At 36.8% G+C, this 72,089-nt stretch overlaps 3 protein-coding genes and 1 long non-coding RNA gene across 5 annotated transcripts; 3 read left to right on the plus strand and 1 right to left on the minus strand.

Moving 5' to 3' along the window:
- The first annotated feature begins 323 nt into the window (after positions 1-323).
- LOC110918714 (cytochrome P450 89A2) lies at positions 324-2,953 on the plus strand. Of its 2 annotated transcripts, none has more exons than XM_022162994.2 (2): positions 324-917; positions 1,226-2,953. In XM_022162994.2, the coding sequence occupies exon 2, from the start codon at positions 1,240-1,242 to the stop codon at positions 2,773-2,775; it is 1,536 nt and encodes a 511-aa protein (XP_022018686.1). In that variant the 5' UTR covers positions 324-917; positions 1,226-1,239; the 3' UTR covers positions 2,776-2,953. The 2 variants fall into 2 exon arrangements, with proteins under 2 accessions (XP_022018686.1, XP_022018685.1); XM_022162993.2 differs by having other exon boundaries at positions 325-948; positions 1,209-2,953.
- A 17,097-nt stretch (positions 2,954-20,050) lies between these two features.
- Positions 20,051-21,703, plus strand: LOC110918712 (glutathione S-transferase T3-like). The gene is made up of 2 exons (XM_022162990.2): positions 20,051-20,637; positions 20,955-21,703. Exons 1-2 carry the CDS (start codon positions 20,169-20,171, stop codon positions 21,686-21,688), a joined length of 1,203 nt encoding a protein of 400 aa, XP_022018682.1. The 5' UTR covers positions 20,051-20,168; the 3' UTR covers positions 21,689-21,703.
- A 623-nt stretch (positions 21,704-22,326) lies between these two features.
- Positions 22,327-23,962, plus strand: LOC110920193 (cytochrome P450 89A2). Its single transcript, XM_022164419.2, has one exon. The coding sequence runs from the start codon at positions 22,347-22,349 to the stop codon at positions 23,886-23,888; it is 1,542 nt and encodes a 513-aa protein (XP_022020111.1). The 5' UTR covers positions 22,327-22,346; the 3' UTR covers positions 23,889-23,962.
- A 37,264-nt stretch (positions 23,963-61,226) lies between these two features.
- On the minus strand, positions 61,227-62,014 carry LOC118488007. Its single transcript, XR_004883251.1, has 2 exons — positions 61,755-62,014; positions 61,227-61,303 (listed from the first exon to the last, which is right to left on the minus strand). It is a non-coding gene; the product is annotated as an uncharacterized LOC118488007 (long non-coding RNA).
- Between the last annotated feature and the right edge of the window lie 10,075 nt (positions 62,015-72,089).

Genomic DNA, 72,089 nt, shown 5'->3' on the forward strand with positions numbered 1-72,089 from the left:
GAATCGGAAAGGTTGCTTATAAACTAGAGTTACCGTCTGGGTCTAAGGTGCATCCGGTGTTCCACGTTTCACTTCTCAAGCCGAGTTACGGTAACGTTTCAGGTAATCCGGGAGATCTGAGTAGTTTTGGTCAAGACGTGGAGCTCTCGTACCTTCCAGAATATGTTGTGAACAATCGCTTAGGAGCAAATGGTGAGAACGAGATACTGGTCAAGTGGAGCCAACTGCCGATTGAAGAAGCAACTTGGGAGAATGTCGATTCGATTAACACTCAATTTCCTGGTTTCGTTGACATTGAGGACAATGCCAGTTCTCAAGAGGAGGGGGATGATACGAGCCAACCAGGCCCATCCCTTGATCCAGCCCAACAAGACACAAGGCCCAAAAGAAGTACTAAAAGGCCGGCCCGTTTTAATCCTTGAAGACCAAGGAGTTGCAAGTCCCCCACTACGTTGCATGTTTCCCAATTTCTGCATATTTCTTTTATTGTTATTTTTAATTATGCATGTGTTGAATTTGTCTTTAGTGGTAGAGTATTATTAGGAGGTAGTGGCATGGAATAAGGACATGGGCATCGTGCTCAAGGTCCCCTGCATATTTAAATTCTAGTTTGCATAATGAAAAAAACCCAGAAAATTGCCCCAAGTTCTCATCCTCTTTCTCTTGATTTCTTTGGAGTGTTTGCCTACTAAAAAAGGCTATACCATGAAGCGATTGCAAATTTTCTAAAGAACGCGCTCACAAGTATAACACTTTTGGTATTTTTGAAGGAGGCGGCATCAAACTGCCTATCCAAATCCCATCCTCAAATTCTACAGTAAACCCTCAAGACTCCCTCACATATGATTTACCCTCAAAGTTAACCACATCCCTCCCAAAGCAACAATCGGCCTGCAAAACATCAACAAATCGGGTTGTTCTCTCAGTTTCTTGGAGAAATCGATTCAGGTTAGGGTTTTTCTAAGTTCATTTATTGCCTGTATCTTGCGTTTGTAGAGTTTTCTGATTTGAAATTAGAACTTCGAATTATGAATTCACCCTTTTGGTGGTTTAAAGGGTTTTACTAGTTCTGATTTTCACGTTTTGCGTGTTAGCTTGATTAATTTGGTGAGTTTTGTTTATAACTCTGTCTTCTTGAATAACTGGACATACCTGCATATATTTGTTTATAACTCTGTCTTCTTATATGATTTCATTTTTGTTTGTAGGAAATCGACGATATAACTTCGTTTATCGACGATGGAGACGTGGTTCATCATCGTCGTTTCCCTCTGCACCGCCGCCCTTATCCGATCCATAATATTCCACCGGAAGAACAAGCTACCACCAGGCCCACCGCTCCTTTACTCCACCTTCCTACTGCTAACCATTTCCCGTTTAAAATTCGAACCCATTCTCATCAATCTCAAGGCCCGGTACGGGCCCATCTTCACCCTCCCCTTCGGAATTCGAACCAACATCTTCGTTGGCAACCATTCTCTCGCTCACCAACTCCTCATTCAAAAAGGCGCCGTCTTCTCTGACCGCCCTAAATCTCTCGGCATGCGCAACATCTCCGGTTGTTCATACGGCCCTACTTGGCGGACCCTCAGGCGGAATCTTGCATCCGAGATCATGCATCCCGCCCGCATCAGATCGTACTCTTGGGCTCGCAAGTGGGTGCTTCAGATATTGATTGAGAGAATTCTGGAACGTCAAGAGAGTGAGGGGATCAAGGTGGTTGACCATTTTCAGTACGCAATGTTTTGTCTGTTGGTGTTTATGTGTTTTGGAGACAAGTTTGACGAGAGTAAAATTAATGAGATCGCTAACGTACAGCGTGATATGTTGATTAAAGCTGGGTCAGGGCGGTTTGCGGTGTTCACACTTTTCCCAAAATTGGGGAAAGTGTTGTTTAGGAACAGATGGAAAGAGTTTGAGAAATTGCGTAGTGATAAGGATGAAGTGTTGATTCCGCTCATCAAGTCTCGAATTGGATCGGCTAATTCTGAGGGCCGATTAGGAAAGAAGCAGCGGATTGTGGCATATGTTGACACACTGGTGAATTTACAGCTTCCGGAAGAAGAAGAAGCTGATAATGGAAATGGTGGAAGGCTAACTGATGAGGAGATGGCGAGTATGTGTAGTGAGTTTCTTAATGCGGGTACGGACACCACATCTACCGCGCTACAATGGATCATGGCTAATCTAGTGAAGCATCCTAGCATTCAGAGCAAGCTATTTGATGAAATTGTTGCCGTCGTGGGACCTCCACCACCACGAAAAGGGGTGAAGCTGGAGTCCGAGTCGGTTATAAACGAAGAGGATCTACAGAGAATGCCATACCTGAAAGCGGTGGTTTTAGAAGGGTTGAGAAGACACCCACCTGGCCATTTTGTGCTGCCACATAGGGTCATGAAAGAGGTGGAGGTGCAAGGCTACACGATTCCACAGGGTGCGACTATCAATTTCATGGTGAATGAGATGGGTTTGGACCCGAATGTCTGGGATGACCCCTTGGAGTTTAAACCAGAGCGGTTCTTGGTGAATGATGGTGCGTTTGATATAACCGGAAGCAAAGGGATAAAGATGATGCCTTTTGGTGCCGGAAGGAGGATATGTCCTGGTTCTGATTTGGCTCTGCTTCATCTGGAATATTTTGTTGCCAATTTGATATGGTATTTTAATTGGACTGTTCCTGACGATTGTCATGTTGATCTTTCCGAGAAGGTTGAGTTCACCGTTGTCATGAAGAATCCTCTGAGAGCACAAGTTTCTTCTCGGGCTCAAGAATGAACCACCTGAGTCTATGTACACATACATAGCAACATGTTTGCAGTTTACAAGTATACATGTGTATCTATATGTCTATACTGTACAAAAATAAGAAAGTCCATTTGCTTCTGTATGTATTGAAGTAGTCTCCTGATACCTGGTTAATTACAAAAAAGATCGCAACAGTGATTTTTGTTGATTTATAAAGATGGCAGTGATCAGTAGCGGAGCTTGACCAAAAGTTTCGGGGGAAGTCATGGGACCCAATTTATATATTATTTAAATATTTATAATTGGGGCGGCGATCCTTTATAATTTTAAAATTTTTCGACGAAAAAATTGGAAATTTCACACTGCTCACGGAAACATTGGGGGGGGGGGGGGTGTGCACCCCCAGGTATCAACTAAGCTACGCCCCTGACAGTGATGACAAATCTTGATTAAATGTCAAGGGTGATCTTATTATGAAGTGATTAACATATGCATATGACTTTTACTACATATGCATAAACTAGTCTGCATTATTGATATATGACTTCTACTGTAATTATTTTTAATTATGATGTTAAAATCTCGTTAATAAACATATATTTATATAAAAAAATTAAAAGTAAATAGAAATAACCTACTGTAAGGAACGTTAAATAGCCTTTTTCCTTACATTTTGCTTTAGAACAGGGAAAGTCTTGTACAATGGCTGATAGGGTTATGGAACAAGCTAGTGAGATTGTTCGAAAATGAAGATGGAACAGAGACTTGAGCATGGGAATCGAAACTTTGTCCATCGAAGAGAGCATAGACGCTTTGGAGATGCAGCAATGGTGATGGTTGGGTACTGGTGCAGGAGATGCAGCATTGACGATGTTTCGTTTGGAGAGCGGTTAAAACAGAATTCCAACAAGGGATGAACTGTTTAAAAGCAGGCATTGCAGCTGGCCCAAATGCCTGTGTACTCTGTGGAACATAAGGTGAGCTGGTGCTGGTCGACCACCTGTTGGTGGCATGCTCAGGTGCGAAAAGCCTATAGTCGCAGGTCATTTCCGGGTGCAACGTCAGACCATTCAGCTGCAACTCGCATCAAAAGATACTAGGAAATCCACTATAATATTCGCCAGCCTCCTGCTTACAAAAAGGGTGTACATCCGATTTTCCTTGTCTCATGGCAGGCTCGAAACGAGAAAATATTCAAAAATAAATCCAAGTTGGTCACAACACTTGTCGAAGATATTAGACTATACCGTGGGTTGTGGGGGGCTTGGGCTTGGGCTTGGGCTTGAAAAGGGGGTGTTATGCGACATGTGTAAGCCACGTAAGCATGCGTCAAAAAAAGTGATGTGGTGCAAAATTAAAACATTTAACCAAATAACATTAATAATAAAACATTACATAATTTAAAACTTAAAAACATTTAAAAAAACACTGCCAACTTAGCGAACATTAAATGTTAACACAAACATACTTAAACAAAAAAATTGTTATCTGCCACGCCGCGAAGTTTTCAAGTCACGACCGTACATAGTATTGTACTCGACGAGGGCAACTTGGATGACGTCGTCTTCGTTGAGCTCAACATCATCGTTGTCCACAGCGTTGACAAGCATCTCAATTCTTTAACTATCGGTACGAATCATCCGAAAACATGATCAAAGTGCGTCTACGGTTCGGATGGCCTCACCCCTACGCATACAAAATTGTTGGAAACCTCGTTCCCAAAACTGATACATGGATCACGGAGCCCTGTGGTCGGTCACCGCTACGACCCACGATTCACGTGACGCAATGTCCACTTCTTCGATCCATCAAATAACCAGCATTTTGAAGAGTTCTATGAGAGAGGGTTGTGAGAAATAAGATGAAAGTTGAGAGGCGTACACGGTGTGGAGAGGCAACAACGCTGGTTTTCCTCGCACATTGGTCTTAAAGTGAACCCATTTTGGTGGATAACAAAGAGGGCAAAGAACTCCTCAATCGTATGGAAGTATGGTAATGTGTAATGTGTACTACATGTAATTTTCTTTTCCTTGTTTGATCATGTCATGTTTACACTACCTTCTTTGCTAGTAGCGTCTATTTATTAAATAAAAATTTCGTGGCTCAAAAAAGTGTAATTGAACAATAATCAAAAGGTTAGTTTCCAGGTTACTTGTTTTATTCAATTGTGAAATTCTTCAATTAATGCATCTCATCACATCACGCTTGAGATCTCTGGATTACCAAATTCATTTATGGGATATATCATTAGGCCCAATAGGGACGATATTTTGTAAACTTATAGGGATGATATCTCGTTTCTATAATTTGTCTCTATTTCCTCGTTCCTATAGGCCACAAAAGTCGTCCCCTAAAAGATGTTGCTATAGAAGAGATTGTAGAGATGTTTCTACAAGCTTGTACTCAAAGATTATTAAAAAAGAAAATTAATGTTTAGTAAATAAAAAGGTTGTTTATAAAAACATTTTTAAGTCCTACAGAGATGACATATCGTATCTATAAGTTTTCTTAAAAAAACAAAAAAAAAACATTAAAGTCTTATGTCGTCTCTATAGGTTGTCTTTACGAAAATAAATAAATCTATACTATATATTAGGCCATGTATGTTTGATTTTCCCGCCAATCTCTTATGGATAATTATTCGTTATGGATAACTTTCCTACTAAATATTATTTAGTTTAATCTTTTATAGATAATTATTATTTAGTTTAATCTCTTTTAATTAATTATAGATAACTCTCCTACTAAATATTATTTAGTCTAATATCTTCTACTTAATTATAGATAATTATTATTTAGTGGGTTGAGTTATAATACAAAGGGGTTTAAAAGTAGTAAATGTAAGAAGCCACCATAGAGTGACAAGTGTCCATGGAAGAATCAAGTGGTAAGGGTAATTTTGTACATAAGAGGAAAAAAATATACACATTCAACTCACATGCTATTCCCCCCACCATTTTTAAACATCCGTAACTTTTTATACGTCATTTTTTTAAAATTATACCATAAAATCGAACGTCTTTTTATCTTTAATACGGGTACCATATTGTTATACTTTTCAAAAACAAAAAAAAATCGAAAACCTAGTTCCGTACAATGGACATGACGTGTCACACCCCAACCGATGGCGGAAACATCGGGATGAGACGAACAAATTGCTCAAAACTTCATAACGCTATATGACAATATAGATGAAATTCAAATTTCATAAAATTTCTAAAAATGTCATACAAAAATCGAATAGGACAACATTGTTTCAAAGATACATTGACAAAATAGATTTATCTAAATGTGTTTCTAAGTCCACCTAAATCTTGTTTCTTAACTTAGCATCATCTTGTCTATCAAACCTGCAACATGTATTAAAATAGAGTTCAATGCAAAAGCAAAGGCGAGTATACAAGGTTGATACATAGTATAACATAGAATAAAATTGTTTAACGTGCTCGTATCAACATGAACAACAATATGCAAGTTACTAGTATGCTGAGATTGTGTAACAATATGTTCAAACCCAAGAATCCAATGCGTTAAAATAGCCTATCCTCGGATAGAATAAAGGGAGGTTAACATGTTTGACTTAACAATACCCCAAGAATCGTGGGCGGTGCATTACTCCTATAGCGCTATAATTGTTAAGGTGGGCTAGCAAAGTTAATGAGCATATATCAACACAAATAGTTTACGTAGCATACGAGATTAACAAGCATCAAATTGTTCAAAGTTTCACTCCCAATAAACTAGCGGGAGATTAACATGTTTCAATATGGATAGAGTGTGATTCAAATAGTTTCAAGTGTTTTCGTGTGTTCATATAGAATACATGTTGCACCCAAAAGTGTTTAAAAGTAAAAATGGGTTCGAGTATACTCACAAAATTGCATATGCTTTCCGATTTATCCAAAGTGACGAAGTTGTTGAGACTAGAAAGTTGAATGTGTTCGATTTGGAGTTTAAGAGGTGTTTACATATGGTTCTAGGGATTTGGAGTTTAAATAACATGAAAATAAACATATGAAAATAATCATCTAACACCTATGACACTTGTTCTTGACACTATGAAACTCTAAAAGAGTTTAAATGCTTTCATGGAACAAGGTTCCATTAGAATCGTGACAAGTTGTCAAGGCCTAAGATGATACAATCTACTAGTTTGACGAATGTCCATTAGTTCATCACCAAGAGTTCGATTATTTGGTTGTTACATAAGTATTACATAATGTATATTACATCATATATGTCAAGCATGAGGTAGAAGATTAAAGTCTTCATTTAGGCACCTCTAAGTATCATAGAATTCATACATGAGGTAGGAAGAACAAAGCTTCCATTTAGGTACCTCTGTTGTCTACCACTAGACTTGTTGTCATAAACAACAAGGAGGGTCTTGAACTTACAAGAAATAATGAAATACAACAACTAATCTATGAGAAAACATCAAGAAATGAGTGGATTTCTATGAAAGATAGCCCAAGCTAATCTAACAATCACACATTCTTCAAGCTTCAAGCTTGAACACTTCTTGTGGGTAAAACCCTAACCAAAACAGAATGTTTGTGAGGTTTTAACCCCTGATTTAACATTTCTCAGCCTTGTTTTTAGTCCCAACTAACCATTCGATTGATTAAGAGCATTAGGACATAGGTTTGAGATGAGATTAACTCAAGTTTACTAAGTTTAACAAAGTTTTAGATGAAAACCGAAAAATCAGTCAACTTTGGAGCCTTTTTGGTGACGTTCCAGGGCCTGGTTTTCCATGGAAAACCAATGGAAACGTAGCTAAGATCAAACCAAAGAAGTAGGAAAAAGAATCGAGTGAATCGGATAAGAAATGAGTGAGTTATGCTCACTTTTGTAAGAGAGGATGAATCTGCTCGAACTTGTGTTTGGCAGCTGATTTGGGAGAGTTTTTGATGATTAGAAAAGTGTAAAATGCTTGGAGGATGATGAGTTTTTATAGGGAAGAGTTAGGGTTAGTTGGTGGTTGTGTATTTATTGTTAAAAGCAAGTTTAAAGCTCAAAAACACTCAAAATCGCGCTCAAATTCGAGCTGGGAATGGGCTGGTCACGCTGATCAGGCCTTTTAAGCGAGTGTATAAAGGATTTGTGCCTTGGTTGTAAACAAATTGAAGACCGCAGCTGAGTTGTTAAGGCGCGTGTGTGTGAGGGTACAGACCCGGGTTCGAGTCCCGTGGTCTGCATCCTTTTTATTTCCCTTTTTTTGTCATTTAATCCAAACCTTATTATACTTTCAGCATATTACCCAATGGTCCCTGCAACTTTTACACTTTCAAAAATTGCATAACTCCCCCCTGAACTATTAAATAACCAAGTTATATTAAAAAAAACTAACATTTTAGTTTAAACTAACTAAGTTAGTTTACTAACTTTAATATCTAACGAGATTAACTAGTTTATTAATAAAAAAATAAACTTTTAAATAACAAAATTAATTAATTTAATCAATTTAATTAGTTTAAATTTGAATAATGACCATATTTGTAACGAATAAAAATCTTTAAACGTTTATTCGTTTCACAAGGCTTTCAAGTTTCGAGATTTAGGATCCGAATCTCATCATTTTAATAGTTTCAATTGGTTTAACGAGTAACAAGTGTCGATAAATAAAGAATCAAGAATCCTTGAAAAGCATTTCGTTCAAACGAGAATTTCGTTGTGATTTAAGTCTCGGATTCTACAAAGATTACATCGAAACAACGATTACAAGGACACAAAAAAAACATTTCCAAAGATAGAATTTCAAGCAAGGGTTTCCAAATATAGAAAGTATGAAAACGCAGGGCGTTACAGTCTCCCCTCCTTTAGGAAATTTCGTCCCGAAATTTATTCCAGAGGAAGACTTGAAAGCGTTTTTGGTAAAAGGCGAAAAATGAGACTTGGAAATTTTGAAATGTTTGAAAAGTGAGGAATTTTGGAGAACAACAAAATAGGTTTGTGGGAGAATTTGTTTGGCTAAAATGGTTTTGAGGCATAAGCATGAGTGAAACGTGTATAGGTAAAACAAGTTAAACAAGATTTTGGAATAACAAAATTTGGAGTTGATTAAAAAGTGTATTACATTCCCGAAGGAGATCTTTGAATCATAACGGTTTGTATTTGATGAAAGTGGGGTAGTTTGCGTAGAAAGTTTTAAGGATTATATGAAATCACATATTTGAAAAAAAAATGTTCATTAAGAGGAACGAGAAGTTTGGGTACTTTAAATAGAGTGATATCGGTCTACTAAGTATGTTTACACAAGAGTAAAGAATAGGAAGATGGTTTTAAAGGTAAAGAGATAAGTTAGGTTTTGAATGTTTAAACCGATGTGATTGTGAATGAGGTTCGTATAAGAGGACAAGGAATAATGGAGAATAATGAGAGTATAAAAGTGAACGATTGATGTTGATTACACGAATGCGAGTGTCAGAAATAGCATAAGTGCTGGATAGACGAAAGTAACGTGCTTAAGGATGAAGTCTCGTCTTGGATAATCGGTTATAATGCGTTTGTGAGTTGTTTAAAGTTTGTATTAGGTCCAAAAAGGTCTGCAAAACACCGAATTTCTCATGGCACGTTTTACGAAAGTTTAGTAATATGGCGGAAACACTTATATATAGGACGTACCAGCGGCGTATCCACCATATTTCGATCGTTACGTCCGTTTCATTATTCGGTGCAATGTTACGTTCCGTGTCTTACCATACACAGTAGTACACTCTATGGTTCTCATACGCCTATCATTATAATCCCGTGTGCACCCGCGATTATATTGATTGTCGCATGATCCGCATAGCTTGCACTAATTGCGTATGAATTAAGGTACACATAAATTCTGAAAATAAGATTGTGTGTGTATAGAAGTGTAGTATATAAGCATGTTTATGCTTAAGTATGTATGAGACCAACGTAAGTGAAACCCTCAGGTTAAGCTCACGTATAGGTACATATGCATGAATATGAGTATGAATATAAATATGCGTATGAGTATAAGTATGAGCATAAGTATAAGTATGGTATGAGTATGCCCATAAGTATGATTAGAAGTATAAACATGTATGGTGATGATTGAGTATATAGTACAATTTGAATACAACAAATTTTAGGTATACCAAAATGATCAAGAAGTGTTGCGTATGTAAATACGAGTGATATATGTGAATTGGTTGTGAAACGTCGACTAAAATGTGTAAGATGATATGCATGTATAGTTGTTTGACTAAAACATTGCTTTTATCGAATCAAACTGGTTTGAGTTTGACTTGAATGTAGAATCAAGTTGTGAATGTTAAAAGGATATAAAGTATCTACTGGTTACGCGAGATGTACTTGTAAAAGAACGAAAATGCTATTCTTAAAAAAAATAATTTACGTAGGTTGAAGATTGTCGGTCCCTATGAAGTTTTCTTGCCCACGTGTTTTGAATGTGAAATTGTGTATTGAGCGGTGTATGAAAAAGGTTTTTGAAAACGACAAGTTCGCATTATTAAAGTATTTTGTATCACAATATGAAGAGTTGTATATTAGAGGCGTTTGCGAAAGCTTTAGTCCTTGAAAAAGATTTTAGTAAACTTGAACTTAGTGACTTTGGAAAGAGTTTTTGGCAAAATGATTTATGGATTTTGAAAAGTGGATTTTAGCAAAATGATCTTATAACGCCTACAAGGTTTTATAAGCATGTAAGAAAAGTTGGTTTGGTTTTCGATTGAGAACAAATGTCTTTAGTATAATGATATAATGTGAGCGTGTTTTAGTGATTACGTCGAGTATGAAGTTTGTGGTACTAGAATATAAGTAATGAAGAATGAACAATGAACAATCAATGAACAATGAACAATTAACAATCAATGAACAATGAACAATTAACAATGAATTTTTAGCGATTAGGTTGGGTATGAAGTTCGTGGGCATGAGATTCATCAGACCGATTATGTCGATAGGTAGCATTTCATAAAGTTTTGAAAATCGGGTAACAAAACGTTTATGGTATGATTAAGAATTTCGTGTATGTGGGTGAATGTGAAAATAGGTTGTAGTATAAGAAGTAAGTTTAAATAATGCTTGTTGAGATGAATAAGAACTTGACTAATAATAATCAATTTGAGTATAACCATGAAAGTTGGTACATAATAAAGTCTATTAAAATAAGGTCTTGGTAACGATCACCTAAGTAAGGGAATCACCCCTAACTCGTTGGTGAGGTCGTTGTAAGATAAGAAAAGAAACGGAGTTAGTCATCAAGGTAAGGAAATCACTCCTATCTTGATGATACGCCTCCATTTATTGTTACGAGGGATATACATAAAATTATGTGAAATCATGTATGTGAATAACGTATAAATGTATGAAAAAAAAGTATTAGTGCGATATATGCATAAAAGTGAAATCTAGAAAATTATTCGAATTCGAAATGAGGGGATTGTATCATAAATGATTGAGAATAATAAAACGTAAATTCGATTAAAACTTGGACGGTTCCAAAACGGAACGTTGACTAACCAAAGTGGTCGAAAAGTCTTTTGGATTTGAGGAGCATGCTTTGGCCTAATAGGTGGTATACTCTCGCCGACACGTCGGTTAACGGTATTCACCCTTCCGGTTACTAGATGTCCCAATTCAATCGAAAATTCGAGACTTGGCGGGATTTATGAAAAATCAAAGAGTGGGACTAGTCGACAAGATGCGGGTTTCACCCCTAACTTGACGATTTCGTGCCATAAGTGTGGTTGGTACTCGTCGGGTCAAAATTTAACTTCGATACGTTGACGAGGGTCCACTAGAATTTGAAACTGAAATTATTCATCAAGTTGAGGACTTCACTCCTAACTTGATGACGAATCTCGTGTAAAAAAATAGGTAGATTAAGAGTCGTTCACCAAATTGTGGGTTTCACGCCTATTTTGGTGAAGTTGTCTCGTTTGTATAATACGAGTGTTTGCGGATTTAGAATAGTCGAGTAAATGTATGAGGAAAAGCGTATGTTAAAGATTAGACAAACGAGTATAAACATGTCAAGAATAGCACATAAAGAATAGAATATTAAAACAAATATTAACACATAATAAAACAAGTATTAACACATAAGAATGACATATCAGGTATCAACACATAAGTGACATATATGTTTAAAAGATAAAAAGATGATACATAAGAAGTAATTAAAGTAGCATGCAAGTAGTTTCAAGCAAAACGTAAAAATAAGGCTCTAAAACTATAGACTAGGTAAAAACATTCCTACTTTTCTTAATTCCCTATAGTTATGGCTCTGATACCAATCTGTCACACCCCAACCGATGGCGAAAACATCGGGATGAGAAGAACAAATTGCTCAAAACTTCATAAAGCTATGTGACAATATAGATTAAATTCAAATTTCATAAAATTTCTAAAAATGTCATACAAAAATCGAATAAGACAACATTGTTTCAAAGATACATTGACAAAATAGATTTATCTAAATGTGTTTCTAAGTCCACCTAAATCTTGTTTCTTAACTTAGCATCATCTTGTCTATCAAACCTGCAACATGTATTAAAATAGAGTTCAATGCAAAAGCAAAGGCGAGTATACAAGGTTGATACATAGTATAACATAGAATAAAATTGTTTAACGTGCTCGTATCCAACATGAACAACAATATGCAAGTTACTAGTACGCTGCGATTGTGTAACAATATGTTCAAACCCAAGAATCCAATGCGTTAAAATAGCCTATCCCCGGATTAGGGGTGAGCAAATTAACCATCATAACCAATAACCGAACCATAACCGACATAACCGAACCACTAATAACCGATAACCAATATAACCAATGGTTATGGTTATGAAACTTTGTATAACCGCTCAATCGGTTATGGTTATGGTTATGAAGCTTTGGTTAACCGAATATAACCGAAACCGAACCGAAGTTGTGATGTTAACTTTATATAACAGATTTGTGTTTTACAAAACCATATAGAGGGTTTTTACTAAGATAAAAGTATGTTAGTAACAAAATGATCTTGATATAGATGTCATTTATTTTGATAAAGAACTAAGGTGTTATGGCCATAATTGTTTTTGTTTAAGAATTACCTTATTAAAAAGAACTCCAAATCGGTAGTTTAACCAAAAAGTTTAGTATTCGTTATCTTATAAAATAGGCTCAAGCTAAGTTCAAATCGTGCACAACCCTACTTATTTCAAACCTTGCTTGGTTACTTAACCGAAATTAACCAAAATCGAACCATAACCGACTTCATAACCGATTAACCATAACCGAAGTTTGGTTATGGTTATGGTTACCAAAACTCCAAAACCGAACTAGCGGTTATGGTTATGGATAATAGTAAAAACTGACCCAAACCGACCCATGCACACCCCTACCCCGGATAGAATAAAGGGAGGTTAACATGTTTGACTTAACAATACCCCAAGAATCGTGGGCGGTGCATTACTCCTATAGCGCTATAATTGTTAAGGTGGGCTAGCAAAGTTAATGAGCATATATCAACACAAATAGTTTATGTAGCATACGAGATTAACAAGCATCAGATTGTTCAAAGTTTCACTCCTAGTAGACTAGCGGGAGATTAACATGTTTCAATATGGATAGAGTGTGATTCAAATAGTTTCAAGTGTTTTCGTGTGTTCATATAGAATACAGGTTGCACCCAAAAGTGTTTAAAAGTAAAAATGGGTTCGAGTATACTCATAAAATTGCATATGCTTTCCGATTTATCCAAAGTGACGAAGTTGTTGAGACTAGAAAGTTGAATGTGTTCGATTTGGAGTTTAATAGGTGTTTACATATGGTTCTAGGGATTTGGAGTTTAAATAACATGAAAATAAACATATGAAAATAATCATCTAACACCTATGACACTTGTTCTTGACACTATGAAACTCTAAAAGAGTTTAAATGTTTTCATGGAACAAGGTTCCATTAGAATCGTGACAAGTTGTCAAGGCCTAAGATGATACAATCTACTAGCTTGACGAATGTCCATTAGTTCTTCACCAAGAGTTCGATTATTTGGTTGTTACATAAGTATTACATAGTGTATATTACATCATATATGTCAAGCATGAGGTAGAAGATTAAAGTCTTCATTTAGGCACCTCTAAGTATCATAGAATTCATACATGAGGTAGGAAGAACAAAGCTTCCATTTAGGTACCTCTATTGTCCACCACTACACTTGTTGTCATAAACAACAAGGAGGGTCATGAATTTACAAGAAATAATGAAATACAACCATCAATCTTTGAGAAAACATCAAGAAATGAGTGGATTTCTATGAAAGATAGCCCAAGCTAATCTAACAATCACACATTCATCAAGCTTCAAGCTTGAACACTTCTTGTGGGTAAAACCCTAACCAAAACAGAATGTTTGTGAGGTTTTAACCTCTGATTTAACATTTCTCAGCCTTGTTTTTAAGCCCAACTAACCATTCGATTGATTATGAGCATTAGGACATAGGTTTGAGATGAGATTAACTCAAGTTTACTAAGTTTAACAAAGTTTTAGATGAAAACAGAAAAATCAGTCAACTTTGGAGTCTTTTTGGTGACGTTCCAGGGCCTGGTTTTCCATGGAAAACCAATGGAAACGTAGCTAAGATCAAACCAAAGAAGTAGGAAAAAGAATCGAGTGAATCAGATAAGAAATGAGTGAGTTATGCTCACTTTTGTAAGAGAGGATGAATCTGCTCGAACTTGTGTTTGGCAGCTGATTTGGGAGAGTTTTTGATGATTAGAAAAGTGTAAAATGCTTGGAGGATGATGGGTTTTTATAGGGAATAGTTAGGGTTAGTTGGTGGTTGTGTATTTATTGTTAAAAGCAAGTTTAAAGCTCAAAAACACTCAAAATCGCGCTCAAATTCGAGCTGGGAATGGGCTGGTCACGCTGATCAGGCCTTTTAAGCGAGTGTATAAAGGATTTGTGGCCTGGGTTGTAAATAAATTGAAGACCACAACTGAGCTGTTAAGGCGCGTGTGTGTGAGGGTACAGACCCGGGTTCGAGTCCCGTGGTCTGCATCCTTTTTATTTCCCTTTTTTTTTGTCATTTAATCCAAACCTTATTATACTTTCAGCATATTACCCAATGGTCCCTGCAACTTTTACACTTTCAAAAATTGCATAACTCACCCCTGAACTATTAAATAACCAAGTTATATTAAAAAAGAACTAACATTTTAGTTTAAACTAAGTTAGTTTACTAACTTTAATATCTAACGAGATTAACTAGTTTATTAATAAAAAAAATAAACTTTTAAATAACAAAATAATTAATTTAATCAATTTAATTAGTTTAAATTTGAATAATGACCATATTTGTAACGAATAAAAATCTTTAAACGTTTATTCGTTTCACAAGGCTTTCAAGTTTCGAGATTTAGGATCCGAATCTCATCATTTTAATAGTTTCAATTGGTTTAACGTAGGGGTGTTCAAAACCGGATATCCGAAATTTCGGATATCCGAAAGTCGGACATCCGAACATTTCGGATAGTAGATTTTACTATCCGAATCCGTATCTGAAATTTCAGATATCCGACTTTCGGATATCCGAAATTTCGGATACGGATTCGGATAATGAAACGGATATCCGAAACTCTAAAAAAATAAATTTCAAAATAAAAGTTTCAACAAACCAAACCGATGTTCACAAAAAAAAAATAAAAAAATAAATAAAAAAACCCAACACAATCCATTGTTCTAAATCACATAACATGTCCAAAATAAAGCAAAACATTGTCTTAAAAGTGGAAATAAAAACATTATCTTCCAAATCCATTCATCAGATTCTAATCCATCCTTCCAACTTTCAAAGCACCCTATGAAACCTGTTGAGTAAAAACATAAATGAGCACAGGCTAGCTATAAAAGGTTGATACAACATAATGTATATTTACATTGAACAGCCATATACTACCTATAATGTCCAAGGTAAAAAACAAACAATTTATCATTTAATAATGGGTCAATTACACTTTTCGTCCTTTATGTTTGTAGCGGGTTGCAACGGATGACCTTTAACTTTAATAATTACAGTCACAGTCCTTTATTTGCAAAACCTATTACACCATTGGTCCTTTTACCTTAACCTGGTTAAAACTTTCAGTTAAGTAATGTCATGTGCAACCCATGTGAGGGCAAAACAGTCATTTAATAAAAAAAATATCAAAAACCTAAACAATTATCATCATCATCTCCTCTGTACACTCCCCCCTACTCTCTCTATGCATTCAACTTATCAAACCATCAAACCAAAGATTAAGATTTGCATCTATACCATCCGCAATATGAATTCCGATCGAATGATTCTTGTCATCCAAAAGAAGCCCCAAAAATGGAGTCAAATCTATATCAAAAGATGGAAGATTAAAAGCTCTGATCGACACAACCGGCTCCCAAAACAGTGGATTAATTCCACCCGTAAATATCACCGGAAAAGGAACCACGTGACGTGGAGGTATAATCATTATTACTAATCTATATAATGAATATTAATTGAAAATAATGTAATCTTTGATTTATATATACTCTCATCTGTCAAACCTAAGTAACAAAGATGAAATGCTTTTTGTGCAAGCAAATGCGAATGGTGGGCCCAAATGATGCTTTTCTAATCTTGAAATCATATTAGAAATGGATTTGGGTGTGCTGACTTCTTGTGCAATTGCTTTTAAGACAGTAGTTCTGCAGTTGTGTTGGACTTGGGCCAGTTGGGGTATTTGGGTGTGCTGAGTTCTTGTGCAATTGATTTTCCAAATAAACCTGTTGTTTAAATTTATCAACTGATTGCGGATGGTATATCATTCTGGCTTGTGGATTGGAATCTTCATCTTTGGTTTGATAAGTCGAAGGTAGAGAGAGAGAGAGAGAGAGATAGAGAGAGAGTAAAGGGGGAGAGAGAGTACAGGTAGATGATAATGGTTTAGGTTTTTGACAATTTTTTTATTGAATGACTTTTTTGCCCTTATATGGGTAGCACATGACCTTACTTAACTGAAAGTTTTAACCAGGTTAGGGTCAAAGGACCTAAGGTGTATCATGTTTTGCAAATAAAGGACTGTGACTGTAATTATTAAAGTTAAAGGTTATCCGTTGCAACCCGCTACAAACATAAAGGACGAAAAGTGTAATTTACCCTTTAATAATTTTGTAATGGACTGATTCTCAATGCTCATGTCACCGGGCCCACCGGTAATATATGGAAATACCGGGGCATGACAGGTTGGTATCAGAGCTAACATTGAGTGAATTAAACACTAGCCTTTTGTGTTTAATCTCAATGACACAATAAGCACAACTCTAGGACCAATATACTGTTTTAAATTGGTGCTTAGCCTTCATCACTAATACAGCTTTCGTTTGTAGAAGGATATCCTCTAAAATATTATGATGCTTGAACATGAAGGATGAATAAACAAATCTAAATGGGCCCATTGCATCAGGTCCATTAGATAGCTCAGTAGAAAACAAATGGCTCTTTAAAAAGAGGATAAGATACAACTTGCTTCCAACAACAATCAAACATAAGCACAACAATAAAAATCAAAATAAACAGGTAATATATATAAATCTATTGAATAAATCTGAATGGAAATCGTATGAACAAATCAGAACAGGATAACAATCTATGAACAAAAATCTATGAACGAAAAATCGTATGAACAATATATGAACAAATCAGAAAGATAGAAACTAGAAACAAATAATACATTTAAAGATCTTGGATTTGGAAGATAAAACTAATCGATTAAATTGGAAACTAATCTAAAATTCATAAACAGATCTTGGATCTTCGACTTTTGGATCTTGTTTCACAGATGATAAACAAATGATAAAACTAATCGATGAAATTGGATTCATATGAAACAGAAACATACCTTGGATCTTCGATTTTTGGATTATTGGATCTTCGATTTTCAGATCTTGTCTCACAGATTTGCTGACCGCTGGATGTTTTTTAGTTCGTGGGTTGAGAGGCGAGTGAGAAGTGAGAGCGACTGTAGAATAGAAAGAGATTTAGGGTTAGGTTTTATTTTATATAGTGGTATTATATAATATATAGTACAACGTGTATTTAAAAAAATCGGATATCGGATATCCGAAATATCCGAAACTTTCTGAAATAACTAATTGAATCCGAGTCCGAAAATTCGGATTATCCGACTTCCGGATATCCGAAAATTCGGATATCCGAATTTTCGGATAATTCGGATTCGGATAATCGGATAAATCGGATTCGGATGATTTTGAACACCCCTAGTTTAACGAGTAACAAGTGTCGATAAATAAAGAATCAAGAATCCTTGAAAAGTATTTCGTTCAAACGAGAATTTCGTTGTGATTTAAGTCTCGGGTTCTACAAAGATTACATCGAAACGACGATTACAAGGACACAAAAAAAATTTTCCAAATATAGAATTTCAAGCAAGGGTTTCCAAATATAGAAAGTATGAAAACGCAGGGCGTTACATGACGTAAAACACAATGTAAAGTAGACCAAAAACACAATCGTTAACAACAGGTAAAAGACACATTAGACAACAAACTAAAACACAATGGACATAACGTATAACACAGTTGACATAACATATAACACAATGAGTATCAAACTAAAAATTGCAATGGAAAGTAAACTAAAAACACAATTGATGATAGCAAATGAAAGACACAATTGATGACGTCAGATAAAAGACACAATGGACAACAGACTAAAATACAATGAACAACAAACTAAAAACACAATGAACAACAGACTAAAACACAATGAACAACATATTAAAACACAATGGGTAGCAGATTAAACCCAATGACATGAATTTATGACACAATGTAAATAACTCAATGTATAGAAAACCCAAATATAATACCATCTTCATTGTATCATACAATGTGTTATAGGTTCTTACAAAAAACGCAATGGATAGAATCCAAATTAACATTTTGTTATAAGTTTTTATAATAACACAATGTATAGAAACGCTAGTAAAAAGTTAATGACCAAAACCCATCTGAAAGACACAATGAGCAGAACATTTAACACAATACAAAAAAAAAACCCAGTTAAAATGAATTTTTTATGACAATATCATACTCATATTAAAGATAAAAAACGTCCGTTATGGTGAAATTTTCTTTTAAAAAGAATGTGGTGTGAAAAAGTTACTGACGTTTTTAAATTAATGGGGAAATTGGCATGTGCCTTGCATGTGGAGAGAGAAAGTTCATAAATGTATTATCCCCTTTATGCTCTTCCATTATATTTTTTCCTATTATATACATATATATATATATATACATACATACATATATATATATACATACATATATATATATATATGTATGTATGTATGTATGTATGTATATATATGGCTCAGTTCAAATGAGAACCAACATGAGTTGTAAGAACCGTGAGAACTCCTTCTTCCTGCGGGCTGCGGGAGTCCGGTCAAGATTTTTTTGCACAAACGTAGATGAAAATATTATAAACACATCTGTAAAAAAAGTAAAAAAAAATTGTCGAGTCGGTAGTTTTGACTGATGCAATTTTTTTTACGCGCTGGTGTAAATTTTGTAATTTTTAGTTACGCCTCATGTAAATGTGTGTATGCGGCATTTTTTTTAATATTTTTTTTTTGCTGAAACAAGTGATTTTTTATGACTTTTAAGAAGAAGAAAAATCGGAAAAACCTTTTAGATGACCTATTCTCATGATTTTCACAACTCAAGGTGGTTCTTATTTTAATCCATCCCTATATATATTGAATAAGAACATTTTCTTCTGTTATATTACACCAATGACCAATTAATCTAAATTATAGCCACCCATTTTTACGGCCCATTTAAACTGTTAAGAGCATCCACAATAAGGATGTTTTTAGATGTTTTTGGTGACACGGATGAGAGAGAGTGTTGAGGTGGAGGAGAGAGGTAGGTATTTTGTTCTTCCACAAAAATATGAAAAAACATACATGTGAGTTTGACTAGGAGAGAGAATAGATGAAAAAGAAATTGATGTTTTTATGTATTGTGTGTAGGGCAAGAGAGAGAAACAAATTTATTGGTGGGGCAAGTGACATGTGGCAAATAAAAACATCCATAAAAAACATCCTTATTGTGGATGCTATAAGGTTATCTGTAATGGGGCGCTTTAGCCCATCACCGCGCCAACATAGCGCCAGGAACACCGCCCCCCTGGGCGCTATGTTCCAATTTTTTTGTCCGGCGCGATAAACATAGCGGCGTGAAGAAATGGTTTTGAATTTTTTTTGACCGTTGTAACGGTCACTTTCATTAAAAAAAAAAAAATTCAATTTATTTTTCAACTTTCCTTTAAAATCAATCTCATCTCTTTATTTTTTTACCACACACATTCAAACTCTCATCTCTCCCAAATTTTTTTACAATTCTTCATATTTTATACAATGAATCCATTCAACCGGGGCTTCATTCCTCCGCGATCTAGTGGCAATCCTACTCGTCCCGTGGCACCGGTTCCCACTAGACCCAATCCTTTCGGCTCCGGTTTTCTCGACTACAATCAACAAAGTCCCGGGTTCATGAATCTTTTGAACCAACCGCTATCATGGGACCCTAATCTCTACGGGTGGAACCCAAGTCAAAACATGGATGGGATGGGGTCGTCTCAAGCGTTTGGGTCGGCTCAAGCGTTCGGCTCCCCACTACGCGAACCCGATGTTGTTCCGGAGACGCAACCCGAGGTACCGGATACGCAACCGGAGACGCAAAAAGGAAAAGGAAAAGCAAAACGGGCACATAAAAAGAAAGTTGAAACCAACACCCGAACGAAAAAAAATGTGCAAACGTGGGAGCCCGAAGAGGAGTATGCGTTAACCCGCGCTTTCATCGATGTTTCGGAGGACCCGGTCATAGGTATGTTTATTTTTTTTTCTGTTTTTATATTTTTTTTTCTGTTTTTATATTTTTTTTCTGTTTTTTTTTATTTTCGGTTATTTATTTTCTGTTTTTAAATTTTTTTTCTGTTTTTTTTATTTTCAGTTTTTTTTTATTTTCTGTTTTATTATTTTATGTTTATTATTTTATGTTTTTTTTTCTGTTTTTTATTATTTCCAGTTTTATTTTCTGTTTTTATTTACTTTCTGTTTTTTATTTTTTTTTTCTGTTTTTTATTATTTCCAGATTTTATTTTTTATATTTTGAGCTAACATTTAATATTGTTTTGTGTGTAGCAAACAATCAAAGTAAAACCGTATTTTGGAACCGAGTACGAGAAATCTTTTTCGAGCTCATGGGTAGGGGAGAATACCGCCTACCGGACTCTATATCGGGGAAGTGGACCGATATAAACAAGAGGTGCACAAACTTTCAAACCGTGTACCAACGCTTGTATTCCGGATGGAAAAGTGGAAGTAGCGATGAAGACATTACGCAAGAGGCATTGGTCGAGTATACGGAGGCTAATGGCCATTTCCCGTACATGAAGTGTTGGCAAATCCTTCGCCATAGCCCCAAATGGGCCGTCGTAACTACTCCTAGTGGTCGTTCGGGAAATACACGGCCATCAAAGAGGTCCAAAACAAACGAGTCCGGTGAACCCGAAACGCCAACCTCCGACGCTCGAAACATCGGCTTGGACGAGGATATTCCGGATGACGAGCCGGTGGAGGAGCTACCAAGACCGCCCGGAAGAAAAAGCCGGGCGAAAAAACCCGAGTCCTCGTCGATGTCTATGGGAACGGATATGAGTCACGCATTTTCGGAGATAAACAAGCGGCTTCAAGACATACACGAACTCGGTAACAAACGTTTGGAGGAGAACGAAAAAGTTACGGAGATTATGCGGGATCGACAATGGGCTAACGACTTTGACTTCTACTCCAAACCGCATGACCACTTAACGGGAAAAGCTTTGAAAATGGCGTTGGCTCAAAAGGAGCGGATTGAAAAAAAATATAATCTTTGATTGTGTAATTTTTTTTTTATGCTAGTTTAATGTTTTTTTTCTAGTTTCATGTTTTTTTTTATTTTATTGTACTTTTTTTTATTTAATGAAATGAATTTTATTTTTAAAAAACTTACAAAATGAATTAAAAAATTAAAAATGAAAAAAGAGTAATGATTACACAGGGGCTTTATGACTACGGCCCCAAATTGCATAAAGCCCCATAAAGCCTCTTTGCTGACGTGGCATGCCACATGGCGCATAACGCCCCTTTGAGGGCTTTATGACTACACATGGTCTAATGACTTGAAGCTTGATCAATACCAATTACAGCCTGTCAATAGGTCGAGACATATAGATACAAAGGTGGCGTTTGAAACTTCAAATTAAATGATATCAGATGTGTATTATGGCTAGTATTTTCAACAAAATGAATATGTGGTTCGTGTTAAAGATGCTCTCAACATCACGAGTCATGAATATATTAAATTTAAATACCAAGTAACAAAAGAACCCAAATGGCATAATTTCCTGCCGGCAAGGAACCAATTTCGCCTGGATCGTCACCTCCTACTCTTTTTTATACGTATTATGGCAAACACCTCTTTGTTTTTATTCTTAATTTCATTATCTTATAACCCTATAAATACAACCATATTGCCTTATTCATTTGTCCACAATGGAGGATACCACGTTCATCATACTCATCGTTTCCCTCTTCACAGCCGCCTTTATCATACACAAACTGTTTCGCCGGAGCAATGGCAAGAGGCTACCACCAGGACCATCGTTCATCACCTCCAACTACCTACTATTTACAAACCCTCTCTTACAGTTCGAACCCGTTCTCAAAAACCTCAAGGCCCAATATGGTCCATTCTTCACTCTTTCCACATGTTTCGGACCAGCCATTTTCATCTCCGACCATTCTCTAGCCCACCAAGTCCTCATCCAAAACGGCGCCGTCTTCTCTGACCGCCCTAGATCGTTCCCAATGCGCAACATTTCGGGTTCTTCGTATGGTCCTACGTGGCGACTCTTTCGTAGAAATCTTGCTTCTGAGTTCATGCACCGGTCTCGGATCAAGTCATACTCATGGGCTCGCAAGTGGGTGCTTCAAGTTTTCTTTGGTCGTCTTCTGGATCATAAGAATGAGGCTACTGGAATGATCAAGGTGGTTGATCATATTCGGTACGCAATGTTTTGTCTGTTGGTGTTGATGTGTTTTGGAGAGAAGTTTGAGGAGAGTAGAATTAATGAGATTGCTAAGGTGCAGCGGGATATGTTGTTGAAAGTTAGTTCGGGGCGGTTTGGAGTGTTTAATGTGTTCCCGAGGTTGGGGAAGATGTTGTTTAGAAATAGATGGAAGGAGTTTGTGAAACTTTGTAGTGATAAAGAAGATGTGTTGATTCCAATCATCAAGAGTCGAATCGAATCCAATGGTTATGAGGTTCGAAATTTGGCTTATGTTGATACTTTGGTGAATCTACGGCTTCCTGAAGAGGAAGGTGATGATAGAAATGGTGGGAAGTTGAGTTATAAAGAGATGGTGAGTATGTGTAGTGAGTTTTTTAATAGTGGGACAGATACCACCTCCACTGCTTTGCAATGGATCATGGCTAATCTAGTGAAGTATCCTCATATTCAAAGAAAACTCTATGATGAAATAGTTGGAGTTGTAGGTGCACCACCTCCACCGCCAGCGTCTGGGGTGGAGCCTGAATCGGTTATAAACGAAGAGGATATAGAGAAGATGGTGTACCTGAAAGCGGTGGTTTTGGAAGGATTAAGGAGACACCCACCGGTTCATTTTGTGCTACCTCATAGGGTCATGAAGGAGGTAGAGGTGCAAGGTTACAGGATTCCACAGGGTGCCAGCATTAATTTCATGGTGGGTGAGATGGGTTTGGACACAAAGGTTTGGGAGGATCCCATGGAGTTTAAGCCAGAGAGATTCTTGGTGAATGATGGTGTGTTTGATGTAAGTGGAAGCAAAGGGGTAAAGATGATGCCTTTTGGTGTTGGAAGAAGGATGTGTCCTGGTTATGATTTGGCTTTGTTTCACTTGCAATATTTTGTTGCTAATTCGATTTGGTATTTCGGTTGGATTGTTCCTGATGGTTATGATGTGGATTTATCCGAGGAGGTCGAGCTCACGGTGGTCATGAAGAATCCTTTGAGAACACAAATCTCTTCTAGGGCTGAAAAACAAACAACTTGAATTGATGCACACTTGAATCTATCGAATGTTTATATGAATAAATTTATAAAGTACGACTATACTTCTTTTTTTAACGACGGATGTTGTTCAACTTATACTCCTATATTACACCAAATTAATTTTAATCCACCCCACCCCAAGCCAGGAATATAACCCTGGTTTTCTTTGTAAGAGATAAAAACCTAGCTAAAGCTAAAATGGCAATTATACATGTACTTTAGCTATTGGTTGTATAACTTCTTACATGTCTATAGTTTTATTCATAGTTTGTTTCTCATGGTCATTAATGGAGTGCCCTTCTTAGCTTTGACTAGTGTTAGGTGCTGTTTGTTTTTTCAGAGATAAAACGTCTGCAGTCTGCGGACCACATCTGCAGACATCTGTAGCTAAAGAGGTGGACCAAATCTCTGCAGTCTGCAAGAAGAAGACTGTTTGTTTTTTAACTTCTGCAAGTTCACATATTTCCTAGATGTAAAACCAATACAAATATTATTTCATTAAAATCATCAAACAATATACATCTGTTATTCGAACAATGCTTGCATCTGTTAAACCAAATCATCATTAGCAACAACACCTCTTGGAAATAACCATGTAATAAATATCCCCTTCCCTGAGTATAATTATAAAACCACAGTGGAGAAGAAGATAGGCATGAAGAACATCTTCAAGACCATGTAATAAATATCCCCATCCTCTTGGAGATAACCATGTTTTCCCTCGTTGGTACCAAACTCACCAAGAACAACAAACATTCACACATGGAGAAGAAGATAGGCATGAAGAACATCTTTAAGAAGCTTCACATAGGCACCAATCACGATCCAAATCGATCATCAAACGATTCACCACCACCATCACAATCATCAACAACCGCATCATCATCATCTCACGCCACTGCAGACCATCGTACACCGTCAACTGCCACCGATCAACCCTCCATTCAGTCGTCGTCTGTGTTACGACCCTCAACCGCAGGATAATTATTCGTCCAAAGAGGAGCATCAGGTCCAGCTAGCCCTAGCTTTGGTTGTGGAGGTGGGGGAGTTGTCGGCGGTGGTTGTGGAGGTGGAGGTGGGGGAGGTGACGGCGGCACTGTGGAGGTGAGGGAGATGTAGGGGTGGTTGCTGGGAGGAGGAAGGGGTGGAGGATCTGTGGGAGATGTGAAAGTCTAGGGTTTGTGTGAGACATCTGTGTTTAAAGTGTTTAGAAGAGGAGGAGAAGAGGTTAGAAGACTTAAGTCAATGTCTGCACCAAACAGAGGTCTTGCAGACCTTTTTTTAGTGAAAGGTCTTCGGAAAAACAAACAGACTTCAGACCTAAAGGTCTGCGCGTGGTCTGCGCGGCGCAGACATAAGAGGTCAGGAAGCACTTCTTGCAAAAAACAAACAGCACCTTACTCTTCCTTCGTTGGATGACTTTTTTTATTTTTTTGAAAAGCAAATATTACTCCTTTACATCAATAATTCTAGATTATTCTTGACCAGGTTTGAACCTGAGACCTCTACTTAAAAAGACACGTGCGCCTACAATGTAGGCCACCCTACATTTGGCATTTGTTGGATGTCATATAACATTATGGTAACCACCCTTGTGATTTGTGACAACTTTTCTGCCACTGACTACACCATGTTTTTTTGAGGACAACTAGAAATAAATAATAGATAAAATACAACACTTAGGAAATTAAATGAAACATAATGTAACGGCGGATAAATTGCATGAATTCATTATATATGATACACTGTTAGTAGTGAGTTCTGAGTTCACATCTTTACAAACAATGAAACAAACACTTTGATAACTAGATGTTTATATTTACTTTTTTTTTTATATCAATAATGTTAGGCTACTAATCGAGTAAGTTACAGACTGAGAGGGAATGCACAACGATCATGTTAGGCTACTAATCTGAGTAAGTTAAGCTACTATAAAAAGTATTCATAAAAAAATACATAGAATTTCACTACTCGTGTTCTAGTTTATTTTTCATGATTTTCAAGACAACATGACAGAAAATTAAAATTCATATACCTACATAGAATTGGATTTGTTAATGAAAGATTGTTATAAGAGTTCAAGATTCTTGAACTCATTCACCTTCTATCAAAGGAAATAAACATAATCAGATGATTGTTAGCCGTTTAAGCAACTCCTTAACGTGTCAAGTGGCACTTGGAGTTCCCCCAAACACTTCAGTAGGAATCTACAATGAAACATTATCCCAATGAAGTGTTCAGAGGATCTCTGAATGACACTTGACGCTTCCCTTCATTTGTATTCTGTAATGATCACTTGATCAAGTGTTCAATGAATAAACATGTCATAGTTGCTAGTGTATATATATAGAAGAGACTTCGAGGAAGGATGAACATTGTTTGGCTTTCAGTCTCCATTAAGAAGCACATGTAGAAATTTCACAAAAAAGGAATTATAATCTGAAAAAGAGATATCAGGATAAGGTCATAAGGACCAGCTGAAGGAATTATATTCGATTTACTTCATCTACCCCTTATACATGACTAGGTTCAATTTCAACACAAATGTATAATTCCGCATGTGAATCCATTCACACATATTTGGGGTACAGATCCCAGTTCTGTCACGAATTTAAAATTAGTTCAAAAAAAAAAAAATTATTATGACACTAAGACGCTGTAATTTTTTTTTTTTTTTTTTTTGTAATTTTCTTTTATGTAATGCCTTCATTTAATTTTATGACTAAGTTTTTGTTGTGTATTCTTTGTGACTCTTAAAATATTCAATCTAAAAAATCTCTTTTGTGATATTCAATATCAAACAACATTTAAGTAACTTTATGAAGTTCTTTTTCACATTAAAAATAATTTTTTTAATAGGAATAGTTCATTATATAGATTGCAGTTAAATATATCCAAATCTTAATATTCGTTTAAATGTTTTAATATATATAGAGAATCATGAGAAAACTTTAAAAAATGATTAATATTTGGGTTGAATTTTTTATGTTATTTAGTTTTTAGGGTCAAGGGTTTAATTTGGGTTGAATTTTTTATGTGATTTAGTTTTTAGGGTCAAGGGTTTACGGTTTAATTTTTAGAGGTTTGAGTTAAGCTTTAACATTTAGTTTTTAGTTTTTAGGTGTTTGCTTTTATGGTTTAGCTTTTAGAGTTTGGTCTAGGGTTTATTTATTAGAGTTTAGGGATAAGGATGAGGAGTTTAGGGTTTAGTAATGGTTAGATTGAATTTTCTCACAAAGAGAAGTTTGTTTATATATACATAAATAAAACTAGTTGATGCCCCGCCCGCGTTGCGGGGCGATGGCCGAATAATTCTCAACCAATTAAAAAAACAGTACTATAATTTTGTTAGAAAGGAAGACTAAAACGATGACAAGATCGTAATTTTTAGCGGAGGTAAAATCATAACTTTTAGCTAGAGGAAAACCATATTTTTATTTTGAACCGGGGAAAAACATAATTTTGAATTGAGGGTGAAAGCATAATTTTGAACCTAGGGGAAAATCATAATTTTTTTACATGCGACAATTCATTCATTACAGAAAAGACAAAAAATAAAGCAAAATAAGTTGTTGTGTATATAAAACCTCATTCAAACAGAATACAGTTTACTTACTGTGTGTATGAAAAGTAATATAAACGGTGCAATTACTTGCATTGCTACGTTGTTACGGGATTTGATGAGCTCGGTACGAACCGGTACGGAAAATACCGTTACCGAAATCCCCAAAAGTGGGTACCGGTACCGAATATACCTGGTACGGTACGGATCGGTACCGATACTGGTACGACACCGGCATTTGAGGTTAAAAACAGATGAATACCAGTGTCGAACCGGTACCGAAAATCTACTCGGTTTGGTAAATTTGATACCGATACAGGTACCCAATACCAGCTCATTCATTAGTGATGTTAATATCCATAAAATTCAATTTTTATTACTATATTAGTTTACTGTTCATTTAGTTCCATTTTTAATATATAGGACAATGTATTCTGCGAACACTATTCTGCGAACACATTTGATTTAACTTCAATTTTAATATACTTAAGAAAATCTATAATGCATTTGGTACAAATCTTAATCTTGATGTATAAACAACTTTTCATTTACCATTTTGTAATATTAATGAAATACCCAATCTGTTGTGAATCAACCAAATCTATTAGTAATATAAAGAGAAGAATAAGAGAATGAGGGAATGTAAATCTTATTGATTGATCTATCTACACCATATACAAATGCCACTATATATAGGCACATACATTAATACAAAAGAAATCAAAGAGATAAGAGTTATAGGACTTATGTATGTGGAGAGTCACCATATAAATGATACATTCATAACACTCCCCCTTGACTATCCACATACCTTTAATACGCTTGGTGATGTTGCCTCGTTAAACACCTTGTTAAGAAAACCCAGTGGGACAAAACCTCAGCTAAGGGAAAAGAGTGCAGCACGTATTTTCTCCTCCTGCTACGTTTGGATCAGGTATGTTGCCTCATTAAAAACCTTACTAAGAAAATCCATTGGGATAAAACTTAGTTAAGGGAAAAAGAGTGCAACTTGTATAATGTTCCCCCTCATTTTTACATGTATCCTATAAGTATAAGTGACTCAAGTAGGTCCGACTTCTTTGAAAGTTGCTCAAAACTTCGTAATCCATTGATGTCTTGTTATGTTGCTTGATCCATTAATGTCAAATCCTTCAATGAGCGTTGATGTGTGATCTTCATGTGAAATTTTAATTGCCTTCACTTGTAAGTATATACCATAAGATCCATGAATATGTTTTGTTACATTCCCTGCACTTACAAAACTAACCAAACTTGTTGATGGGTTAGTAAAATATGAATCCATATCTTTTGTACCTTAAGGGTATTAAATTATATGTTTTACCCATTACATTATCTCCTCGCTATACACGAGTTACATATTGTCAATGAATTTCATGACATGTCTCCATGTATACATACCAGCAAGATATACAATTTGTATTTAGCTATGGTACTTCTGGACCAATGATCTTTGCTTCTTTGATAGGAGATGATAAAAGTCATTTTCTATACCAACTACTTGAAAATCCTAAAATGTACGTGTACCATAAGTTTTGTGCGTATGAAAATGTCCACCATCTTCTAGATGTATTATGATTGATGGATAATAATAATAATAGTAATAATAATAATAATAATAATAATAATAATAATAATAATAATAATAATAATAATAATAATAATAATACAAATGCTTGTTCTACATATCAAGCCACATATTTGCAATACCATCATTAATTTGCAAATTCAACCTTTAATAATTGAGCTCATTTTTATCTTTTCAGGAGATTCAATGATATCATCAACATATATTAGAATACTCATAAACCTCATGTTGTTCTTTTAATGAAAACAAATGGATTCACTACAATTTATGTATTTCTCTCTTTGCTGAGCTCATTAGTAAGTCGATACCATATTTGAATCGACTATTTTAGTCCATACTATCTTTTTTAACTTTATAAATATACACTCTTTTACTCATTTCCACTTTGACCAACAATGTATGTGCATACACTCTTTAGGAGTGTTGACACACAAACCTCCTCATTGATTTTATATTATATGCAAGGATGTCTTAAACACTTGCTTCATTTGTAAAATCCATATTGTACCATGTTTGTACACTGTGTACATTGAGATGCCATAATAACCAGTTACACATTTTCTATATATGTTTATTATAGTATTGGTGCACAATAATTACATCCATAAGGTGTTTCAATTAACCTCTTAAGCACTCAAATGCTTTAGGATACTCATGGGGAGTTGCAGTTATATTTAATTCAATAACATATACAACATGTATACATATTCAGATCTGAATTTATATAATAATCATAATATTCTCGAGAACTTATTTTATATGACATAGTATCAAGTGATACATAACTTTCATAAGACGCATGTCAATTCTCTTTTATATATTACCAGACTAATAAGATGTTGGAAAGTCTAAACATCCACCACGGGAGAATACGTCTCCTCATACAGTCATAAGTCTTTGCAATAATTCTTGTGCCACCAATTTTTTTACTTATATCACTTAATTTGATTTTCACATGATTGGCGTAAAAGACACATATGTATCCAACATATTTTACAACTTCAGTTGTATGGACTGTTGGTCCAGAAACTTTCCATTTCATTAGAGAACTAAACTCTGCCTTATTTGCGTCTTTCTATTTGGCCAATCATTTCTTAATATTCATTCATAGGCAGATCTTAAATCTTGATCCTCATCATTTAGTCATTTTAAGCGCTACATTATATACAAAAGTATAACGACGTTGATTTTTATTCGATTCCATACATATCTTAGACATGATACAACTTATTGAGATCTCTTTATTTTCAGGTACCTGAGGTTCTTCTTGAACCATCATGTCTAATGTCTGTGCAGGAGATCCTATTACTATAACTTCGACTTGACCATCTTAATTACTTGCTCCAATTTTTGAGGAATTCTATTATTAGAATCGACTAGTCTACCACGCTTCAAGCGTGCAATAGACTTGTTACAAAATATGTGGTTGTCCTCTTGGGACACAAATATAACTAGAGTATAAGCAGTTGATTATGTGACTTACTTAGTCACTCGATTTAGGTCAGTGAACTTGTCTGGTAATTTGTTCTTTAATATTGGTGAATGAATTATACTTTAAACTTCTAGTTCATAGGTTATAGTCAGAGGATCAAGATGACATGATAATTCATTTCACTTTTCACTTTCCAACTACTTGTTATATCTCCCTAATGTTGGGAACATTCATTCACTAAAGTGAAAATCAATGAGCCATAAACAAATTTCTCACTAATGGTTTTAAGTATTCAATCATAGACGATTATTTATACCCAACATATTCTCAAACTTTTTAGAAGTCCCATCTTTGTGCGGTGTGATGGATGAGTTTCAATATATGTCGCACAACCAAAATCTCCCATCTTTGGTTCCTGACCAAAAACCAACTGGATGGGGAGAACTATAACTTATTGGCTTAATAAGAATTAATGGTACTATATATAAAATTACATGTACCTAAATGAACTTTTGCTCCTCTCATGATTATTGGCTTTGTAACCAATAGTAATCTGGATTAATATGCTTGCAATCACATTAGCTAAGCCACAATCACACAAACTTCAGGTTGTGGATTTGATAACCATTTAGACGATGCATCGATTTCAGAATACTAAATGGTATCATGTCGGGATACACATATTCCCTTATTATTTCCAAAATATTTAGGGATCTAAACCATACTTTAGTTGGTATATCATTAACTTCCCTTGAGAGCAAATATTGCATGTGTAAGTACCATGAAGAATCTTCTAGTTCTTTGATATTTTTCACATCATCTAGACTCGATATGGTCTAACCTGTCATGCCAATCATCAAATGATTATGAACCATAAACTTCGGGTTTGTGATTGTGACAACCCGAACTTCCGAGGTTAGGGTCGCCTAATCTTGTGACCTTAACTTTCTGTTTTCTCTTTTCTATGTGAAACGTAGTAGGGTGTTATAACTTCGTTACATGTAAGTAGGTTATTCTTTACGCACAACACTCGTAACCCTAATAAATCCCCTAAACGTAAAACGTGAAACATGGTGGTACATTTTACATATCATAGGACTAAAGGGGTCAATCTTTGTATCGATAATACGTTTGGGCCGATTACTAGTTTGCACATAACACATATGTTTTGTGGGCCGATTTCTAGTTTACATACATGTTGGGCTTTGTCACACCCCGATTTCCAAGTGTTTCACCGGTGGGCCCGGTGGGGGATTACCGTGACGATGTTGGCAACAATATAGTCAAACCACACAATTATATAATGCACAGCGGAAGCATAAGATAAATATATAAACTTCAACCTCTGGTTGTAATATCAAATGTATTACAGAAGTTGAATATATATCCACAGCGGATCTAAAAGTAATAAATGTTGTTCATTCAGATGCAGCATCGAGTTTGCGAGACTATGTACGATGCTTAGGACGCCTATACCAGCCCATTTCGTATAGTACCTGCACTTAATCTTTTTGGGGAAAATACGTCAGTTTACACTGGTAAATACATTCAACTGACACATTTGAAAATGTTTATTAAAATTGATTTGAATGCACAAGGCACAAACTCTTTTATAACCTGGGAAAATTATAATAAAATCTTGTGAACGTTTTACATGTTTTTTTATGCGTTCAGTAGCCCGGGTCGTGCCGGGTTAAAGATTTATAGACACACCACATTGCGTAAAACCGTAGTATAAAAACCAACGGCTACGTCTTTTAAATTTAATGTCGACAATATATACCGGGTGTACGCCTACACCGGGATGTCGATGGTCGTGGCCATTTCGTAAAATGATGCCAAGGATATCCGGGACAACGGGCATTAAACCCCCCAAAGGCTTATAAGAAACAAAACTGTTTAAATGAGCCGATCATATTATTTAATTAACCACCTAAGCGATGGAAGAATACAATGCTCAATCAAGCGGTATTAATATACCGTAACCCAAGCCCATATAGGGGAAATAAGTTAAAGTATTTACCTTTGCAAGTATATTTCCTTAATTTGGATTAAATCACCGATAGCTTTTACTGGGGCTCCTAATCTGGAACGAAGGTTTTAATTAACCTCTTAGAATCCTAACGAGTCGTTATAATGGCCGTAGCCTAGACCGGTTGGTTCCGATATATATAGATATGGTTTAATCGCGCGAAAAGGCGAAAACCGAGAATGGAGTGCGATTCTGACCCAACAAGTTCAGAGACTTGTTTTATATGGGTTTATGGTTCACACTCTGGATTTTGGGGTTCAAATAATATAATTTGACCCGTATCGGCTAATTTATGAAAACTAGTTTCATAAGCCGAACCGTGCGCGCAATAGGCGAAACGGTTAACCATGAGAGTCGTACGCTTATTTCCTAAGTCAATATGCCTTAAATAGGTTGTGGTATCAGTAGGATACCTTCCGTGACGCCCGTAACGAGTTTAAGTTAATATTATGCCCCGTAGGGGCTTTTCGGTCATTTTAAAGACTTTTAAAGAGCTTTTCGAGTTTCTACAGGAAATCTGAGTTTCCCGAACAGCTTATAAAGCTTAAAATACTTTATTTATTATTTAAAATCAGTAGCAACTGGAATCGGGTCAAAAGACCTTGTAGAACTCATGTTTTGGCCGAAAAGGGCATATTCGGTATTTACCGAACAGTAGCCATAACCGCAGGTTATGAGCGAGGTAAAAATTATTAAAAATCTTTAAAATTCCCAAAATATTATTTTAATACAGTGGGTAAAAGTTTTGGTGACGAAATCTTGGTTTAGATAGGTGTTATGCTAATTGCGCCGTTAATTACTAAAGTTTACTTTAAATGCGCCATTTAGCATAACTCTCATTCTAGACCTCGGATTGACGTGAAACTTTAAGGACATGCTTATAATTTAATAAGCAAGGTTCTGGTCCGTTCACGTGTCCGAAATACTCGTTTTAATTTCAAAAGGCCGTTACGGTCAACTTTTAGGCGAGTGACGGAAATGCGCAAAAGACTCGGATAACTCATGAACCGATCACAGAGGTTTATACCAACAAGTGACCTGGTCCTAAGAGAGTCCTAAGGCATATCTATACCTTACTAAAACGGGTCAGAACCGAAGTCAAAGCAAAAGTCAAACTTTTGCGACTTTCGGCTCCGAACCGGTTCAATATAGCAAACGGTCGATTCAAACGAGCGCAACCAAGTTTATATACTTATTATCATGTTTTATAATTATCAAAACAGGTTCCATAGTATGTACATTACAGATTATGCATAAATCGCTAAAATAGCTTTCTGTTGACTTTTTAACCGCACGTTTGACTCGATATTTGACATAGTTAGAGTGGTGATCAGGGGGAACCCTTTTAGAGGTTTATTACCCACATAATTACCTACTCAAAGCTACTTTTGATCCGTCATAAGACTGAACCATTTGCAAGTTATTGTAATGACAACCGTTAGTTACGACGGTTGTGTTTATAAGCTATATCTATGGAAATGTATGACCAAAATGGTTATGAACGACTTACAGAAGTTCTTTCTTGCTTATAGAGCAGAGATGGATGCTTGGGAGCTCCTTAGAATGATCAGAGATGTATGTTTGAGTTGTGTGAATGTTATGCACATAAGTTTGCTATTTATAGCCAAAGAAAGCACCTAAGATCATCACAACTCAGCCTACATTTGATCATGGATCATGGGCAGGTGTCCCTAAGTGATATGGGTTAAGTGTAGGGTGCCCATGCCTCATTCATTGGTGTTTGATCGTTCAAAGGCTCCAAAAGGCAAGTAGTTACAACTTTCTGCATCTGGGCGCTTTACGCGACCCGCATGGAAGTTCCATGCGTTTATAATGCGGGTCGCCTAATATTCAAATATCAGGCGCGTAAAACAGGAGGCTCACGGCCCGCCTCAACTTAACCTTAACCATCACGCGGGTCGCGAGAGGCTTGGTTTCCAGAAATTTTAAATCTTTTGAAATGATTACGAAATCCTGGTAATTAATAACGGAATCTTTCGTAATGATTTACCTGACCTTTCAGGTTTGAAGGGGTAACTTTGCGGTTTGGCCCTCGGTTATTTACCGATAGGGGCCTCGTGTTATTTACCCGCTTTATTAAGTCCCCGGTTAGTTTATCAATTATTTGGAAAGCCTTAACTTTCACTGTTGACGCTTTTAACCCTTCTCATACGAATTTGAGTATAACTCTCTCGTTTTAAGGCGGAACTTCGCGGGATTTATACAGTATATTCTAGTGAGCGTATAATACTGTTACGAAGCCTTGGGAACGTTAAAGGGTCACTCAGAGGTATAATTAAACATGTTGACACAGTTAACCCCTGTAGCTCGTAATCTCTCACTTTCTTCCGTGTTTCGCCTCCGTACGATCTATGATTTATTCGTTTGAAGGTACAAGCATTATTTAGGGTTACTATACAGTATATTTACCCTTGTTGACATTTATAACCCTCGAATTTATATATTTTCAAGGTTTGTCAAAATTAGTCCTTTATTTAATATCAATGCCACGTGTAAACAAATGACACGTGTTAACACATTATTGGACACAAAAATTCGAGGTGTTACATCCTCACCCCCTTAAAATAAATCTCGACCCGAGATTTACTCAAATAAATAGGGGTACTTTTCTTTCATTGTAGCTTCGACTTCCCACGTATATTCAGGACCTCTACGAGCATCCCATTTGACCTTTACAATCGGTACGTGCTTTCTGCGAAGCTTCTTTACCTGTCGATCCTCAATCGACAAAGGTTTTTCTATGAACTTTAAGCTCTTATCTATATGCACATTTGTATGCGGAATCACCAATGATTCATCGGCGAAGCACTTCTTGAGATTGCAGATGTGGAACACGTTGTGAATTCCATTGAGCTCCTCAGGCAAGTTCAATTTATAGGCAACTGATCCGACTCGTTCAATGACCTCAAAAGGTCCTATGTATCTCGGACTCAGCTTGCCCTTCTTTCCGAAACGCATCACCCCCTTCCAGGGTGACACCTTAAGTAATACCTTTTCACCCACTTTGAAGTGAAAATCCTTACGCTTTGGATCAGCGTAGCTCTTCTGCCTATCGCGGGCAGCCTTGAGACGTTCCCGGATCTGGACAATCTTGTCCGTCGTCTGGAAAACTATCTCTGGTCCTGATAATTGGACCTCTCCTACTTCAGCCCAACAAACAGGCGATCTACATTTCCTACCGTATAATGCCTCGAAAGGCGCAGCCTTTATGCTGGTGTGGTAGCTATTATTGTAGGAGAATTCGATCAGGGGTAGGTTCTTATCCCAGTTACCACCTAAATCGATCGCACATGCACGAAGCATGTCTTCTAGCGTTTGGATAGTACGCTCACTTTGACCGTCCGTCTGTGGGTGGTAAGCCGTACTAAAGTTTAAACGCGTGCCCAAAGATTGCTGGAAACTCTTCCAGAAGTGAGATGTGTATCTAGTATCCCTGTCGGAGATAATAGACACAGGTATGCCGTGTAAGGCTACAATCTTATCAACATAAAGTTGGGCTAACATATCGGAGCTATACGTCTCCTTGATGGGTAGAAAATGAGCTGATTTGGTCAACCTATCGACTATGACCCATATTGTATCGTTTCCTTTCCTGGTTTTGGGTAACTTGGTTATGAAGTCCATAGTTACGCATTCCCACTTCCACTCGGGAAGTTCAGGCTGTTGTAGCAAGCCAGACGGCTTTTGGTGCTCGGCTTTGACTTGAGCACAAGTCAAGCACCTTGCTACGTGGGCGGCTACAGACTTTTTCAAGCCTATCCACCAATAATTTGCCTTTAAGTCTTGGTACATCTTGTCAGCACCAGGATGGACTGAGTATTTGGAACTATGGGCTTCCTGGAGGATAACATCTCGTAGTCCTCCATAAGTTGGAACCCATATACGTCCGTTCAGCCTAAGAATTCCATCCTTGCTAAGAGTCAACTGCTCCTCAGTTACTCCCAGCTTTTCATTAGGGTAATTAGCTTCCAACACGGCCTCTCGCTGTGCAGCTAATATCCTCTCAATCAAATTGTTCTTGACTTCAATGCTCTTGGCATTGATTCGAATAGGTTTTACCCTTTCTTTCCTGCTCAAGGCATCAGCGACTACATTCGCCTTGCCGGGATGGTACCTGATCTCGCAATCATAGTCATTCAGGGTCTCCATCCAACGGCGCTGCCTCATGTTCAACTCCTTCTGGTTGAACAGGTGCTGGAGGCTTTTGTGATCAGAATAAATCACAAATTTAATACCATAAAGGTAGTGCCTCCAAAACTTCAGTGAAAATACAACGGCACCCAACTCCAAATCATGGGTGGTGTAATTCTTTTCGTGCACCTTTAATTGCCTTGAAGCATAGGCAATCACCTTGCCCTTCTGCATAAGCACACACCCCATGCCCGTGTGTGATGCATCGCAGTAAACTACGAATTCATCTGTTCCTTCTGGTAATGTCAGCACAGGTGCGTTGCTTAGCTTTTGCTTCAGTATTTCGAAGGACTCTTGCTGCTTTGGGCCCCAAATGTACTTTTCTTTCTTCTTGGTCAAGGAAGTCAAGGGCGCAGCAATCCTCGAAAAATTTTCAATAAACCTCCGGTAGTATCCTGCTAATCCTAGGAAACTACGAATTTCGGTAGGCGTCTTTGGCTCTCGCCAGTTCATGACTGCCTCTACCTTAGCGGGATCCACTTGGATACCACGCTCACTCACAACGTGACCTAAAAACTGAACCTCTCGTAGCCAGAATTCACATTTCGAGAATTTGGCGTAGAGTTTCTCACGCTGTAGTAATTCGAGAATGCAACGGAGGTGCTTCTCGTGGTCTGCTTGGTTCTTGGAATATATAAGGATATCGTCGATGAAGACTATGACAAATTTGTCCAAATACGGCTTGCAGACGCGATTCATGAGATCCATGAACGCAGCCGGTGCATTTGTGAGCCCAAAAGGCATCACTAGGAACTCGTAATGACCATAGCGAGTCCTAAATGCAGTCTTGTGTACATCTTCTTCTCTGACCCTTAGTTGATGATAGCCCGACCTCAAGTCGATCTTCGAGAAGTAGCTTGCTCCTTGCAGCTGATCGAATAGATCATCGATCCTTGGTAAAGGATATCTATTCTTTATGGTAACTTTATTTAGCTCTCGGTAGTCGATGCACAACCGCATCGATCCGTCCTTCTTCTTTACAAATAGGACTGGTGCTCCCCAGGGAGATGAACTAGGTCTGATAAAACCTTTTGCCAGCAGTTCATCCAACTGGGTCCTCAGTTCTTTCATTTCCGTTGGAGCTAGCCTGTAAGGTGCCCTTGCTATCGGAGCTGCTCCAGGAATGATGTCTATTCTGAACTCCACTTGTCTATCTGGTGGCAAACCAGGTAGTTCTTCGGGAAAAACCTCGGGGTATTCAGAAATGACAGGAAGATCCTCTATCTTCGGCTTAGGTTCTTCAATTATAACCTGAGCCATGTAAATTACACAGCCTCTGTTCAAACACCTTGAAGCTTTCAGCATAGATACGTCTTCGGGCAATCCGTACTGCGTATCCCCTCGAATGGTAAGTGATTCACCACTCGGAGTCTTTAGCACTATATGCCTCTTGCCGTAAATGATTTGGGCCTGATTACGGGATAACCAGTCCATGCCTAGCACAATGTCAAAACCCGCTAATTTGAAGGGAAGTAGAGATAAAGGAAAAGAATGGTTCCTAATGGACATTTCACATCCTTCTAGAACAGTTGAGACGGTTTCTATCGTGCCGTCTGCTAACTCTACTTCGTATTTCGCATCAAGGGTTTTGATAGGCATATTTAGTAGTTGGCAAAATTTCTGGTCTACAAAGGATTTATCAGCGCCAAAATCGAATAGTACTCTTGCAAATATATTATTTACGAGAAAAGTACCTGTAAGCACGTTGTCGTTCTGGACCATTTCCTTTGCATCCATGCGAAAAACTCTCGCATTTGACTTCTTTGTTTCTTCCGCCTTCTTGGCATACTTAGGGCAGTTACTCTTGATGTGCCCTTTTTCATTACAACCATAGCAGGTTGCATCCTTGATTTTCTTGCACTCCACAGTCTTATGATCCTTGGACTTGCATAGTCCACAGGAAGGAGTCTTTGATTGCGACTGTGAGTTTGATGCAAATCTGCATTTCCCAGAGTGGGGTTTCTTGCAGATCTTGCAGTTGGGTCTTTCACCAGTTTGCCCATCCTTCTTTGCCTCCGACCCTCTTTTGCCTTCACCGTTTCCACAGTGCTTCTTCCCTGATCTTCGTGAGGTATCATCCTCACGTTTTCTCTTCTTAGCCTCCTTGTTCCTTAGTGTCCTTAGACGGACAGCGTCTAAGGTGAGAGACAAGGAGAGGTCAGTAACTGACCTGAAGGTCGTCGGCCGAGAGGCCTTTACACTCGCCTTTATCGCAGGCTCCAAGCCCCCAATGAAACGTGCAATTCTTCGGGGTTCTGGTGTCACAAGGTATGGGACTAGGCGAGACATCGTATTGAAGCTCGTCAAATATGCCTGGCAGTCCAGGTTCGTCATCACCAGTGACACAAAGTCAGCCTCGATCTTCTCAACCTCATGCTGAGGGCAGTAGTTTTCCTTAATGAGAGCAATAAATTCCTCCCATGTCATTTTGTACAAAGCAGACTTACCAGATGCCTGCACCAACGCCCTCCACCATGCCAGGACCTCGCCCTTAAATGACTGGGACACATATTTCACCACATCCCTCGCTGCACACCCGCTGATGTCCACTATAGTGTCCATCTCATCTAGCCAGGTGATACAATCAACAACACCTTTCTCCCCTGTAAATTCCCGGGGCTTACACGATACAAAGTATTTGTAGGTGCAACCCTTAGCACCGGATGCATCAGTATATTCTCTATCGCGATGAACGCTGTTCTCAGTGGACGAGTGTTTGTCGTCATCTTTCTTGGGTTGAGAGGGTGGTTTGGAGTGTGTCTTTGGTTTAGAGGGTGGTTTTGACACGGTTCTGCCTTGGGACTCAGTATATTGACGATCAAGAGCTGCCTGAACAGCATTGTCAATCAGAGCCTTCAGTTGTGCGCCTGTCAAATGCACTGGCGTATTGTCGTAGTCATCATCATTAGTATGGCTATTCTCTCCGTTGGGATCCGCCATTGTAACTTGAATCTGTTACAGAAGATAACAAAATTTTATTCAGGAGATTATTATATAATTGTCTTTTATGACAATTTGTCAACCATGGTACAGAGACCATATTTGGTTAACTTATTATTTCATCACATATTAGGATTTGAATATATCCTATTTCAGCTATATAAATAGTATTGGCGGCATAAAGCCTAATCATGAGGATGTTTTATAATTTTAGCCGAGATTTCAGAGAATCAAAGGCATAGAGATTTGAACCGTAGTTCTTTTATCTCTTTCTGACAGGGAGTCATAGACCACCACTGCCTTTTGTCGTTATAAGACAATTATTACGGCCCATAGGCACTACACCTCTAATGGATGTTTTAATATGGTTGGCCCGTAGGCACTTCATCTCTAATGGATGTTTTAATATGGTTGGCCCGTAGGCACTACATCTCTAATGGATGTTTTAATAAGGTTGGCCCGTAGGCACTACATCACTAATGGATGTTTTAATAAGGTTGGCCCGTAGGCACTACATCTCTAATGGATGTTTTAATAATACTGGCCCGTAGGCACTACATCACTAATGGATGTTTTAATAATACTGGCCCGTAGGCACTACATCACTAATGGATGTTTTAATAATACTGGCCCGTAGGCACTACATCACTAATGGATGTTTTAATAATATTGATCACCTTTATTGGTGATTTAACCCACGATTTATAAATCATTTAGTTGGGTTTTGAAATCCTTAAAGGATTATCGTACAAGAATGACGTGCGTGATTTTAACGAATCACATCTGCCATGATTGTTAACATGCGTACAGAGGTTAACCAGGGAATCAGAATCTTTTCAATTAGGTCGTACCATCTTGACTGGATCTTAAAAGACACCAAGCTAGGTTTCACCTTTTAATATTCTTTATCTAGGCAGATCAATATAAAAGGAATGGTTTTGATTTATTTTTTATACATATTAAAACAAAACTCATAACATACATTCCATAATCTCAAATACAATTACATATTGCCCTAAACGGGTCTTTCAAATAGTACATACCTCCATAGAGGTTTTAAAATAAGTGACAAGTCCACGCAGGGACTAATACAAGATAGGTGTCCATGTAAAGACTAAAAGATAAGTCCACGTAGGGACTGAAATACGATAAGTTGTCCACGCAGGGACTTATTTCAAAGTGGAAATTACATTAGTACAACTATCAAGGGCTAATGGTCACGTTTCTTCTTTTTGCCCTTTAGTAGGTTCGCCAAGCCTTTGAGAAATCCTCGGTGGCTTTTCTTCTCTTCCTCGAACTCTCTCTCCACACGATCTAGTCGATGGAGTATTTCTTCCTGTTCAGGAGGAGAGAAACGTGGTTGTGGCGCTTGATGCGGAACTGGAGGTCTGGGAGGTATTGGATACCCATGAGCTGAGTAGTCCGGTGGTCCCATGTTTCCTTGTGCTCCGTCAGGGTAGCGCGCATTATATCTTGCCGACACCACATATGGGTCGCGCTCATAGCCGTAGTTGTATTGTGCTTGTGATGGTTCGAACGGGTTGTAAGCCGTTGGACCCGTGTAAGCAGGTATGGGTTGGTCATGCCCAAATGGTGGCGAATTTTGTGCAGCTGGTGCGGAGTTCGCCTCCTGTATAGCACTTGAAGGTCCTTCTTCTTGTAGTGGCGGATAGTGGCTACTACTAGAATGTCGAGGAGTGCTGAAGTGGATACCCCCTCCTCCTCGTGTAGACATACGAGCATTTGTCCTCCTACGCCTTGGCGGATCAGGTATTACTGGTTGCGCCGGTGGCGGAGGTGGTGGCGTAACTGCCTCAAAGCGTGAATCCTCAGAGGGATCCTGTGGATGTCGCGGTTGTTGAGATGTCTGTTGAGGTGGCGTGTAGTACCACTCATGTCGGTCAAACATCGCTTGGAAACTGTCAGGTCCTTGATAGGGCGTGCCATGGAAGGATGACCCATCAGAGACTTCTATCGGATGCGTGGGCGTACCATGCGCAGGTTCAGTTGGATCAGTATCTTCATCCATATGGTCCTCGGAGAAATGATCTTGTGGCCCTAGTGGAACAAAACCTGAAGGTTCCTGTATGTAGTCAGCTGGATTAAACTGACCTATGTAGTAGGGAGTAGGGTCGTCGTAATTTCGGTGCGATACCGAACGTTGTAGAGGTATGAAGGAAGGTTGTGGGTTGTTGGGATCATTTTCTGAGTTTGGTCCAAAGGAGTGCCGGTAGGATGGCGTCGAGCTGTGCGAGGTGGAATGCCTCGCGGGTTCGTAAAGATCTCTTCGTCGTTGTGGCTCTTCGCTCCGTGTCATCGAAGGATGTCTTGTACCAGATGGTCCAGCTTCGTTATCGTGATGTGTCACGACTTCTCCTCTGCCTCTTCTCCCCCTTCCTCTTCCTCGGAATATAACAGGTGGCATTTTCCTGCTTAAAACTTATTAAAAATCGAATTGGAAATAAAGACAAAAAGGAGTATCAATCCGAATTTGTCCTAAGTTATTGTCTAGACTCAAGTATGTGCAAATTGTGTCATTGAGATTAAACACAATAGGGTAGTGTTTAATTCACTCAATGTTGGCTCTGATACCAACCTGTCACACCCCGATTTCCAAGTGTTTCACCGGTGGGCCCGGTGGGGGATTACCGTGACGATGTTGGCAACAATATAGTCAAACCACACAATTATATAATGCACAGCGGAAGCATAAGATAAATATATAAACTTCAACCTCTGGTTGTAATATCAAATGTATTACAGAAGTTGAATATATATCCACAGCGGATCTAAAAGTAATAAATGTTGTTCATTCAGATGCAGCATCGAGTTTGCGAGACTATGTACGATGCTTAGGACGCCTATACCAGCCCATTTCGTATAGTACCTGCACTTAATCTTTTTGGGGAAAATACATCAGTTTACACTGGTAAATACATTCAACTGACACATTTGAAAATGTTTATTAAAATTGATTTGAATGCACAAGGCACAAACAGCGGATCTAAAAGTAATAAATGTTGTTCATTCAGATGCAGCATCGAGTTTGCGAGACTATGTACGATGCTTAGGACGCCTATACCAGCCCATTTCGTATAGTACCTGCACTTAATCTTTTTGGGGAAAATACGTCAGTTTACACTGGTAAATACATTCAACTGACACATTTGAAAATGTTTATTAAAATTGATTTGAATGCACAAGGCACAAACTCTTTTATAACCTGGGAAAATTATAATAAAATCTTGTGAACGTTTTACATGTTCTTTTATGCGTTCAGTAGCCCGGGTCGTGCCGGGTTAAAGATTTATAGACACACCACATTGCGTAAAACCGTAGTATAAAAACCAACGGCTACGTCTTTTAAATTTAATGTCGACAATATATACCGGGTGTACGCCTACACCGGGATGTCGATGGTCGTGGCCATTTCGTAAAATGATGCCAAGGATATCCGGGACAACGGTCATTAAACCCCCCAAAGGCTTATAAGAAACAAAACTGTTTAAATGAGCCGATCATATTATTTAATTAACCACCTAAGCGATGGAAGAATACAATGCTCAATCAAGCGGTATTAATATACCGTAACCCAAGCCCATATAGGGGAAATAAGTTAAAGTATTTACCTTTGCAAGTATATTTCCTTAATTTGGATTAAATCACCGATAGCTTTTACTGGGGCTCCTAATCTGGAACGAAGGTTTTAATTAACCTCTTAGAATCCTAACGAGTCGTTATAATGGCCGTAGCCTAGACCGGTTGGTTCCGATATATATAGATATGGTTTAATCGCGCGAAAAGGCGAAAACCGAGAATGGAGTGCGATTCTGACCCAACAAGTTCAGAGACTTGTTTTATATGGGTTTATGGTTCACACTCTGGATTTTGGGGTTCAAATAATATAATTTGACCCGTATCGGCTAATTTATGAAAACTAGTTTCATAAGCCGAACCGTGCGCGCAATAGGCGAAACGGTTAACCATGAGAGTCGTACGCTTATTTCCTAAGTCAATATGCCTTAAATAGGTTGTGGTATCAGTAGGATACCTTCCGTGACGCCCGTAACGAGTTTAAGTTAATATTATGCCCCGTAGGGGCTTTTCGGTCATTTTAAAGACTTTTAAAGAGCTTTTCGAGTTTCTACAGGAAATCTGAGTTTCCCGAACAGATTATAAAGCTTAAAATACTTTATTTATTATTTAAAATCAGTAGCAACTGGAATCGGGTCAAAAGACCTTGTAGAACTCATGTTTTGGCCGAAAAGGGCATATTCGGTATTTACCGAACCGTAGCCATAACCGCAGGTTATGAGCGAGGTAAAAATTATTAAAAATCTTTAAAATTCCCAAAATATTATTTTACTACAGTGGGTAAAAGTTTTGGTGACGAAATCTTGGTTTAGATAGGTGTTATGCTAATTGCGCCGTTAATTACTAAAGTTTACTTTAAATGCGCCATTTAGCATAACTCTCATTCTAGACCTCGGATTGACGTGAAACTTTAAGGACATGCTTATAATTTAATAAGTAAGGTTCTGGTCCTTTCACGTGTCCGAAATACTCGTTTTAATTTCAAAAGGCCGTTACGGTCAACTTTTAGGCGAGTGACGGAAATGCGCAAAAGACTCGGATAACTCATGAACCGATCACAGAAGTTTATACCAACAAGTGACCTGGTCCTAAGAGAGTCCTAAGGCATATCTATACCTTACTAAAACGGGTCAGAACCGAAGTCAAAGCAAAAGTCAAACTTTTGCGACTTTCGGCTCCGAACCGGTTCAATATAGCAAACGGTCGATTCAAACGAGCGCAACCAAGTTTATATACTTATTATCATGTTTTATGATTATCAAAACAGGTTCCTTAGTATGTACATTACAGATTATGCATAAATCGCTAAAATAGCTTTCTGTTGACTTTTTAACCGCACGTTTGACTCGATATTTGACATAGTTAGAGTGGTGATCAGGGGGAACCCTTTTAGAGGTTTATTACCCACATAATTACCTACTCAAAGCTACTTTTGATCCGTCATAAGACTGAACCATTTGCAAGTTATTGTAATGACAACCGTTAGTTACGACGGTTGTGTTTATAAGCTATATCTATGGAAATGTATGACCAAAATGGTTATGAACGACTTACAGAAGTTCTTTCTTGCTTATAGAGCAGAGATGGATGCTTGGGAGCTCCTTAGAATGATCAGAGATGTATGTTTGAGTTGTGTGAATGTTATGCACATAAGTTTGCTATTTATAGCCAAAGAAAGCACCTAAGATCATCACAACTCAGCCTACATTTGATCATGGATCATGGGCAGGTGTCCCTAAGTGATATGGGTCAAGTGTAGGGTGCCCATGCCTCATTCATTGGTGTTTGATCGTTCAAAGGCTCCAAAAGGCAAGTAGTTACAACTTTCTGCATCTGGGCGCTTTACGCGACCCGCATGGAAGTTCCATGCGTTTATAATGCGGGTCGCCTAATATTCAAATATCAGGCACGTAAAACAGGAGGCTCGCGGCCCGCCTCAACTTAACCTTAACCATCACGCGGGTCGCGAGAGGCTTGGTTTCCAGAAATTTTAAATCTTTTGAAATGATTACGAAATCCTGGTAATTAATAACGGAATCTTTCGTAATGATTTACCTGACCTTTCGGGTTTGAAGGGGTAACTTTGCGGTTTGGCCCTCGGTTATTTACCGATAGGGGCCTCGTGTTATTTACCCGCTTTATTAAGTCCCCGGTTAGTTTATCAATTATTTGGAAAGTCTTAACTTTCACTGTTGACGCTTTTAACCCTTCTCATACGAATTTGAGTATAACTCTCTCGTTTTAAGGCGGAACTTCACGGGATTTATACAGTATATTCTAGTGAGCGTATAATACTGTTACGAAGCCTTGGGAACGTTAAAGGGTCACTCAGAGGTATAATTAAACATGTTGACACAGTTAACCCCTGTAGCTCGTAATCCCTCACTTTCTTCCGTGTTTCGCCTCCGTACGATCTATGATTTATTCGTTTGAAGGTACAAGCATTATTTAGGGTTACTATACAGTATATTTACCCTTGTTGACATTTATAACCCTCGAATTTATATATTTTCAAGGTTTGTCAAAATTAGTCCTTTATTTAATATCAATGCCACGTGTAAACAAATGACACGTGTTAACACATTATTGGACACAAAAATTCGAGGTGTTACAGGCTTACACATAATTACTAGTTTACATACATGATGGGCTTACACTCACATGTCAAGGAGCCCAAGTGCCGGTTATTGAAATTAGGATATTATGTACACAGTACGTAAACAAATTAGCACAAAACTCAAACAAACCCTACCCCCACCCCCTCTATTTGTGGTGCGACGGAAGAAGACAAGACCCCCCCCTCTCTCGAGTCAGCATCTGGTGCGATTAAATCTTGGTTAGTGGTTTCATTTGTTGATATTCATAGTTACATGATGTTGCTTATATGATAATGTTTGATAATTTTGTTATTATGATAATGTTAGTTACCTAATGATGATTATGTGCTAATAATAATATGTTAATGATTGAGATATGAAATAGAATTGCATGATATTGGCTGTTATCGATGTGTGTGTGTGCTTGTAATTAATGCATGATTTATCATCAATGTTGATGTAACAATAGTGGGTATCCTAATAAATTTTGATGCTGGTCGGTTCTAAAGGCCCAATAGAATTGAGGGTACATGGTTGAATAAAACTGGATAACTTGAATATGATTATGACGGCCCATATGTTTGATCAAATCAAATCATATAGATATTTAGTGATGTTGTCAGTAGGGATATCGTGTGATATTGAATGATTGACGGTTATGATATTCATATGTGGATTGATTTGCATGAAGTAGATTATAATGGTTATGAATTGATATAGGATGTTTCTAAAGAGGATCGGCTAAGTAATGTGTTCTATTTATGATGTTTATGTAAAAATTAGGATGTTGATAAATTAGGATTACATGACCAGGCTGTTGGATTAGTTGTGAAACATAGACTGGTCTTTATTTATGAATCGAGTCAAGCCCGATTTGCAGGCCCACCTCTTCCATGACATCTGGGCCGCACAACAGGTAATAACTTATTGATTGGGTCCAAGCCCAACCGGGTCCAAGTAGGATTGCATGCTATGTTGGTTGTGTGTTATGTTTGCATATCGAGTGCATGGGCCGAGATATACCAATGGGCTAATCACTCACACACTCTAAGGGTAGCACATCTCGAATTGGGCTGTTTGGTGTTAAGAACCATATTAGTGTTGGGTCGTGGACTCTAGGCCGTACCCGGGTCACATAATGTGATATGTTGATGCATAAAGTTGTGTGATACATTACATTGGTTAGAAAAGGTGTTTGTTATAAATCGATGAATGCATGTATAGCCTTCTAAGTGTGACCTATTACTTATGCACGTAGTGAAATCAGATGAGTACAGATGAAATTGAATGTTCCATGAATGTTGTAACTTATATGATGCGCGATTTCTTGTTATGGATTGTGTGGCATTATGTGTGAAATGTGTATACGAAACGTATAGTAGAGTGTCATAAAACTGACTATTACTGGAATTGATATTAGGGTTGATTGATCCACTGTGAATACGTAACTAATCCTACCGAGCAAACCAAGGTGAGTTCATCTCTTGAGCATGCGTCCCGGTGGTTGGGACAGTTAGTGGGTATCCCGGGGAGGGATAAGTCTTTTGGGTAAAAACGGGAATGTTGGATAATATACTCTTCCTTTCACCATTAAAGTCCCTCTGTGTTGTTTGGTTACCGGGGAGGTAACATGGTATTATTTAGTAGCGCTACTTAGGTTTGGCAACCTCACCCCGTACCTGGGAGGATGGGTGTTGAACTAATGACCTAGTCATGACCAATGCTTTGATAGGAGCATTGGAGAAAGGGCAATATAATCAGAAGCCGTCTTGTATTCGGGGTATTATCAACATTGTAAATTCAATGGATTAACTGAACACTTGGTAACTAACGTTTTCGTAAAACTATGAACTCACTAGCGTTGTCTGATACACTTGTTGCATGCTCGCAGGTCGTTAGATATCTTGGATTTGGGAACTTGCTGTCTGGAGTAGCTGGAGTGGTCATGGGTCGACTGGAGGGATTCACGTTATTGACTATTTGATTTTATACATTTGATTTGAAATAGTTAAACTATGATTTCTTTTATATGCTTCCGCTGAACATGTTGGTTATCATTTAAATTTATTGATGGCACTTTTCATTAATAATTGATGATTTTATTTAACAACTTGTGATTGGTTCAATATGATTAGTGGCTCGTTATTGGTTTGTCACACGTCTAGTAGGGTTCCCATGGGTGGTATTTTGGGGTGTGACAGTGATCATCATATATGCTTTTAGTTGCACTCGTGTTTGTTCAATACACAAATAGAAAATACAAGAGAATAACAATTATTATTTCAATCATTCATATTATAGCATATTTTCCATATTTTATTCTCGTATAATCACTCCCTTATATTGCCACTTCTTGTGGTCGATTTCAATATAAACATGGTTGAGGATCATTACAGATTCCTCATTTACCATGATCATGACCTTTATAACGATCGTTTTAAAGTCATCGCAATATAAACATGGTTGATCTCATTATGATTATTGTTACAATTCTAATAGTCGATCTATCATGACTATCATTAAATTATTGTAGTCGATTTCATTATAATTTCTAATGGTCGATCTCCTTATCAACATCACCATTATTGCATTTTTCTCAATGATCACAATGATCAATATATTTTCATTTCATGGATCAAAGTAAAACCAAACAAGTTTCGTTATTTTCTCAGACATACGGATATACAGTTACTTCAAACCTTTCAAACCCTTTTAATGATATTGTTACCTCAGAAGCATATTTGAGGGACAAACAAAAATTGTTTTGTCTAATTTTCTCTTATAAATAAACTTCTCTTCACATAACATCAACTGAGAAGTAATTGTATGCTTGAATTATATAATATTATCGGTCTGACGCCATACGGTCTTTCATAACTTGATAATGAGACACGTGAGTATGACATTTCGTGTCATATCTAAGAATAGTTGTATTCTTTCATGATAGTAATAATAGATCACAACTTTGTTTTGGTTGTTCTCTCCGTATCATCTTTTAAATGATATCATACCAAATATAAGGGCACACCAAACATGATCATCATTACAAGTTTCTAAGTCATATCCATGATCACGAGATTTTTAATGATCGATATACATTCACATTCGGAATGAAGTAGAACCAACAAAGGTTCATGGTTTATCATTACTTTCTTGGACAAACAAATATGTAATCATTTCAATATTGTTATACTCGTTACATAATATTGCTACTTTAGCAAATTTTAGATATCACAAATGAAAATTGTTTTGTCCAGTTTCTATATATCACCACTAATATGAATTTAGAAGTAATTGCATGATCGTATCATGTAGTATCCGTCTAAGTTTTATGATAATGAGATTTAGGTAATATGACACTCCGGGTGTCATATTAAGTATATTTATACTCTTATGCGATCGAGAATAAACCACAACATCGATTTAATTGTTTATTCAATATCATCCATATAATTAATAATAACATAAATAAAATCAAGGTTTATGCAACATTATAACATGTCATTGAATAAACTAAACGATAATAAGACTTTATAAAATAAGATTTTTTTTCACTAGTTACAAGAAAATATATATTTAGTAAAATCCATATAGATATTTAATAATATTAAATCAAAACATTATCATACATCTCGAATACTTATCATATACATATAGAACTCAACACTTGAATGTTAACTACTTCTCAGATTTTTTTTTTTTTGTTACATCAATCATGCTGACAAAAAGCAATCAAATTCTATAGCAATGGACTTAAACTCTGACCTTTCGATAATCAGAAGATCTTTTAAATTTTCCAATTCAACCAAATACTTATCACTTTAGTATTAAAAGCCTATAAGTACGTAATCTAGCCAAGTAAAATAAAAGTCTCCATGCATTTTTCATTAATACATCAAAAATTGTTGACAGCGATGATCCATTAGTCATTAATATTATGTAACTCATTCCGTTAAACATCATTTTCTATTTTATCAAAATGTTTAGAACTTTATAAACAAAAGAATGCAAGTGCAATAATCTACCAAGTAAAAATAAACCTAAAAAGTATAAACACAAGAATGCAACTTTATTCATAAATCACTCAATTTTATAGATAAAAAACTTGTTACCAACCTATACGATGAGTGCAACGAACATAGTTGAACTAATAATTAAATCTCTATCTATACCAAGAATTTATTTTTCAATAAAACCATATTATTCCAAATCTTTAGTCTCTAATCAATGCGGTTTTAACATATATAAATTCTTTTCCAATAACAATAACAACAACAACAACAACAATAATAACAATAACAATAACAATAACAATAACAATAACAATAACAATAACAATAACAATAACAATAACAATAACAATAACAATAACAATAACAATAACAATAACAATAACAATAACAATAACAATAACAATAACAATAATAATAATAATAATAATAATAGCAGTAGTAGTAGTAATACAAGAGTAACATATTTGGCTAAAGTAAACAGTGGGTTTATGAATGAACTTTAACCAAAACGTCATTCATTCTAGAAAATAAAACAAAACATAAAAGTTCTTAGACTACTAATTATAAATTACCATAAGAAAACAATTTATTGCATCACTAAAGAGCGTTATAATTTTACACCAAATATCGATATACATACATGATTAATATAATAGCTTATAACAAATGCGTAAAGATCCCAATCAATCAGTTTTATTTAACATATATGCTTAACCCTAGCTGCCAAAGTCACCAACCAAAATCAAGTTCCATTGCAATATCAATACAATAATAAAAGCTACATGATGCTTGCAAACGCGCTTGTTAGCGATATAATAGTGGTTCAGATTTACGAGAAATAGACTGGCGGCTCCTTGGACACGGTTTGATTTATTTAGATCGACCGGCGATTGTTATGCTTCGGGATTAGTATAACAATGAAGATGGATCATGGTTTTAAAGAGAGCACTTTCGTGCTGATAACGTGTTGTGAAACAACTAAACCTATTAGTAATATAAAGAGAAGAATAAGAGAATGAAGGAATGTAAATCTTATTGATTCATCTATCTACACCATATACAAATGCCACTATATATAGGCACATACATTATTACAAAAGAAATCAAAGAGATTAGAGTTATAGGAGTTATATATGTGGAGAGTCACCATATAAATGATACGTTTGAGTGCTAGGGTTATTGGATTTTATCACCCTTAACTACTGGTCATTGGTCGTTGCCACCCCAACTATCACTTTGACGCTTGTCACCCCCAACTTAACATTTAGTGTGTTCTGTCACCAAATCACCAACTTTTGATCATGTTACTATACTTTTGGGGGTGTCCTAAGATCCCTAAAACCTTCCCAAGATCCCTATGACACCCCAAAAAGTGTAGTAACAGGATCAAAAGTTAGTGATCAGTTAACGACATGGTGACAGAATACACTAAGTGTTAAGAAAGGGGTGACGGACGTCAAAGTGATAGTTGGGGGTGGTAACGACCAATAGCCAATAGTTGGGGGTGATAAAATCTAATAACCCTTATTTATAACATAATATTTAATACTTACTAATTAATTGAATTTAATATTTTAGTTTTATGTATTTTGGTTTTAATAAAACGTTTGATATAAAAAAAATACGTATGGGTCGAGTTATGTTGGACAACATGTTGCGTCAGAGCAAGTCACACATCAAAAAGTTTTTTGGCTCGAGTCAAAACGAGGTCAAGTCAAAACAATTTTGGTTCAGAACATGTCATATAATAATAAATAGAGTAAACTTCCGTTTTTCTCCCTATGGTTTGGTCACTTTAACGGTTTTTCCCCAGACCTTTAAAAATAGCCATTTTACTCCTTGATGTTTCGATTTTATGCCCAGTTTGCTCCACGGGTTTAACTCCATCCCTATTGTATGTTAATTGAAAGGGTATTTTGATAATTACAAATATAAAATAAGGGTACTTTGGTAAATTGTATTTAAATGTAAAGTATACACACAACAAATCCTCAATCTCTACTCGCTCTCTCACTCTCTCTCTCTCTGTACAAGATCCCTCCTCTCTTCTACTCTAACCAGCCACCATGGATTTTTCATCTCGAGAAGAAGAAGAACAAGATAAACAATCATACCTCACCTCTGACGAAGAAGGCTATTCATCTCTAGAAGAAGATAAACAAGATAAACAATCATACTTCACCTCCAACGAAGACCTACACAGCCCCAACAACCATGTTTCCGGTGACCGTACAACCGGCAATGATTTCAATAAGCCCTTGTTCGATCCACCCAATGCTTTTGCATCTTCTTCGCTTCCTTCTGCACTCGATGTATTTTCTGAAGTAATATTCCACTCTATCTCTCTCAATTCATTGATTTTTCTGTTTTAGTGGAGTCAGATTTGATTTTTAGAAGTGAAATTGTGTGGTTTTGATAATCATTTGAGTCTTTCTCTTTTTGTATAAACATCACATCTAACTCTTCATTATTTTGAAATTTGGGGATTTTGATGATACACGTTAGGGTTTGATTCTAGGGTTTTGTTTTGAAAGGGATTTGGGATGATGTCGGATCTTGTTGGAGTTAAGGTTGGATTTGGATTAAAAAAGATGGCTATAAGGGTTTTTATCAAGATTTGGGTGGCTTGTTCGAAGGAGATGAGGGTTTCAAACACCTGTTCAACAGCGGGTGGTTGTGGCTGGTGGTAGTCGACGGAAAGTGGTGTTTGGGTGGTGGTGATGGTGGTAGGTGGTGGCACCGGGGTAGTGGGTGGCGTGTGGTGGGTGGTGCCGGTGATGTCAAGTGGTGGGTGTTGAGTGTAGAAGAGAGAGACAGTGTATTTGTTGTTCGTATACTATATTTAAATTCAAATTATCAAAGTACCCCTATTTTATATTTGTAATTACCAAAATACCCTTTCAATATTTGGTGACAAAACCGAAACATCAGGGAGTAAAATGGCTATTTTTAAAGGTTTGGGGCAAAACCATTAAAGTGACCAAACCACATGGAGCAAAACGAAAGTTTACTCTAATAAATATTTATTAATTAGTTGAATTTGATATTTTGATTTTAATTTATTTTGTATTGATCTTTTAATAATACATAATCATTTTTCTGGTAATAATACTTTGATTGGTCAGGTTGAGTCGGGCAACATGTTGGTCTATAGGTCACATAAAAAGGGTTAATTTGGTTCGATTCAAAACAGGTTCAGGTCATTAAATAGTTGAATATTATATTTTAATTTTAAATTTCTTTTAGTCATTTTCTTTTTATAATATGTTTGGTATTTAATAATATGTATTAGTCGGGTCAGGTAGAAAGTATGTCACGTCAGGATATGCCACATTAAAAGGATTATTTTATTTCGACTCAAAATGGGTTCTGGTAAAATAGAATCTGGACAAAACAGGTCACATAATACTTAATATTCATTAATTAGTTGAATTTAATATTTTACTATTAAATTTCTTTTACTCATTTCTAATTACGTATGATGTATAATAGAAACTATATTATATTATTAATGTAATTTTTTATGTTATACCCTGTCCGAAGGCAGCAATGCTAGGGCCAATTGATAAGGTATTACAACATAACAACAATCGCAATCGAATCTTTATCCATATTTGTATAATTACACTAAAAACAACTAATGTTTCTCTCTGTTTTTCAATTAAATAATATTTTTTATACCTTTATAGTTGCATTTTCTCTCTCTTCCACTAACAACCGCTTCTAAAAATATTAAAAAAATTATAAAGACGAACAGTGTTTCCATATATTTACAGATGAACAGTAACATTCTCATATATTTTCTCTCTCATTCACTCATAACTACTCAAAACCACTAACGACTATTATAAATATAAGTAACCTACTCACATATTCTTAGGCGAACCAATGCGAATGCTCTAAGATATAAAGATAACTCACGAAAATATTACTTAATTGCAATATTTGATCACTTTTTATTTCAAAATAAAGACAAGAAACAAGTAATCCTAAGTTTGAAATTCTAAGTCCAAGCATAGCATCCTAAGTGATCATCAATCTTAATTTCCGTCACATGAAAACATGTTAAAATACATATCAACTATAAGGTTGGTAAGTTTCATAGGTTTTATAACATATGATAAAAGATATGAGTTGTAAGATACAATTCATGACAAAATTCAACATACAAGAATTTAAACATATAAACATGAAAGCCACAACCAATCCTAATGACAAATGCCTTTATGATGTATGTCGGGTTTAAAACATTCACCACCCTACCTAGCGCTTGAACTGGTATGTCACACCAATAGATCTATATTTGTACTTCTATTGGGTTTTACAAATTAATGGTCATGTATAATACAAACGAGAAGGCCTTGTTGATTATGATGTATGATGGAACATTGTTATGATGAATTGTATAAAAAAAGTTTGCAAGTACATGTTTTCAGCCCAAAGTAATTAAATAAAATGAGGCTATGAAAACTCACCTTGTGCTCTTAAAGTTTCTTGATAGTCAACCTCTTATTATCCTTGGATTTTTTGTTAAGATGATTTGGGAGAAACAGGGAAAAGTCCTAGGGTTTTGGATAATTGATTATTCTTTAGAATAACTTTACAAAATCAAAATCATTCGTTAAAACTAATCTTTTAATGTTGTTTAAGAGTTTGAAAACAATAATGATTCCACACATGATAGTATAAATAGGTTAGAGTTTTACAAGAAAAGTTAAATTTAGCTTTGCGCAATGATTTTGTAACGCCTGTAGAAGATTGAATTCTTGGAGTTAGACGACCATTAATATATGGATCAAAAGGTAATTCGAAGAACTATATTTAACAAAGAAAAAATCAAACTCATTTAAGCATATTTGGATGGGATTATGGACCTCAAAGTGCAAGTCAGATTGCTGGAAGTTTTAGAAGGTTACATACGTTGCAATTTTTTATGTTTTTAAACAAAGTTTTTAATTAAAAAGGGTTTCTAACTAATATCAAAATATTATTTAGTCATAAAATCAATACGGTTTTTGAAGTTTCAATAAAATTTATAATAACATTAATTCCAAGAATTAAAAACCAAATTATCAAAGAAAAACAAGAATGAATTAGAACAAAAATCTAAGAAACTAAAATCCTTACTTAGAGATTTCTTGAGGGTCCTAAAACTTCTTGGAAAGATTGAATTTAGAGATTGGGAAGGAAGATATGTTACTTTGGTTTGGTATAAGAAACATAGAAAGGAAGACATGTATTTATGGTGAAAGTGAGAAGGGTACAATTCCAATAAAACTTGGAGAGAATGAAATTAGGGATAGGGTTAGTTTGTTTAAAAGTTTTGTTATTTATCTCCATTTTAACACCTTGATATTTCAACTTGTTCACCAAGTTTGTGATTATTGAAAAGTCTAGGGATTAGTTTGAAAATTTAGAAATTTAAAGGGTCTTTTAATTAAAAATCATAATTATTTTATTTATTAATGTCTATGCATCAATGCAACTAATACGATATGAAAACAAGTAATTGGATGTGAATTCCACGAAAATAACGATAAACAATTAAATACGAAAAATCTGAAATGCTACATTTTTCAATACAAAATTTATTTTGAAAAATCGCACGTGGACGTATGAAAATTTAAAATTGGGTAAATTACACTTTTCGTCATTTATGTTTGTAACGGATTGCAATGGATAGCCTTTAACTTTAATAATTACAGTCACAATCCTTTATTTGCAAAACCCGTTACATTCTACATCCTTTAGCACTAACCAGATTAAAAATTTTAGTTAAGTTTATTCACTTAAGGGTAATCTGGTCAATTCATGCTTTTATTTAAATGTTTAATAAATAAAACCAATAAAATTGCATACACACTTCATTTTCCCCAACTTCCTATCCCTAAAACCCTAACCACCACATCATCATGCCCCCACCATCACCTTCCCCAATCTCTATCGAAATGAATGTCATGTGAACTATACTATCAACTAAGCTTTTTTTTTTTCACAGAAACAACTATGGTAGATCTGAGGGAAACAAATTTTGAAAACCCTTATTTTTCCTACAACCCACACCAGCCACACCTGGCCGACTGCCATTCTAATTCGGTGAGCTCTCCAATCATAATGACACTAGACACCAAATCTCACAAGAAAACAGAACAACAACCAAATGATAATCATCACAAGGGTAGCCCCATGAAACACATCGTGAGACTGTGTGTACTTCTTGATTGAATAATCAACTCCGATACCCATAAAGAACGCGTCAATGCCGAAGACAGTGAACAACGAGCATGTGCTGGAGGTGGCATTGTATAAGAGCCATGGGTTGCAGGCGCATAAAGATCAGTGGTAGAGGAAAGAATTAGAGGTTAGGGAGTGCATTTTTGCAAGGTTTAATGGTGGGTTTCATGTGGGTTTTGAAGATCTTGTTGGGATGATGATGGTGGGGACAGGATGTGGTGGTGGTGGCGGCAGGATGAGGTGGTGGTGGCAAGATGTGGTGGTTAAAGTTTTAGGGCTAGAAATTGTGGAAGATGAAGTGTGTATGCAATATTTTTTTGGTTTTATTTATTAAATATTGAATAGAAAGCATGAATTGACCATAATACCCTTAAGTGAATAAACCTAACTGGAAATTTTAATCTGGTTAGTGCTAAAGGACGTAGAGTGTAACGGGTTTGCAAATAAATAATTGTGACTGTAATTATTAAAATTAAAGGGTATCCGTTGCAATCTGGAATAAACATAAAGGACGAAAAGTGTAATTTACCCTTTAAAATTTAAATAAGCTAATAATCAACACGTGATACTGTGATAGGGAAAGAATATGTGGAGAACACTAACCATTACGAGAACGCGTAGTACATAATTAATCATTTATTTTTTCAATCTAAAAATTTTTTGAATAAAAGAAAATTATAGAATTACAATGATTTGAAATAATTTTATGTTTTCTGATGAACCTCACCTGGGATGCAAGCGATGGTCTATCCACTTGTGGAGGCTATTTTTTGTCATGAGGCTATTATTTGTCATAATGGGAATATTTATGCAGCCATTGTGTGTAAACATAAAAACCAAAATTGGTGTAAGAGACACAATATATTGTTTCTTCGTTACAACACTAGAACCTTGCAGTACAAGTAGATGATACAATTTTGAAATTTTATTATTGCATTATGGTGACTAATAATGCATCATAGCATGTGTCTATTTCCATATAAAGCAAATGAGGCGGTAGAAGGGGCACCAAATCAACGTAGACGTAATTGTTAAATGGGTGTTCAGAGGAGCATCTATGTTAAAGGTCTGTTATTCTTCTTCTTTTTTTTCTCAATAGTAAGTGTATTTCCTTTACAAATTTACAATTAATATTCAAATGGTGGCAAACAATGATTTGCGGTAAAACAGTTGGTAATCCGACATAATCAAACGATGATGGTGGTTCCAAGGTTGAATCGGGTCTTCTAGTAGTAAGTTAAGGGTAAATTGGGAACCGATTTGAAGTGATATAAGAAGTACTATTTCCTCAAGTTCTAAAAGATCGTAAATTTAACCGTTTAAACCTAAAGTCTTATAATGGATGAGCGGCAACAGTTCTGGCGGCGGAGAGAGCGGCAGTGGTTCTGGCGGCGGCGGAACTGCCAGCGGTTGACGAGTGGCGGAGGCGGCTGAACGTCTCTGATCAGAACCCCAGTTCTGATTTCACAGGTCAGTATCTTTTACACCTCTGTTTCTATTCGGTTCAACAACACGAGCTTGAGCTCTGATACCAGTTGTTGGGGATCGAGTGGGTCAAACACGAACACAATCACAACACAGAACTCACACACACTCTATTTAGAACACAAAGATTTATAGTGGTTCCGTCTGATTCTGACCTACATCCACTCTCGGTAACTAGGAGTATTTGTATTAAGCTTGGTACAATTTTATAGATACATAACAATCTCATATATATAAGATTGAGGAAAGAGAAGAATGTCCCAAAACATGATCCTGTGAAATCTGGATCACCAAGACTATTATTCTCTTATCAACTTGATCAGCTTTGCTGACCTCAGGTTGATCAAGTGGCTTGGCTTTACACTCAACATTAAGGCCCCTTTTGGTTCGTAGAATTGGAATTGCAATTAGAAAATATTTCATCTAAAATTATTTTTGGTTAGTCAAGAAAGGATTTGGAATTGGAAAACATTCACTTAATTAATGAAATTTAACTTTCCTTCTTACCACCCATGGAATTTAAAACATTCCTTTGGAGGTTTTAAACATCACCAAAATTCCCCTAGTTTCCTATGCCAAAAAAAACTGATACCAAATTGAAACTGTAATAAGCAAAACCAAAACCAAAATCCTAAACCATATTGAAACAAAAATTTGTTTGTTGACATGAGAAAACTGTCTTCGATCATTTTTTCTTTGTTGTCTTTTATAAATTAAACGCTTGTAAAATTCATCTAATATTCTTCCATGGAATCTCAAAATCAAGGTTTTGTTAACATGTTCAACGCATGAATAATCAAATGACGAATGAGATAATTTAAATTCGATTGTTTATTGTTGTTTATTCCAGTTCATTTGGAATCCAAATTGATTGTTTGTTCCATATAAAATCAATGAACATGCAAACAAAAATCATCAATGAAGGTGCAATTCTTACATCAAAACAAAATAAAGAACTCAATTCAAACAAAACTTCATGAGTAAAAAAAACTCAAGTTGAACCAGAAATTGATGAATAAAAAGAATAAAATCGAATAAGGGAAAAGTCCTAGGGTTTTGGATAATTGATTATTTTTTAGAATAACTTTACAAAATCAAAATCAGTCGTTAAAACTAATCTTTTAATGTTGTTTAAGAGTTTGAAAACAATAATGATTCAACACATGATAGTATAAATCGGTTAGGGTTTTACAATAAAAGTTAAATTTAGCTTTGCGCAATGATTTTGTAAGGCCTGTAGAAGATTGAATTCTTGGAGTTAGACGACCATTAATATAAGGATCAAAACGTAATTCGAAGAACTATTTTTAACAAAGAAAAAATCAAACCCATTTAAGCTTGTTTGGACAGGTTTATGGACCTCCAAAGTGCAAGTCAGATTGCTGGTAGTTTCAGATGGTTACATACGTTGCAATTTTTTATGTTTTCAACAAAGTTTTGATTAAAAAGGATTTCTAACTTATATCAAAATATTATTTAGTCATAAAATCAATATGGTTTTTTTTGAAGTTTTAATAAAATTTATCATAACATTAATTCCAAGAATTAATAACCAAATTATCAAAGAAAAATAAGAATGAATTAGAACAAAAATCTAAGAAACTAAAATCCTAACTTAGAGATTTCTTAAGGCTCCTAAAACTTCTTGGAGAGATTGTATTTAGAGAGTGGGGAGGAAGATGTGTTGCTTTGGTTTGGTGTAAGAAACATAGAAAGGAAGACATGTATTTATGGTGAAAGTGAGAAGGGTGCAATTCCAATAAAACTTGGAGATGATGAAATTAGGGATAGTGTTAGTTTGTTTAAAAATTTTGATGTTTATCTCCATTTTAATACCTTGATATTTCAACTTGTTCACCAAGTTTGTGATTATTGAAAAGTCTAGGGATTAATTTGACAATTTAGAAATTTAAAGGGTCTTTAATTTTAAAATCATAATTATTTTATTTATTAATGTCTATGCATCAATGCAACTAATACGATATGAAAACAAGTAATCCGATGCGAATTCCAAGAGAATAATGATAAACAATTAAATACGAAAAATCTGAAATGCTACATTTTCCAATGCAAAATTTATTTTGAAAAATCGCACGTGGACGTATGAAAACTTAAAATTTAAATAAGCTAATAATCAACACGTGATACTATGATAGGGAAAGAATATGTGGAGAACATTAAACATTGCGAGATCGCGTAGTAGATAATTAATCATTCATTTTTTTCAATCTAAAATTTTTTTATATAAAAGAAAATTATAGAATTACAATTGTTATTATTTTGAAATAATTTTGTGTTATATAATGAACCTCACCTACGATGCAAGCGATGGTCTATCCACTTGTGGAGGCTATTTTTTGTCATAATGAGAGTATTTATGCAGCCATTGTGTGTAAACATAAAAACCAAAGTTGGTGTAAGAGACACAATATATTGTTCCTTTGTTACAACACTAGAACCTTACGGTACAAGTAGATGATACAATATACAATTTTAAAATTTTATTATTGCTTTATGGTGACTACTAATGCATCATAGCATGTGTCTATCGCCATATAAAGCAAATGAGGCCGTAGAAGGGGTCACCGAATCAACGTAGACGTAATCGTTAAATGGGTAATCAGAGGAGCATCTATGTCGATAAAGGTTTGTTATTCTTCTTCTTCTTTTTTTCTCAATGATAGTGTATTTCCTTTACAATTTTACAAATAATATTCAAACGGTGGCAAACAATGATGATGGAGGTTCTAAGGTTGAATCGGGTCCTCTAGTAGTAAGTTAGGGGTAAATTAGGAACCGATTTGCAGTGATATAATTTCCTCAAGTTCTAAAAGCTCGTAAATTTAGTCGTTTAAACCTGAAGTCTTATAATGGATGACTTTAAGGCCTTGTTTGGTTTGTAGAATTGGAATTGCAATTAGAACATATTTCATCTAAAATTATTTTTGGTTAGTCAAGAAAGGATTTGGAATTGGAAAACATTCACTTAATTAAGGGTAAATTACACTTTTCGTCCTTTATGTTTGTAATGGGTTGCGTTGGATGACCTTTAACTTTAATAATTACAGTCACGGTCCTTTATTTGCAAAACATGTTACACCTTAGGTCCTTTGACCCTAACCTGGTTAAAATTTTCAGTTAAGTGAGGTCATGTGCAACCCATGTGAGGGCAAAACAGTCATTTAATAGAAAAAGAATGTAAAATTTTAAAAATTATAATCATCATTATCATCATCATCTCCCCTGTTCTCTCTCCCCTGTATTCTCTCTCTCTCTACTCTCAAATAATCAGAAAGATAGGAATTAACAAATAAATGGATTCAGATATAAAACCACAAACCATTAGGAAGAACAACCCAGCCAGCTTCTCTAACCCTAACCACAAACCATCAGGAAGAACAACCCAACCAGCTTTTCTTCTGTCGGTCTACACTGTCTCTGACCACCTCCTTGTGGGGTTAACTAATCTTGAAACTGCTGCTGATGTTGATGCTGAAACCTGTTATTGGTTCTGTTTGATGTAACAAGTCCACCGTCAACACCTACCATTGATGGTGTCGAGTTCCTTTCGTCATCATCTTCATCATTCTCACCTTCTTCTTTCACATCCAACCCCATGTCTTCATCGTTTGCAGACTCTGAGAGTATGAGGGTGTTACTAAGCCCTCAAAATGCTATAAAAATCCCTCCATGATCAGCACCATAGATTCTGTCACATATTAACAATTCATCATCAAACTTAAATTAATAAAACACTTTATATTCATTATAATTTCTATCTAAAATCAACAAAGTAGATATTTTACTAGATAAAGAAATCCAAAAACACACAAAACCCCCTTTTTAAATTAAATTAAATAATTCCAGTGGCAGAATACAATTCCAATTATATAAAAGCATCAAATTATCATTACCTACAATCTACACATTCAAAAGTATGATTTTTTACACATTTTTTTCATGCCAAAAAATACACAAAAAAGCACAGTTATGTCAGAAATCACAATTATAATAAACTAGCATAAGTCCTAAACAAAAACAGCTAAATCCAGCATTCAACAAATCACAAACTAATTATAACATTCTCAACATCAAAATTGAAACAATTTCTATTAAAATTCATCAAAAGGTGAAGAATTGAAGAATTTCGTCACCATTACATCATCAAAATTGTCCCTCTTCTTCTTCATAAAGCTAGGGCAAAAGACGTTGCGATAGCAATAGCAATAGCGACACCTCCGTCGCGAATAACATGATAAGAGATCTAGAGATAGAGGAGGTCGCCGGAGATGCATCCGCGGGAGAAAAAAGGACGCCGGAGGTACCGAAAAAGGGGGAAAATGTTTTCCGGCAAGCACCATCGTTTTTTCACCATCATTCATCTCTACACCTCTCGATTCTCCGTTAATGGAGCCTTCTCTGCAACTCAAACTCATCATCCTTGGTGGTGCTAGACCGGTGATGGCGACAGGTGGTGATTTCCGACGACCCAAGCTAGGGTTCAGACTGGGGCACGGTAATGGTGGTGGTGGTGTGTAGTGGTTGCGGGTGGTGTGAGGGTGGGTAGTGGTGTGGTGGCAGGTGGTGACGGTGGGGTGGTGGTGGTGGGTAGGTGAAGGGGATGTGGGTTTTTTATTGCAGGAGAGAAACGTTTTATGATTATATATATTTTTATTAAAGGTACTTTTAAAATGACTAAACTACCCTCATGTGGAATGCACATGATAAATTTAACTGAAAATTATAACCTGGTTAGGGCCAAAGGACGTAGAGTGTAATAAGTTTTCCAAATAAAGGACGGTGCCTTTGTCTTAATTGCTGAGTGTTATGTTCCTTATGTCCAAGGCTTGATGCAAAACTACTATCGAGCCGGGGGTCTCACTGGAAGCAGCCTCTCTATTCCTATGGGGTAGAGGTAAGGCTGTCTACATCTTACCCTCCTCAGACTCTACCTTAGCTTTGCTATTGGCGGGATTTACTGAGTATGATGATGATGATGATGATGATGATGATGATGATGATGATGATGATGATGATGATGATAATGATAATGATGATGATGATGATGATGAAAGGTTATACATTGCAACACGCTATAAACATAAAGGACGAAAAATGTAATTTACCCCTTAATTAATGAAATTTAACTTCTTACCACTCATGGAATTTAAAACATTCCTTTTGAAGGTTTAAACATTACCAAAATTCCCCTAGTTTCCTATGCCCAAAAAAACTGATACCAAATTGTAACTATAATATGCAAAACCAAAACCAAAATCCTAAACCATATTGAAACAAATTTTTGTTTGTTGACGTGAGAAAACTGTCTTCGATCAATTTTTCTTTGTTCTCTTTTATAAATTAAATGCTTGTAGAATTCATCTGATATTCTTCCTTGGAATCTCAAAATCGAGGTTTTGTTATCATGTTCAACGCATGAATCATCAAATGACCAATGAGATAATTTTAAATTGATTATTGGTGTTCGATCCAGTTCATTTGGAATCCAAATTGTTGTTTGTTCCACATAAAATCAATGAACATGCAAACAAAAATCATCGATGAAGGTGCAATTCTTACATAAAAACAAAATAAAGAACTCAATCGAAACAAAACTTCATGAGTAAAAAAAAAAAAACCCTCAAGTTGAACCAGAAATTGATGAATATAAAGAATAATTCGAACAAGAGATGGATCAGTTCGATGGAGTATGGAACCCATGCTCTTAAAATTGTAATGTTGACGACTATTGTGATAGGAAATGAGGAAAAGGAAGACTAATTTTGTAATTTAGTATTTTTAACATTTTAATTGGATCATGCTAATCACACACAACCAAAATAATTTTCACACCCCTAAGCGCTCCGCTTTGGCCAAAGCGCGGCGCTTAGGGCGACAAAAGGTGATACGAGGTTTCGAATGACTGACTGAGTGACAGACTGACAGACATAAAGTGTGACTAGGTTTCAGTGAGCCCGTGAACCCTAAGCGCCGCGCTATGGCCAAAGCGCGGCGCTTCGATCCCACATTCTGGCTTTAAATCACTGGCCAGACAACGGATTCATCACTCGAATTGTTTTCTGTCGATCTTCTTTGCTCTATTAGTTAAATTTTTTGAAAAAACGATGTCGTGGTTCAGTAACTATCTTTTCGGTGATTATTCTGACGAGTCGGTTGTTCCTGATTCTTACGAGGGGACCGCTATTTCTGACTCGTTTGAGAAACCGGTGTCGTCCAACTTGAGGGAGACAGAGGTTGTCTCTGGCATTCGTTATCGTGATAACACGGTGCAGCTGGATTTGAATACCCCTGTGGAGGACCCTTACGCACAACAAGGTTATTCGAATTTCGGTTACGGTGGCGAGTATAGCTTTGTACAGCAGGAGTGTTATCCAAACGAAAGTTACGGTTGTCAACAAGGTTATTCGAATTTCGGTTACGGTGGCGAGCAAAGCTTTGTACAGCAGGAGTGTTATCCAACCCAGAGTTACGGTTGTGAACAAAGCTTTGAACATCAAGTCTATTCGAATGTCGGTGACGATGGTGAGCCGGAGGATGTGTCTGTTGACGAGGAAGGTTGTTACCCGGTTACATTTTCGTTTGATACAACGCAGACCTTTTCGTCACGTAAAGAGATGGTGCGTTGGGTACAAGACACGGCAAAAGACAATGGTTACCTCATTGTGACAAAGAGGTCGAATAAAAGAGGAGAGAATTACAAGATTTGGTTTCAATGTACTTTTGGTGGGGAGCATAAGAGTGTAGCTACACAGAGGAAAACGGGTAGCAAGAAAATAGGCTGCCCGTTCGAGATGATCGGGTTTTCGGAATCATCCGGAAGTGTTTGGAGGATCGAGGTGACGAAGGCGAAGCATAACCACACTCCTATTGAAAACTTCGAGGGTCACGCGTATGCGAGAAGGCTTTCTTCGGAGGACAAAAAACTGGTTAAGGAGTTGGCAGAGCAAGATATTCGCAACCAAAGTATTTGGCGAACGCTGACAAAAAACAATCCGGCTAGAAAGCTTATTCCGAAAGATATACACAACGCTGTTCAGAAGATCAACGCCGAAAAAAATGTAGGTAACTCTCCGATGCAAAAACTTGAAAACATTCTTATCGAAAAAAATTACACTTATTACATGCGCACGAATGAGATATCGAACGAAGTTGAAGACGTCTTCTTTGTTCACGAAAAATCATTCACTATGTGGTGTGCCTTCCCGCATGTGCTAATGATTGACGCCACATACAAAACGAACATGTACAACCTGCCATTTGTTCAGGTCGTAGGCATGACGTCGACAAACAAATCGTTTACGGCTGCTTGTGCTGTAATTTCCGCCGAGAAGTCAGAGAACTACCTATGGGTGTTGCAGAGGATCAAGTCTATGCTGGCAGGATGTATGGAACCGCGCGTGATTTTAACAGACAGGGATTTTGCGCTAATGAACGCGTGTGAACAAGTTTTTCCAAAAGCGCATAAGTATCTTTGTCGGTTCCATATTCAACAAAATATTAATAAGAACAGCAAGAGGAAATTCTCTGACAAGGAGTGGAAAGAATTCGTACGTACATTTTGGACATTGTGCGAATCTACGACCGAGGAAATTTACATGTATAACTTGGAAAACTTTGAAGCACAGCTGAAAGAGGCTGACCGTGAACGTGAGTATTTCTTACATAATTATGTTCAAATTTTATATAATAACAAAAACTGACTATTTACGTTTTTTAATTTTAGAGGTTTATGATTATATGAAGAAATCCTGGTTGGATCCGTACCGTGAAAAGTTTGTATCTTGCTGGATTAACCAAACTATAAACTTTCGCCAGACTACGACCAACAGGGTTGAGAGCATGCATGCAACATTAAAAAGTCACTTTCCAAGTCATCGCAACACACTGGATAAACTTGTACTGTATGTTGATCATGTTGTTGCTAAACAATACGCCGAGATTAGAAGTACCTTTGAAACAAGCCTCCGAAAAGTGATGACGCACCACAAGAAGCAGCCCATGCTTGCATATATTCTCAGAAAGGTTTCAATATATGCGATTGAGCTTTTGAGTATCGAACTAAAGCGTAAGGAAGACGGGTTGAGAGCCTACGGTGCAAGCTGTGGTTGCCAACTTTTTACCAGCTGTGGTTTGCCATGTGCCTGTCGTTTGGAAAAGTTGGAAAATAAAGGTAATTATTATTTTTGAACTTTCTCGTTATGATTATGCCACCTAATTTGTTTTCATCCACAGGTCAGCAAATCCGGATCACACACATAGACGTGTTTTGGAAGAAGCTTGACTTCAAGCCTGCAAGGAATAAAATAGAGGATATTGATGTAGACGCGGAATTTGAAAAATTGAAAAAACAGATTGATCCAACACCCCCTCAAGTGAAAAGGAGCTTCTTTGAAAAGTTTCAGCAAATCCTCAATCCAGGGGACAGTAACAAAAAACCTCCTGCTGTTCTGAAGAAAACTCGTGGTCGACCAACATTGAAAAGGCAGGAAGAAAGAAAGGCTGAAGCTGCTAGACAAAGCTCTTACAATCCGTCAGAAGAAACTTGGGTCGATGCCTCAGACGATCTTCCCCGTCACAGCTCGTACGTATCAGCCGAAGATTCTTGCAGAGGAAAGAATACCAAACCGCTCAACCTACACCCTGATTTCCCGAATATCAAGCTCGGTCCTAAGACGGATATAGCGATCCGCAACTACGCATCTCAGATTCCCAACGTGATCCATCCATACATCGTTAAAATAAAGGACGTGAAACCAGATGGTCATTGTGGATTTAGATCGGTGGCTGTTGGGTTAGGATTGAAACAAAATTCATATTTGAAGATCCGGGAACAGCTTTTAAAGGAGTTACGTATGCACGAATCGCTTTGGAGGCAGGTTTTCGATCCGGAAAATGTAGGACATTATGATGAGCTGGTTAAACGGATCGATTTCAAGGGGGTGGGACGAGCAGATATCGAAAATTACATGACGATGCCTGAGACGGGGTTTCTTATTGCCCAACGATACGGTGTGATTGTTCACACCTTCGACATTCGTGGGAGCGATACAATTTTCCCTTTGCTGGGCGGCCCAAACGAAGCTGATGAACCTCACCTGGTAGTTGCGGTTGTGTTTGTCGACAAGGGTCATTTCATACATGTAGAGCTTGGAGGTTCTTATCCAATGCCTCCCCCAAACCTACTATGGACAGCGAACAGAACAGAGCGCGCAGCAGGCTGGCATACATTATACAGGGATCAGATCGACACGTACGAAATGCTTACGTATCGTGCCCCCGACCTTAATGCAACCCCATATGTTCACGATGTATCTTAAATGTGTTTAATAATAATCACGTTTGTGTTCGTGTATCCTAAATGTGTTTAATAATAACCACGTTTGTGTTTGTTCAATATACGCGTTACATCACGTTAAAAACCGAATGTCACCGACACGACCCAATCGGATTCAATACGCACTTGTACGACCCGAAAAGACAACATACATCATAATACTACAATTAATGAAAAATTAAGTCATGTTCATGTACGGTAGGCGGCTGTTACACATAACACTTCTCACAGGAGTACTTGTGATTTCAAACCTAAATGACACGAGATAACGGAATAAGACATCACACGTAACCGATTTGATCCGAAACTTGCCGTATAGTCCATATATATTAAAAAATGATGTATAAAAGAAAAAACGGCAAATTTAGACTATTTATTGACCCGTTTGTTAATTAAATACAATTTTAAAAAATTTAAAAAAACACCAAAACGCCCCGCTATGACCATAACGCAGCGTTTTGGACCCAAAGCGCCGCGCTATGGCCATAGCGGGGCGCTTCGGTCCCTCGTTATACCCTGAAGCGGGGCATCTTCCCCCTCACTTCACCCAAACAACCACACACACACAAACAGTGCGATTTACACACACTCGAGCAAATTTCGTTGATTTTCAGAGCTTATCTACATTATAAAGGTTAGATCTAAAACCCTTAGTCTTCGTGTATCATTTCATTCGATTATATTGCATGATTGTTGTTGATTTGAGGTTGATCCGCTGCCATGGGGGGGTTCTGTTCTTCAGAATGAAGAACCAAAGCGCCGCGCCTAGGCCATAGCGGGGCGCTTTGGTTCATGTTGATTTTTTTTTTTAATTTGTTTTATTAAATAATCTGTTTAATTATTATTATTAGTTTATTAATTTTAATTATTATTATTTGTTTAGTTATTATTATTTAATTATTATTTGTTTAATAATTATTATTTGTTTATTTATTATTATTTAATTATTATTTGTTTAATAATTATTATTTGTTTATTTATTATTAGTTTATTAATATTTGTTTAATTATTAATATTTGTTTAATAATTATTAATATTTGTTTAATTATTAATATTTGTTTAGTTATTATTATTTAATTATTATTTGTTTAATAATTATTATTTGTTTATTTATTATTAGTTTATTAATATTTGTTTATTTATTATTATTTAATTATTATTTGTTTAATAATTATTATTTGTTTATTTATTATTAGTTTATTAATATTTGTTTAATTATTATAATTTAATTTTTATTTGTTTAATAATTATTATTTGTTTATTTATTATTATTTAATTATTATTTGTTTAATTATTAATATTTGTTTAATTGATCAACGTGCAGGGATGGATTTATCCGATTAGGAGATTGAGCATATTGATGAGGGAGTGGAGGGGGGCGAGGAGGAGCCGGAGTGTCCGTATCTTCAGTTTCCGGTGGGCTCACGGGCGAGAGGGAGATGCGCTAGGTTGCGCACTATACCGATTGGGGAGCACGTAGGTATAGACTGGGAGCTGCTAGCTACCGTGGGGGAGATCGAGCGGGCGCGAGAGATAGTTGGGCTAGATACTCCTTGGTCGCGCCTATTTCAGTTGGCGATGGAGGACTCGTACCCGGAGCTTACGTACGAGTTTTGCTCTACGTTTACATACGCGCCGCATCCGGCGGATTACGTGGAGGACCCTTTATTTCCGGTACACGAGGTTACCTTCCGTCTGGCCGGTCAGCAGTTTGAGATGAGTGTGCGGGAGTTTGCTGTCCACACAGGTTTGTACACTGAGCCTGAGCTTGATACTGATTTGTATACGCAGGCTGTTACGATGATGGACAGGCAGACGCTTATTAGTTTCTGGAGGGCCATTTCCAGGGTTCCCTTTGGGAAATCCTGGCAAAAGGCCACCACCATTGTAGATCCCTTGTACCGATACCTGCACCAGGTGATTGCGTCGACTATCGTGCCGCGGGGTTCCAGCAAGGAGAAGGTCAACCTTAGTGACCTTTTCTTTCTTTACTGCCTACTACGCCGCCAGCCCTGCGATCTAGCAGCCAGCCTGGCAGAGTACTTTGCTACTGCATACCACCGGCAGCTCCGCGGGTTTCTTCACACTGGCTCGTTTATCACTGCCATTGCACGATCGCTAGGGATCGTGCCCGAGCTAGATCCGCTGCTGTCCGATCCAGTCCCGTCATCTAGGTTGGGCCGCGCGTCAGTATCCGCTATGCAGATCACCCGTACCTTTGATGTCGGTCTGCGGTTCCGGGGTGCTGACGGGCTGATTTTTCAGCCAGAGGAGTTGCCGGAGGTCATCCCGGTTGTTATCGAGGCGAGGCCTGGGATCTTAGCCCCTCCTGATGTTCAGCAGGCCGCTCGGCGGGCTCAGCGACGGGCTCTGGGCATCGATGAGCCTGAGGATCAGCCTGAGGGTCAGGCTCAGGCTCAGGCTCAGGCTCAGGCTCAGGCTCAGCCTCAGCCTCAGCCTCAGGCTCAGGATGATCCGGCGCAGGAGGACCGGGTCGAGGAGGTCCACGTACCACCAGTTGAGCCAGCTCCTGAGCCTCCACAGTACCCGCAGCACGTTTACGCTGACCTACCTCCGGTAGCGCGTGAGGTGGCTCGGGACTTCGACCGGCGCCTCAGACGTCAGGGCGCACTCATTGAGTGGATGGTCGAGACGCTCGTTGAGCTACGAGAGCTCGCTGCGTTGCCTCCACGTCCCCTCCCACCGTCCCCACCGCACGAGGATTAGTACATTTAGTTTGTTTGTTTAGTGTTTTGTTATGTATTATTATTGACTCAGTTGTACCTTTTTGTTGTGTATTGTATGTACAAACTGATATATATATATATATATTGCAGTTAATCTTCTATTTACATCACGTTGGTTCTGGATTGTTTACGTTTAATGCTTTCTGTATATTTTATTTAACGTGTTCGCTTTATTTAACGCTCGTTCAACTTATTATATACACCTTCTGTAAAAATAACGACGTAACGACGTAATTATAAAACAACGTTAATTTAATAAAATAACGACATTTTAATTCAAAAAAGGCAACATTCAATCATTCAAAAACAAATTCCCATTCATAACGGCAAATATCACATAAAAATTTTTTACTTCAAAAATATCTACCATACTAATTCAACCAAAAATCCCTACAAAACTAACCAAAATCAACCCAAATAATCCCCACCCCAAGTCCCAAGCCGTTTGTCTTTTTGCAAACCCAAAGCGCCCCGCTATGGCCAAAGCGGGGCGCTTTGGCTTAGTCAACAGACAAGGACTGACAGAAGTCAGTCCTTGTCTGTTGACCAAAGCCAAAGCGCCCCGCTTTGGCCATAGCGGGGCGCTTTGGGTGTGCAAAAAGACAAACGGCGTGTGCGAATAGACCTAGCCTTTTAATTCTACTTTCTTTTTTTACAAACCAAACACAATACAAATATTTTTGGAATTAATTCTAATTTCCTCAAAAATATTTTACCAACTAAACGACCGCAAAGGAAAACAAAGAATTACTTCTAAATTATTTTTAAATAGTTCTAAAAAATAAATGATGTGAAGTAGAGTATTTTAAAGGAAAACAAAGACGTGTTTTTTAGCTAGTTTTTGTTTGGTTTGCCAACTAGCTTCCAGTAAAAACTAATATATTTTTTTAACCGCAAATTTCTCGCTTATTTTGAGACTTAAATCCAAGGCCTCATATGTAAATGTTTTGAAAGGCCTTGCATTGTCACTAGACCATCTACCTTAGTGAGTTAGTGGTATGTAAAAACTAATATAAAAAGTGGAAAGAGTAACTATTTTTCTATGAAAGTTGTAACCGTGATGGGGATGAACTTAAGAAACAAAAGCTTTATAAGAAGTACTATTTCCTCGATCGAGTACTAAAAGCTAATAAATTTAGTCGTTTAAACCTAAAGACTTTTATGGATGAATTTAAGGAAAACAAATAATAACTTTTAATTCATAACCATATTAATATTATATATTTTTTTAATTTATTCTAAAATAAGGAGTTAGCGACAGGTTCGAGTATGTCGTCACTAATTTTAATCATAATTATTATTTTCACAAGTTTTTGTATCTGCTCCTTAAGGCGTGAGATAACATATTATAAGATGATCGATGTGACTCGTTAAAATATAACAAGGTCATGGTCAATTTAGTAATGTATAAGTCTATAACTTGTTAACATATTTGACATGAGTTATGGCTAACTAGTATAACTCTTTAACACCTAACAAGATCCAATCTCATCAAATCGTCTTGAAACCGTTGCCAAATGGTTCCGAAACCATCGTCAAATGGTCATGGAATGCATCAGCAAAACCCCCCTTTGTGAAAGTTTTGACCCTCCCATACCAAGACGATTCATAAAATATAAGCATCTTTCAATTTATAATTTTAAGGTCTTTTTGTATTTTCTTTTTGATATGAGAGTAAAATTGTAAATGAAAAGAAAGTACAATCAATTTATTGACTAAAGAAATCATTTTACTAAAGAAAAATAATGCTTGAGAGTTAAGAAGATAAAAGTTAGTGGCTAAATCAATGACTTGGGTAACATGTCAAATGAAAGAGTTGATTAAATTTGGTTGAGTTCGTAACACTTTTCTATTTTATTTACTTAATACAACTTACCGAGTGCAAGCAAGACTGCAACGCCTCTAGTTTAACGGTGTCAAGTGGCAATTGGAGTTCCCCCAAACACTTCAGCAGGAAATCGTAAACAAAACATCCCAATGAAGTGTTCAGAGGATCTCTGAGTGACACTTGATGTTTCTCTTCATTTGTATTTCTTTATGGTTGTACTATAAAACAAAGGAGTATTACCGAACGTCTAAAATCTATCGATAAAGGCTTGTACCGACGGAAATTTGTTGGAAACCTTAAATAGTAGTGTTGGTTGAAGTGTTGAATGATGAATAAACATGACGGTATGCATATATATAGAAGAGACTTGACACCGTTTGGCTTTCGGTTTCCATTAAGTTCTCAACAGAAGCTTGAACATTGTTTGGCTTTCGGTTTCCATTAAGTTCTCATTTTCACATAAAAAGGAAAGATGATCCGAAAACGAGAAGTCAGTGTAAGGACCAGATGAAAATGAAGGGAAGTATTATATACTTATATTCTCATTTCTTCATCTACCCCAATA

The sequence above is a fragment of the Helianthus annuus genome, chromosome 16 (assembly GCF_002127325.2).
Source record: "Helianthus annuus cultivar XRQ/B chromosome 16, HanXRQr2.0-SUNRISE, whole genome shotgun sequence".
NCBI lineage: Eukaryota > Viridiplantae > Streptophyta > Magnoliopsida > Asterales > Asteraceae > Helianthus > Helianthus annuus.

Bases quoted from the DNA above. Each gene is read 5' to 3' on its own strand.
- LOC110918714 (XM_022162994.2), top strand. From the start codon at position 1,240: ATGGAGACGTGGTTCATCATCGTCGTTTCCCTCTGCACCGCCGCCCTT.
- LOC110920193 (XM_022164419.2), top strand. From the start codon at position 22,347: ATGGAGGATACCACGTTCATCATACTCATCGTTTCCCTCTTCACAGCC.
- LOC110918712 (XM_022162990.2), top strand. From the start codon at position 20,169: ATGAATCCATTCAACCGGGGCTTCATTCCTCCGCGATCTAGTGGCAAT. The intron at 20,638-20,954 runs GTATGTTTATTT...TTTTGTGTGTAG, and splicing joins TTCGGAGGACCCGGTCATAG to CAAACAATCAAAGTAAAACC.